Raw genomic sequence first — 72,089 nt, forward strand, 5'->3', positions numbered from 1 at the left:
TCAACAAGTATTCCGTATATGCCATACAACTTTCGTATGCTTCCAAAAAATTTATATCTTTTTCGTATAGCCCATAAGAACATCGTGCGGAGTCCACATTTTTCCGTAAGATTTCATACCGAACGTCTCAGTAGGGTATATATATATATATAAATATATATGTATATATATATATATATATATATATATATATATATATATATATATATATATATATATATACCGTTACGCCATCACCGCGCACCTATATATATATATGTATATATATATATATATATATAGGTATGGGATATGGCACAACGGGAGCAATGTCAACAAGGATAAATATATTTATTTCCCAAGTTTCGGGAGGGGTCCTCCTTTCATCAGGGGATGAGTTATACTGACATGAACTTCCAAACTTCGTTGCTGCCGTGTCCCTCTCGCCTTGAAAGATGTTTGCGAGAGTGAGAGGGAACAAAAAAAGGAAAGAAAAAAACAAAAAAGGAGGAAGAGAAAAAGATGAAAAAAAAAATAAAGAAAAGAAACAAAGTAAAAAAGAGCAAGAACCACTGTCAACACTGAGAACGAAACCAACTGTATCTGTATGTCCACATACGGTTCTTATCACGTGCTGTTCAGTTCTCAACGTGTGTCGGGCCACCCAAGATTGTGGCCGCGGTGGCGGGAGGGTCCGTGACGGCGTGCGTAAAGAAAAGGTTTCCCCTTAATGGGTCGGTCGGCGTGCGGCATGCGTAAAGAAAGGGTTTCCCCAATGGGTCGGTCGGCTCTTTACCTTTACTGAACAGCACGTGATAAGAACCGTATGTGGACGTACACGGACAGTTGGTTTCGTTCTCAGTGTTGACAGTGGTTCTTCTTCTATTTTACTTTCTTTCTTTTCTTTCTTTTTCTTTTTTTCGTCTGTTTTCTTCACCTTTTTTGTTTTTTTCTTTCTTTTTTAGTTCCTTCTCACGCTCGCAAACATCTTTCAAGGCGAGAGGGACGCGGCAGCAACGAAGTTTGGAAGTTCATGTCAGTATAACTCATCCCCTGATGAAGGGAGGGCCCCTCCCGAAACTGTTGGGAAATAAATATATTTATCCTTGTTGACAACGCTGCCCCGCCGCGGTGGTCTAGTGGCTAAGGTACTCGGCTGCTGACCCGCAGGGCGCGGGTTCGAATCCCGGCTGCGGCGGCTGCATTTCCGATGGAGGCGGAAATGTTGTAGGCCCGTGTACTGAGATTTGGGTGCACGTTAAAGAACCCCAGGTGGTCTAAATTTCCGGAGCCCTCCACTACGGCGTCTCTCATAATCATATAGTGGTTTTGGGACGTTAAACCCCACAAATCAATCAATCAATGTTGACAACGCTCCCGTTGTGCCATATCCCATACCTTCACGAAGACTAACTGACGCCCATTGAATTATTACTTCCACTATATATACATATATATATATATATATATATATATATACATATATATATATATATATATATATATATATATATGTATGTATGTGAGGCGATGGCGTAGTGGTTAGAGCATCCGCCTCGCATGCAAAAGGTCCATGGTGCGAATCCCCGTGCCACGCAGTTCCCCACCCGATAGAAAAATCCGCGTGGTGACGGAACTGCGTTAAGGGGCCTGGGGTGCGACCTCACTGGTGACCACCACCGGTAACGCACTCCCTCACGAGAGAAGGATTGGCCACCCTGGTGCAGTATATGGCCACTACCTCCCACATGCTTCCATCAATTAACTCACGGCCCTTAGTTCCTAACAGCTGCGAAGCAACTGACCACGGCGTCGATCATATCTGCAACGCAGCAGAGGGTGCTAAGAATCTCTGGATTCGGACAGGCCGTTATTGGAACCTGAAATTGGGAACGTTTAATGCTAGAACCTTATCTAGTGAGGTAAGTCTAGCTGTACTATTTTAGGAGCTAGATGGCGTTAATTGTGATATAATAGGGCTCAGTGAGGTTAGGAGGACAAATGAGGCCTATAAGGTGCCATAGAATGCGCACGTCCTTTGCTATCGGGGCTTGGCTGACAGAAGAAAACCTGGAGTGGGATTCCTAATTCTTAGAAACATATCTGGCAGCCTTGAGGAATACTATAGCATTATTGAAAGGTTGGTAGGTATCGTAATTAAACTCAATAAGAGATACAAGTGAAGGTGGTACAGGCTTACGCGCCTACATCCAGCCTTCATGACGCTTCAGTTGAAAGCTTCTATGAAGACGTGGAATTGGCAATAAGTAAGGTAAAAACAGAGTATACCATACTGACGGGAGACTTTAATGCAAAGGAAGGGAAGAAGCAGGCTGGAGACCAGGCAGTAGGAGATTATGGCATCGGTACTAGAAATGCTAGAGGAGAGATACTAGTTGAATTCGCTGAACGCAAGAGTTTCAGGATTTTAATACCTTCTACCGAAAAGGAGGAAAAGGTAAGTGGGCATAGAGGAGCCTTAATGGCGAACATAAGAATGAAATAGACTTTATAATGTTTGCACACCCAGGCATCGTGCAGGATGTGGAAGTGGTTGGCAAGGTACGATGCAGCGACCATAGAATGTTAGGGTCTCGAATTCGCCTAGACTTGAAGATGGAACGACAGAAACTGATACGCAAGGAGCCAATCAATGAGCTAGCACTGAGAGGGAATGTACAGTAATTCACAGTCTCGCTTCAAAACAGGTACTCGGCTGTTATTGAGGAAACCACCCTTAGCGTAGATACAATGAAGAATCATCTCACGAGTATCATTAGGGAGTGTGCAGTGGAAGTTGGAGGCACGGTAGTTAGACAGGACACTGTCAGGCTTTCTTATAAAACGAAAAATCTCATTAGAAAGCGTCAATGCATAAAAGTCTCAGGTACAACTGACAAAATAGAATTCGCAGAGCTTTCGAAGTTGATTAATAAGTGTGAGGTATCCGATGTAAGAAGGTGTAACACAGAGAGAATTGAACACACTCTGAAAAACGGAGGAAGCGTCAAAGCAGTGAAGAAGAAACTTCGAAAAATCGAATGTGTGCACTACGGGACAAATAAGGCAAAATAACTACCAATATGGATAGGATAATTAAAATAGCAGAGGTGTTTTACAGAGATATGTACAGTAGCCGGGACAACCACAACCGTAATACTATAAGAACAAGCAGTAACCCAGATGACACCCCACCAGTAATGGTAGAAGTCAGAAAAGCCTTGGAGAGCATGCAAAGAGGCAAAGCTGCTGGTGAGGATCACGTAACATCAGATCTGCTGATAGATGGGGGACAGATTGTGTAAGAAAAACTAGTCATTCTATTTACGAGGTGTTTCCTGACGGGAAAAGTACCAGAGTCTTGGACGAACGCTAACATCATCCTAATACATAAGAAAGGAGATGGCAAGGACTTGAAGAATTACTTGGCAATCAGCTAGTAGTATACAAGCAATTTACAAAGGTAATTGCTAACAGAGTTAAGGAAACATTAGAATTTACTCAACCCGAGGAACAAGCGGGATTTCGAACAGGCTACTCAACAATTGACCACATTCCTACTATCAATCAGGTAATAGAGAAATGCTCAGAGTATAGCCAACCACTATACATAGCCTTCATAGATTGCGAGAATGCTACCCAGGCGGCACGCCGCCGTTGGACCAATCTTGGACCAACATCGGCTAACATCGGCACCGACGTCGGGCCGACGTAGAAAGTGCAACTTCTTCCAATGTCGGGCCGACGTTCAAGCCAATGATGGGCCGACGTTTTGCCGATGTTTTAGCCAGTATGCAACCAACATTGGGCCGACGAAGGCCCATCGTATTGCCGACAAAGCTGCCAATGTTCGGCCAACATTGGGCCATATTTCAGCCAATCACATGCCATTTTTACGCCGATGTTTGCTGCACGACGAATATTGGCTACGGATGTACGACCGACATTGGACCAATCCAGGGCCACATTGCAGCCAATCAAATGCCGTTATTACACCGATGTTTCCTGCACAACGAATATTGGCTACTGATTGGCTTGCCATTATGTAACCATTATTAGTAGGGAATTTTTCTTACCGGAAGATTTAAACAATATGCCTCGATGACCCGCTCTTGTAGCTTTGCAGCCCTGTATACTTGGGGCAACAGAAAATTGAATGCTGAGAACTGAAATCAGTTACTCGATCTATTTCATCTTTTATACCTCATTCCCTTTGCTAACACTAGAATTGTAGTTTATTTTTTTACCAATTTATCTTTTGCAATAGCGAGTGCTTTATTTGGTACTGGTATTTGGTACAGCAGATCGAAAAAAGTCGTTAGGAAGTAAATGCTGAAAGCGTATGTCCCCCACTTGCAATCCCCACATATGTCCCCCACATAGTAATTGAGAATATTCATAGTTCAGAGCATTTTTTGTAACTAAAACATGGTGATGGTGCTTCCGAATCAGCATAAGCTAGCCGAACAGTGCACCACCGACAGTCTGTAGACTATTTATTCTTTGTTTTTTTCATTTATTTGGTACAACAAAAAATGTATACATTGAAAAATATATATACACAACTAAAAAAGGCCCGCTCTACTGCAGGTCAGGTTGCGTTGGGGGCACAGTGACAGTGGTGCTGTCAAGGCCCTGGCTGCTGTGGCTGGGCAGGAAGCCAGCTGCCGCGAGCAGCCGATAATCTGCACTCTGAGAGTGGGGATCATCGGGCTGCTCCACAACAAATGCTTCTCTGAAGCGCCGCTTCCTGCCCCCACAGCGATCACCAGACCCTGGCAGCCAGCTCTTAATAAAGTCGAGGGCCTCCGCCTGGTCGCACCCTGCTTTTTGGCAGATGGCATCTGCATACAAGAACAAAAATACCATAGTACACATGAAGCACTGCAGTACAGAGAATACACAAGGGTACACACACATAAAACAATGAACAAGTCTAACCTGTCACTAATCTACAGAGCGTCAGGTTCACAAAGGCCCTTTTCCCTTTTCTGCCATGAAGGCTGTACAGCACTTGCACGTCATGTGCCAATACAGCCTTCATGGCATTCACACCAATTTCTCAGAGGCCACGTCCCCCAATCTGCAGGAGGTGCTTGCGCTGTAAAAAAATGCAAGAAGCATAGATGGGGTAAACGCAACAGCACATCGAAATGTTTTCATGATAAAAATCTGCAAGAAGAGGACACTGAAAACAACTTGAATTTCTGGGCATCACAAGATGTCATTGTTTTTTTACACGACCTTCAACTCACTTGACCTAAAATGGTTTCCACATCAGCCCTCTCACACTCACTGTGAGAACCTTTCAGAGTCCTTCTCTGAATGCAGTTTCGCTGTTATGAAATCAAATACAACACTGTTATAACCCTTAATAAATATTGATTCTAGCTATGAAATAGTATAATTACTTTGTACAGTGCTCAAATTCCAATACACGTTTCTTCGAGGTTACAATGTTTTTGCCTGAATGTTGACCAGGAGTAGCTTCTACAGGTGAAAAAGATAAAATATGTGGAATTAAAAAAGAAGCTTGGACATGTTTTTAATCAATGCATTGTAAGCAGAGCACAGCAAGATAAATGAACATGATCAAGGCGTACTAAGAGGCAACCTTAGAGCGACCAAATCTTGGTCATAGATGAAACTGATAGAAAAATACAGGTCGCACTAGATGGTCGCACCATTTGCTGTTTATATTTTTCTGTGATAGCCAACAAAGAGGCATGTCGCTATAGAAATCGCATCACAATAAACAAAGGTGCATTTTTCTTCACACTGCGAAATTGGGTGCATGTTAGATTTTTAAAAAAGTAAGAAATCGGCTAACACAAGGCAGGGTGAACTGTAGCTTAAAGTAGAGAGAGCCGCAGCGGACACGAAATAGGGTGATAAATGAACAAAATTACTGAATGTCTGTTTTAAGCAAGCTATTGCTAGTCACTGCCCATCAAACACACGATGCCGCCTACATCGTCTGCTAGCTTAGGACAGTTCACTCGGACTTCACAGACTATAGTAAATACTGTCGAATCTCATTAATTCCAACACACTTAATTCGAACTGACGCTGTGGTCCTATCAAAGCTATACCGCGCTCCGAAAATGCTCTCAGCACCCCGCCCAATCCTGCGGTGGCACTTCAGACACCTCATCGCTGTGCTTGAAGAATAAAATGAAGAAAAGGAAAGAAAAGACTGCGGTTGAATGTTTGCCAAATGCCAATCTGTGACATTCCTGTGCCACGCTTCGGCTTTTTCCGTCCCTGCCACGTAGAGACCCTTCTCCTCTTAACACTGCGCATGAAGAGAAAGAGGGGAAAAAAAGCTGTCGCAGAGAGTTGGCTCTCTCATCCGATCTGCAACGCGCCGGTGTCACGCTTCCCTGTTTTTCGTTCCTGCTACGTAGAGACTCTTCTCCTTTCAACACCGCGCATGAAGAGAGAGAAAAAAAAAAGCTGCCGCGGAGTGTTTCTCTCTCGAATGCCGATCTGCTTTTCTCCAGGTGGAGACGCTCCTCCATTCTCATCATGTGCTGGCCACGCTCCGGCTGCAGCGCAGATGGTAACAGTGGAAACACAGTTGTCTTCGAAGAGTGTTAGCACTGGACATTGCCGCGCGCAACTTCTTTTGCCAGGAGAATACTGAAGCCGAAGTACAAATGCTTTGCAAACTGCACGCAAAACTTGTTGACTCGTTGCAAGGCCAACGTGTACAGACATGTATTGACTACTTTAATTATAGACGGATGTCCTGTAATTTGTGAATAAAACTTCTCCATGCACATGCATCACTGCATGGTGAGCCCTCCGCTCATTTACCGTATTTACTCTATTCTACGGCGCCCTCGATTGTAACGCGCGCCCGATTTCCACGACAAAAAAAAAAAACTAAGACATCGGTTGCAACGCGCACCCTTTGTTCTCGTTGGCCCGCTTGATCACACCACTCGCGAAAACGACTCTTTTTGAGAGCGTATTCCGTTTAAATGTGAAGTACGGGGGAAGCTTATGCCTATCTGGCGTGCAACAGAGCATTGCTGTCACTCTAGTTTTACCGTGGCCCGATGTCAGTACACAAACTTGCTCCGCCCCCTTCTCCTAGACGGTTGTGGTGCCAGGCATGTCGAAGTAAAGAGGCGTGTGATCGGCATTCCCGATTTGCCCAAGCAGGTAGCCGTTGTTGTACCGCAAGTTTAGGAGGAACCTCTGAAGACTCTGAAGCTTTTCTTTGTACTTTTCCGGCAACTTCCGGCATATGCCCGTTCGCCTTCGGAGGGAAAAGCCTTTTCTCTTCATAAAGTTCGTTAGCCAGCACCTGCTCGCTTTAAAATGGCTCTGCATTAGCCCTTTTTCTAAGGCTAACTGCATAGCCTGCACTTGGAGCAGTTCTGTCGTCACGGGCCGCTGTGCCGCTCACTGCTTAATCACATACTCGCCGAGCAGCTCTTCAATTTGAAGAAACCGACCCTGCTGTGGTCCACTGAAGCCTTTGCGTGAATCTTTGCTGTCGACAATATTCTGCTTTTGTTTCCGCCAGTCCCGCACGCACGTTTCGGGAACTCCGAATGACCGCGATGCGGCCCGATTTCTGTCCGTTCCGGCACATGCGACGACTTTTCTTTTAGAAGCAGCATTGTGGTGCACTCGTCGAGTTTTTGGAGTCGGCCCTACCATGCCGTCGATGCTAATGTACTACAAGATGACGAACTCCTCAGCACACGTATGAAGTGCCGCGCATGGGAAACACATAGGCAGAAATGACCGACGCGCCATGCCGACGCTCGTAGGGGGCGGCCATTTTGTAAGTGGCGATGGCAATAGAATGACCATATTCATTTTTTTTTTCGTACTCGATTCTAACGCACATGCGATTTATGAACTCTCTTAACCGGAAAAGGGTGCGTGTTAGATTCAAGTAATTACGGTAACTTTCATTATTTTGAACTTCTTTTAATTTGAACAAATTTTCTGGCCTCTTTGAGTACGAATTATTCATATTCGACTGTAGTACAGTGGCTCATGAGATAACCTGACTAGTTTGTTTCCCGAAACACAGTATCTTAAAGCAGTACTAAATTTCTGCATGTTACCTAGGCATATTAAAAATCAAGAAATATACACCAAAGCCGCTGCCACAGCTTTACTCTGCACAGCTGCCTCTGCTGCCTCCACTTCTCCAATTGTACCAGCAGGCAGCCGGGGAAGGTCAGAGGGGCGCTGTGCTGGCTGGGCGTGCTGAGGCACGGACAAGAGCCGTACCTCGTGCTTCAGCTGTCGCACCTCCTGCAGAACCTCTCTTTGTTGCTGCCGGATGCCAAGTTGGATCCGCAGGATCCGTAGCAATAGAGCTGAAACATACAAGAGTACATACCCAATTTACTCGCACAATTTGCATCCTCACATAATTTGCTCACCAGTATAATTAGCCAGCCTGCTTTACTACAAGAAACTTTTTGCTCGCATACTTTGCCCTCCCCAACCAGCCCGAGCCACCTTGCCAGCACACACAGACACATTTGACTTCATGATGCTCTGGTCAGGCACATCTCTTGTGGAGCAGGCGAGTGCAGTCTTACACAAAATGGACTGAGTGCAAGGTCCCTTCTTCCATGAACTTTTATGCTTTCCCTAGAATATCAAACTTGAAAACCGAAACCTGTTTATGTGTAGTCCGAAATGCCTAAAGGTTTGCCTCCTATTTTCCCACCTCTTCCACGGCAAGAATGTATTCCCGAGACACAGCACAGATGTTGAACGCGTGCAAGGACCTGTCACATCAACTAGATGAGGCAGGTTTTCGCACTCATTTTTTTTTTCGGTTTCGCCATCTGGCCATTGCGTTTTTACCGTTCCTTGTGATAGGCTACAATAATTATATACGAGGCAGATTGCTGTTATAAAGCTTACCGAAGAAAACTGAAACCGTGCTACCGCTAAGCACATCAGCGTGGAGTTCTTCGACATGCAATATTCAGTATGGGAGCCAGCAGAAGAGTGCGTTGAATAAGACTTAGCATAGAAGCTTGGGTGTGTTGGTTAGATATCGGAGGGAACACAACGCAATAGAAGACTGGGACAAGGAATGGACACACACACACATGAAGGGCGACACACACAGCACTGTGTTGGCATCGCGCTTCCTTGTCTGCATCTTACTTTACGTTGGGTTCCCGACAATTATTGGAGAGTACTTATGTTCTCTGGTATAACCCTGTCGTGGGAACTGGTTTTTGTGAGCACTGTTCGGAAGAACTTCAACAAAATGGGGGCATTTGAACAGGCTTAGCAAACAAATGACAATACGCTTTGAGACAGCTGTGACAGCGCCTGCAACATATATTCCCAGTTGAGCTTTTAGGCCAGCGATTCCTACTAGCTTCGCACATGACCGGATTGACAAAAAAAGTACACATAATACGCGAGTATATACCGCATTTGACTCCGTAGCTTTGATGAACCAGGCAGATACACAAATGTATCCAAAACTCCATTGATTCTGTTGCAAAATTATTCAGCAAACAAATTGCGATGTTATCCATGTTACTATACGATTGTGGCACTTTACCATTGCAGCTTTCCAGGAGGTACACATAGTGCAGCGTTAGTTCACCACTCGCAGTTAATTGTATGCAGTAGGTTGCTCACAGCAACTGACTGCATGCAATGGTGAACATCCTGCATGCTTGCACCGCTGTTTCAGCATGCTGGCTGCTTCCCATACAGCTATCAATTGATGTTCACAAAATTGGGAAGATGAAGAAAGACTACACAGTGCCCTCTGGCCACCCTATACTCCAAACCTCCAGCCAACAAACAAACAAAAGAAACAGAAGTATGCAAATGAATATTATTCCTAATGCAGCTGGAATGGAGTGTAGTTTTGACCGATTCTGTGTGTTAAGTCAATATGGAGTGAGTTAACTCCATAAAGTAGCTTTTCTCATAACAGTGTTCACTCTATTGTAACATAAGGAGTGACTTCATAGCATCTGGAAGGAAAAATAGAATCTTCAGTATTTGATAGAAATGTGAGGCTCTACCTTAAAACAACAATAATCTGGAAAAAGAACTCATTACATTCGAAAAAAAAAAGGTAGCACAGTTAATCCTCTTTACAAGAGACACTGATGTAACAGACAAACGGCGATAAGAGGCACCAGTGTGCAGGCTGACATTTGGCCCATCATGCATCAGGCACTCCGTAGATGCGCCTGTGCAGCCGGGAGCCCTGCAGTCAAGCATGCTGAGCAAGACTGTTGACCACTGTACAATGACACATTGCCACAAATTTTCAAAACTTCATTTCACAGACTTCTGCAAAAGCTTCTTACACTCTTGCATAATTTTTGCACAAGCTTCTCTCATTCTTGCGTGATTTTCGTCAGAACATATAAGTGTTGGAAGTTGTATGTCCCCAAAAACTTGCACAATACAAATAACATACATTAAAGTCTATCACTTAATACGTGCATAGTGTAACAATGAAAGGAAACTCACGCATGGTTTGCTCCGAGCCTTCCCCGTGCGGTGCCTCCTTGAGCCTTGGAGAGCACTGTACAGCTAGAGCAAAGTAGCATCATTCCAGTGTTAATGGCAGGTTAACAAGACAACAAAACTAACCCCCATATTCATAAACGCTCCCCGACTCGACTTGACAGAGTTGAGCACTGTGCCGCTGCTCGTTTGAAAGCGACGTTACGCTACTCGAGAATCACAGCAGATTATTGCTGACATGCAGCAATTTTCTCTGCTTAGAGACGGCGCTCCCATCAGCCATCTCAAGTGAAGGTGAAGCGTTGAGTGGAGGGACGTTCTAGAATACGGGGGTAAGATCGGTTGCAAGAACACTACAATAGACACACTTAATTTTTACACTTTATCTATATTGTACAGCTACACACATTCTGCATCCTTATAATGCAACATATACATACAGGCTTATAAAGTAAACACTGTAGGCTGCTCAAATAACAACTACACAAAAAAATTACCCAAAAGTGGCCATGCGCAAAGTACTTTTATTTGAAACTCACAAAACTTTTGCGGTGATGGAGAATAAATAAGACAGGTTACGCTTGGAGGCACATGAGACCTTCGCAGCTTTCATAAAGTACAAAAAACAATATGGTATGTGTGTGTGTATGTACGCATGAAGCTTCAGCCTTTACATACGGTTTCTCGAAAGAATCGACCATGAATTTTATGGCACCTGTGTCCTTCAGCGCAATTGAAAGCCTGCTGATCAGTGTGTGCAATTGTGGAATAGTTACATGGAAAATGGCGTGAAACACCTAAAATCAAATTTTTCTAGCTAGGAAATATGCAGCTGTGTATACACAACACATGCTGCAAACAGTGGGAGGTGACCACAAGAGTGATTTGAGTGTAAGCAGCAGTATTCCGCATTCATGCACCCCGCCATTTTGAACTGTTGCCCAAAAGCAGCACCACTTCAGCGTGCTACTTTTTTTTTACATCATAAACAGCACAGAATACAGCGAGGATGAAAACAACATATGCAATTAAATTTTGAGCACTATTTATGGTGCGCATGATTGATTGATTGATATGTGGGGTTTAACGTCCCAAAACCACTATATGATTATGATAGACGCCGTAGTGGAGGGCTCCGGAAATTTAGACCACTTGGGGTTCTTTAACGTGCACCTAAATCTGAGCACACGGGCCTACAACATTCCCGCCTCCATCGGAAATGCAGCCGCCGCAGGCGGGATTCGAACCCGCGCCCTGCGGGTCAGCAGCCGAGTACCTTAGCCACTAGACCACCGCGGCGGGGATGGTGCGCATGAAAAAAAAAGGCCTTTGTACAACGACGAATTCATAATTTGCCTTCACGGACCTTCTGTTAGGCTGCACCACATACAAATTTTTGTGGCTTTCAAAAGAGATTTGAAAAAAAAATAATAACCGTGTTTACTCTCGTCATGAGCGCACTCACTAAGTCACCCTCATTTCAGACGCCAAATATTTGAATTTTTTTTCTTCCACATATTAAACACACACCTTACGTTCATCCGCTGAAGTCCCACGGGCTCCCCCCCCCCTTTGCCGCCTTCGCTCGCTGCCACGTGCTATTTTATTTTTGTTTCTATTTGTTCACAGAACGTCCCCTGTCTTTTTTAATTATCTCTTGTAACATATGTGGCATTATCTTGTTCCCGAGGTGCCACAGGTGCTCTGCTATGTAGATGCACCATTAAACTAGTATTTTTGATCAACTGTGCATTTCTGATGTTTACCTTGCAAGTACGTAAAACTGGCATGCTTCTTGATCTACGATACACATGTGGCTTGTCTCACTTTGAAGGAAAAGTTAGCGTACAATGGTGTAAATGCTTAGAATTTGAAATATTGATGCAGCAGCACACCGGAGATGATCATAGGGTAAAGAAACAAGTGCTGCCTTATTACTGGCAAGTTGTCACTTATATGTACAAATAAATTTTGCGAGCTAAAAAAAGTACAAAAGCACAGCGAGGCTATGATGTGGTTCAACCTGTGGATTCGCTTCATTTATCAGGCCATATGATGAAGCTTCCTTTGGTAAAACTGCTCAGATAAGAAAAAAAGTTTGCTGTCCAATACAGCAACTATACATAGTGTGCACGTGCATCTCGCAGCGCCTTTTCGTCCCTTCCGAAATGCGCCACCAACATGCCCGGGCACCAACCGAATCTATCGCCTACAACTGCCATGTTGTCTCCTCGTGCTTGCAACCGTTTAGTTTTGCCTCACGATGCAAGTTTGAGAAATTATGAGCTGCTAGTGAGGCAAGTTGATTTAGTAGTCCACGCAGAGGGAGCAGAGCTTAGGGTGTTTCTTCGCTGAAAGTTATAACCTGAAATTGAGAACGCACATTCCGATTTTCCTAAAAGTACCAGCGTATTTGGCTGGTGCAGATTAACAAAAGTTACTTGAAGAAACTTTGCAATATTTGCATCTTCAGGTGCAACTTCATTACGGGTAAGTGGCATAGCCAAGTATTTACCTCCAAACAGATATAGCTTACCAAGATACTGTACATACAAACTTGTCCGCAGTTAAAATCATGATGGCGAGGAAGGCGGTTAAAATTGTGATGGCGATCGCGGAGATTTGGTATTGCATTGAAAAAACTATAAAGAATGGGAAACAATATTAGTACACTTTGAAGTATAGCCAATTGGGCGTCAGGATTTTTTTTAATTAGTCAATTAATTCTATACACGGTCTCTATCATGTTCAGTGACTCCACTGTACATTAGCGTACAACAAAAGCAAAATACAATGTGAAAAGTGTGTTAAAGCATGCGCGAAAAATATAGTGATGACTGGCATTACCGCGGCACACACCACGCAAAGTCGCTATCTGCCTTGTATAATATTTTCCTCGACTATTTCCACAAATTGCAATCAAAGAGGCAGCTCAACATCAGCACTGTTTAAAACACCTGGGGGGGGGGCGCATTGCTACTTTGGTGGCGTAGGCCGTGACAATATATTCATAATATTATATCTCTTGTAAACTTGCCTAGCTCTGCACGACTAGTTTTTGATGGGAGCAGCAGCGCTTCGCACATCCACTCTTAAAATTGCGGCTCGAGAGATTTTGAGCTTTCACTTGTTTTTGGGCCAGGCAATTTGTAGTGAAAGCAAGATAATAGGCCCTCATAGGTTGTGGCGGGCAGCCGGTGTACGCCGTGGCTGGTGTATGTGTTGCACATCTTGATTATCTGGTCTTGTATCGAGTGAACGAGCGAGGCCTTCCTAATCCAATGAGCTCGTTAAAGTAAGACAACAAAAAACCACAATGCTTCCACATCGTTCACAGCAACAGATGACGAGCCCCCAACAAACCGCACTGCAGCACGTGAACTGCCGTAGGTACCCAGAGAGTTACCCGGGCATGGCGGGAGAGGGCGACAACGGCAGAAGTGACATCACAAGAACACTATGTATAAAGGGGACATTTAAAGACTTTTTTCCCATTTTTAAACTTCGTGCACTGTTCTGTCACAATTTATAGCTCAGAATAGTTGTATTTTGAAAAGGGCACTAATTCATAAGCCCAATGGTTCAAGGATGAGTGCATTTAGGGGGCCCATTCTACGTTTTACTTATGCCCTTCAAGAACTTGCTTACAGGGCCAAAGTCCTGTTTCAGAAAGAACACGCTAGTGCGTGGCCAGCAGTCCGTCAAGCATTAGTGCTGGTGAGATTTGGAAATGCAGCGCATGAGCATCCTCATCTGCTACTTCTCTGCTCATGATCTCGGGGCTTACTTGCGAGGCACGGTCCTTCGCACTTTTCATTTTCACACTGTAAATCAACTGATACCAACTCTGCCTTCCATTATTTAATCAACCAATATTTCAAGGTCACGAGGACGAGCTTAGAATGTTTGCTACATCAGACCTGAACAGCAATTTGAGTCATCGAAACTTGCTAGTTGCAGCGAGCATTATGCAAAAAATATGATGTGCTTTACGGTGACAACTTGCAAAACACTGCAGCAACGATTAAAATCATGCATTTTTTGTGCTCACAGGAAATCCCTGAAGCAGGAGGCACTGGGCTACATAAATTGCGCAGCTAAAATACGGATGCGCTTTCCAATGCTGTCATGCGTACAGGCGGAGAAATCGCAGACAAAACTGGGCGCACCCCGATTCTATGCGCATGCGTACCATTCACAAGCCTCGCTGCCAGTTAGCACCACATGGCTCACTGTCCATGAGCTCGCTTGTTTCCTGTAACAGTGGACCATACGGTACACCTATTTAAAAACGAGGATAGAATGTATATAATGCAGCATCTGATGAGGCCATGACGATGTGTTGCTGATGAAATCTGGAACTCTAGTTAGTACCCTTATTGTTAACCAGCCGACCGACTAGCAAAAAGATTTGCGACTGAAATGATGGCATCTACACCTGCCCTTAAAGGGACACTGAACAAAGTTTTTGCCGCCGAGATTTTCAGCCAAAGCAAAAGATTGGGCCATGAAATTCATAGACAATAATAATTTCAAGCAGAAACTACGAAAAAATACTGAATTTAATGAGCCTTTTACAAAATGCCGCGTCTAGCTCTTAGACACGGCGTTTTCTAAAAGGTCACGACATTTATTTTTCAAGTTTTTTTTGTTATTCAAGACAAATCTACGGTGCATTGTTCACAGAAAACAAAATTGCCTCGGTAAGATTTCTTCGCGAGCAGCTTACTAATTTTAAGGCAGGCGCGTTGATTCGTGAACTGAAGGAAGCGAGTGATCGATCTTGCCTGCTAGTGGCTAGGCGACAAAGGCTTTACGTCATGTCCTGGTGTAGCTAAGTCACGCAAATGGAGCAGAAAATGTGCATTATCATTTATTTCACCTAAATATCACACGTATGTGACTTATTGCCGGTGACAGGTGATCAGGATGAAGTCGACAAGTTGCAAATCTGAACAAGAATTCACTTGAATGAAAAACCAACCTATACTCACGTGCACGGTGAAGTCGAACACGTCGTCCGTCAATGTTGTCGCTGATGCCCGAAGGAAAAGAGAAGAGGACAAGCGACGGGGTCGTCTCTTCCTATAAAGTCGGCGGAACTGCCAGAACGGCCAACACAAAAGGCATCGGGTTGACATTCTTCCATCTGGGTATCAGTCGCTCCACCCGGGCATGCAGCTGCTACTGGTTCTACTACTATCCTCTTCCCGACATTTCAGTGTTGCTGCCTCCTCCGTGGTTGCTGCCATACTCGCGAACCTTTTTAAATTAAAGCACGCAATCATGTATTATCGTGCGCCATACTAAACTTAAAAACAGTGCGCCGGTACATGAGATCACGAAGCGCGGTCCACGCCATCACAAGAGCAATTAGAGAAATGAAACAAAGAAAACAAAAATGTATAAAATATTTTGTCTCAATACGATTCGCAATTCAGTTTCCTGCAGCGGCTTTTGGCTCTGTATGAACGGCCAAGCCAGTGCCAAGCCAAGCTTGCGTCCCTGATCAGCTGTTTGTTTCCATCAAGAATTCAACAGTGAACTGGCAACTTGTTTAGATGATATTGCTAAAGGGCTTGAAATTGAATATTTCTCTACGTACTACTGCTGTACTTTTCCTCTCTGTTTCCTGATCACAGTGATGAGATTGAGGGCGTTACAATTTAGAAAACAGCAAGTGCAGCTCAAACGTTGCTAGTATCGCTGTTTCGGTAATAAAATGTTACAAGAAGTTTGCCCCGCGACCTGCTTGCCGTGTTCGTGCACCCAGTAGAAATTTACGGTGCCGCGTTTGAAAGAGTTGAATAAAATTACAATATTACGAAAGGAAGGCTCTGAAGCAACATCGCATTTTATCAGGCCTACACCTCCCACACCTAGACGAGTTAAACTCGTCGATATTATCTTGCAAAGCTGTGTATAATATTTAAAACACATTATTTAGCCCACGATGAATTGTTCTCTCGTGTGGATTCTCTATTTGACACTGTCATGTTAACTTACAAAGGCAACTTTCCATATTTAGTCTCTTTAGATGTTGCAAAAGCTTGACACGTGGTGTGTATGCCATACTGATAATTCTCCTCGTAACCTGGGTCCGCCTCTTTAAACAGCGTCGCATTTTATTGTTCGCAATTGTGTTTGTTTTATACTGTAAGCCAGCTGTGTGATTTCATCAATATTCACGAGTGTTCCCTGGCTATGCAAACACGTGCGTCTTATTTGGTGCGGTGCACGTTTGTATGTAGCAAAAAATGTCATTTCGTCAGCGTGTGTCTGCATACACTTGCATGCCCTGCAGTACGTGTACATAATTAATGCAGTAAGGACTGCAATGCATATATCCCTGCATGGGACATATATTCCATGCACCCTCAGAGAAATGTTGTTTGTTATGAGCCTACTGTTTATCATTACATTTTTTTTTCGTTAAAGTTTCATCTCCATATAAAGCAGCTGTATACAGGCACGAGCTTCAGCAGCTTCCTCTTTGTTCCATTTTAAATAAAAACACCAAGCCTACCCGAATCAATGATCTGTTTGCTATCATTACTGTTATGTGTTCTACGATGTACACAAGGACAGTAGTATACAAAAAATAGGGAGGGAATTGAATGCCCTGCCTGCACGGCTGCGCCGTTTCACAAGATCAGGCGCTGCGCTGTGAAGCTTCCTACCGGCCTGCAGAAATTCAAAGGAGCGTACGATAGCGTGGTTCAAGAGGACTTGTGGGGAATACTAGACACACTGGGTGTAAAAGATGGAGTCACTAATCGTTTAAAGGAAATCTATAAAACTAACAAGGTAGTTAAAAAGTGGGAAAAACAGGTATCCAAGCCCACAGTGGTGAAACGTGAACTTAGGCAGGCGTGCCCACTGTCACCCTTCTTATTCATGATGTACCTACAAGGATTAGAGGCCAAATTAGAGGCAAGGGGACTTGGCTTCAACCTCTCTTTAGTCAAACAAGGAAAACTCATTGATCAGGCACTACCAGCATTAATCTACACAGATGATATAGTGCTGATGGCCGACAACAAGGAAGATTTGCAGAGGTTCATGGACATCTGCGGTAATGAGGGAAATAGGTTAGATTTTAGATTCAGTTAGGAAAAATCAGTAGTCATGATTTTTAATGATAACAAAGGTAGTGAGCTTAGAATACAGGAAGTCACGCTAGAGATAACAGATAAATACAAATAACTGGGCGTATGGATAAGCAATGGGACCGAGTACCGGAGGGAACACGAAATATGCGTGACGACTAAAGATAACAGGAATGCAGCCGTGATGAATAATAGGGCACTGTGGAATTACAATAGGTATAATGTTGTGAGAGGAATATGGAAAGGGGTCATGGTTCCTGGGCTGACGTTCGGCAACGCGGTCTTGTGCATGAGATCAGAAGTTCAAGCAAGATTAGAAATTAAGCAACGTGGAATAGGTAGGCTTGCTTTAGGAGCTCACGGGAACACACCAAATCAGGGGGTACAAGGTTATATGGAATGGACATCATTTGAGGGCAGGGAAGCTAGCAGAAAGATAAAATTTGAGAAGCGATTGAGAGAAATGGGGGAAGAGCATTGGGCTAGGAAGGTTTTCAGCTACTTGTACATGAAAAATGTCGATACAAAATGGAGGAAGCGAACCAGGAAGTTGACTGGTAAATACTTAGAAAACAGCAAGTGGCCAAACCAGAAAGAACTATCGGTTAAAAAGGAACTGCAGGAAACGGAGACTGACATGTGGAGAATTGGCATGATTAAGAAGTCCGCACTAGAGATCTATCGAACTTTTAAGCAGGAAATTGCCAAAGAAAGAATCTATGATAATACTCAGGGTAGTTCTCTACTGTTTGAGGCCAGAACGGGAGTATTGCGAACCAAGACATATCGGGCCAAATATGAAGAGGTAGACACAATATGCAGTGCGTGCGAAGAGAAAGAAAAAACTGCCGAACACTTGACAATGCTCTGTAAAGGGCTTCACCTTATAGTTCAAGATGGTGGCGCAGAGGTTTTCAAAGCACTGGTGTTTAGGGACTGGGAGGGCAAAATAGACTTTAAGCGGGTAGACTTAACTAGAAGGAGGTTATCTGATTGGTGGTTAAAGTCAAGGCACGATTGAAAATTAAACCCTTCACTTCAAAGTACCCGTCCAACTTTACTATTTAAAGGGGAAAAAAATCTAGTGGTTAGTTCACTAAGCATTACGGCTAGGTGACGTTAGCCGCCGCCCGATCTAAAGGGTACAGCCACATCCATCCATCCATCCAGCCAAGAATATGCTCTCTGGCCTCTGGCTTGTTGCTCCAGGCCTAGTCAGGTAGAATTTCTGGCCTCACCGTTGAATTGTTTGCTCGGGTTGTGGCTTGCAAACAATGCGGTTTTGGGCTTCGTATCATCTAGTTCCGTCATCATGTCCTCCAAGTGGAGGACATGTCGCAGTGTGAGGAGGGAGTACGACAAGGTGCTAATAGAATGAGCTATCAGTCTTACCAGGCAGGCGGTTGAGAGCGCACCGAGGCAGCTGACACCCACCAGCACTATCCGCTTCCTGTATAATACAGGCTAGGGAATTATAGAAACACAGAGCAGAAATCAACTCTTGTGCCTCTCTCATGCACTCACAAGGTGGAACCTGCTTCGAACACTGAGGACCGAGCTAAGCAACACCATGCGTGACGATAAATCATGGTCTCCTATTGCAGTAATGGTTAAGGCACGCATGAAACTTAAACCAATGTCACGCAAGATGAATTCACAACACCATCGAAGTGAACCCAAGGCACGTGCTGATTATTATGTACGGTACTAGCGCTAAATTCATGCAGACGTTTAGTTGGCGCTGCAGTAGGCCTAGTTGAAGGAATGGCCACAGCTACTGCTGTGATGGAGAACGGGCTCATTAACATCTTCATGTAGATTAAAACGGCTTACCCCGAAATGGCTGGGAGTGTCACGCTATCCCTAGCAGTGGCACATGCAGTTGCATATTTAACGATTACAGAAATGGCGTACCGATTTCCAAAGCACCTATATACTTCCGTCAAGGCGTAGCACCAAACACTTTATCGCACATTTCGGGAAACATTCCTTTTTCTCCCAATCTGGTGGCTAGGCATGACTACGCCCAAGAATAAGCATGTTATTATGTATGTCGGAGGTATTTTCATCTGATCCCTGAAAAATTATTTCCCTAAACCCATGGAAAAAAAAGAAAATGGAATTCACACCTGTCATCACATTGCACCCCATCACAGGAATGGGATCAGATTGGCCTGGCGCTCAATACTCCCTTACGCTTAATCAGAGCTCGGTCTGGCACCAGCTCCAGACAAAACCATTTATAATCTCCTGTCTGGCACATCTGTTTTACTCTGCTCTCTCTCAACCAGAGTGCACCACCTGTGGTTTACCCCTGGTGGATCTTTTTCACTGTTTGTGAATTGTACACAAAGCCCTTACTGGTAGATCCTATTCCCAATTCTTCACTATTCTCACGGGAGGCCACTCTTTGGGCAGCTTACATCACGACATGTGCGTTTCATGATGTCAGTGCCGTCTTTTTCAGAGTCGGCGCAGTCTTTTCTTTCTCTTTTGCTCCTTCTCTGTCCTGTGTTTCTGGTGTTGCGCTGCAAACAAGTGAAGATGTTAAAGAACACCAGATGTTCACAATTTGCTTCTCATTAATATATCATGGTTTTGGGAATTAAAACCCAAGATATATTGAAAGAAGATGCATGAAAAGGGAAGGGTGATATTGGAAACTGGCAAAAAAGGGATGACAGACTTCTTAAGCTATGCTGCCATTGAGATTTTCAGCTGTTCACGCAATTCTCACACGTGGCTTTGATGCAGCTGTGCACATATCACACAAGCATGCTGACTGTACAGTTAGTATAACTGCAACCTTCATGTACCCAGCCTTCATGTACCCTCTATGACATTTCAGAACATCTGAGTCACTGTTAGCATCAAGTTATGTTCTTCATGCTGGGGAACCAGTGTGATGAGTTACCATTTCTACAGAATGAAGCCCTGTCTACCTGGAACAAGCTGCAATATATATAACTAAACGGCCCTTTTCAGGGCCAGTCAATCTCTGTCCGGCTTGGATGCACCAACTGATTCCCTTTATCATCAACCCTCAATAAACCTAGCAAATGTTTGTACATGTGCAAGCAGTGTCATTCAATATCTTAGGAAATGCTTGTGAAGCAATTTCAAGGAGAATCGTTTTTCTGATCTCATAGTGAGGCATTAGGAACACCTTAGTCACACCAAATGCCATTATTCAATGAGAGGAACAAGAGAAATATTTCACTGGGAACTATGAAGTAAACAAAAAAACAAATGTTTTCAGATACTGCGAGATCATTTCATAAAAAAGCTCAGAAGTTGCTATGTGTGGCCACATTTAATCTGTGCAAGCATCGTGTGGTTACAAAATTCTGTACCAAACATAGGTTCAGCTTTCTGGAATAGACCGCGCTGCACAAGCTAGCTCAGTGCATGCACTTCTGTACCCTGCCAGTGAATATTTTTACCACCAGTATGTTGTAACGTGAAGTGAAATGGTGATTGCATACTAGGGCGCGTCCTGCAGGACCCCAATAAAGTTGTTTCACTTGATCGGTTGGTGTGCTGTAAGCAGAACATTTCCAAGAAAAATCGTATAGTTTGGAGAAGGACTTAAGCAAGGAAAGGTGTAGATAAAATACTGGATTCACTGGCATTATCCTCACTAAGTATAACATTGTTTTTCTGGTGAAGCTTTGTGTCTGAACAGCGAGCAGGATAAGCTGGTAAAAACATGAAAAATGGGAAGTCTAGCACAGCAATCTGTGCAGTACTGCTCATTTCATGGAGCATTAATTTCACAGGCTTTGCTCATTGTTAGCGTTAAGCCTATATTATGTCCACTGCAGGGTGGAAGCCCAATCAATGTTCCCTGTCCTGTATGAGCCAATTTCATATTATGGCTGATAATTTCTCGATCTCATTGGAAATAATCACCTGCCACCCTCTGCTACATTTCATGTGTCCTAATATAAGTTAATTGACATTACTGACCTGTCATCCATCTTTTTTTCTCATTCCCAACTAATGCATTCATTTTTGATAAACTCTGCTTTCTTCCCATGTCTTAATATTATGCTAGCCTTTTTTCATTTTTCTGAAACATTATCTTTGCTCAGAAGCTAGAAGTTATCAGAAAGAACATAACGACATTCTACCTCCTGAGCATATGGCATCATCTATACAAAAATGTAATAAAAGTGAGAAAACATCCTATCTATATAAGAGGCCCTAAAATTATGCAGGAGGCAACAAATAAACTGGTATTTGTATAAAGACAGTGACAAAAACTTTCACTACTGTCACTTATTCTGATTCTTGGGACATCTTTTTTAGTACATCATAACACATAATTACACATTTACACAATTTACACAGAGGAATTGCCACCACGTGCATTGAGGCCACCCTTCTGAAGTAATGTGAGCACAAGGATGAGGTAAGCCTTAAAAACCAGATTATAAGACTGAAGGATGCTGGATATCCCAACAGCACCATCACACCCGTGTGCTAAACCCTCCTGCAGAAAGTCAAGTTAAACAAAACAGGACCAAAATAAAAACAGAATGACCAAAGATCTTTGCATGGTATACCGTACGTACATAAGGTGTTTCCCAATATAAAGAAAATAGTGAGCCGATATGATTTTATCTTGGTATTTGCCATCCCTTGCAAGTTTTCAAAAGTGTGTGTACTAAAAAGCAACAGGAATAGCCATTATTTCACCATTCGTCACGAGAATAGGTATACTGAATGCCAATATAATGTTGCGTATGAGATACTATTGACACGTGGAAACATAAACATAAGACAAACTGGGCAAATCCCCAATGTTTGAGCAAGACAGCATGCTTAAAATGTTAAGAATGGCTATGGTAGTCGCATGGCCATACACTGTAAAGAATGTAAGTGCAGTTCTATCTTTCATAAAACACTGTTTTTGAAAAAAGCAAGAACAAGAAATGAAAGAGAGACTGTGAAAGCATTTTCTTCTCAGGAAGGCCATGGATCAGTGCATCAGTATACCTTCACTCATCCATTCGGAGAGAGAGTATTCTTTTCTCAGTTAAGATTATATTATCATGGTCTCACATGTGTCGTTGTGCATGAGCACTGTTCTTGTACTCTGTAAAAAAGTGGGCGTAGTACCTTCAATAAAATTTAGTTGGCAGTCAGCGCTCTTTCCTGTTCTTTTTGTCTCTTCCTGAACTTCTCTCACTGTTACTAGAACACAACCACGATGAACCAACTTGCCCAGATTAAGCTATTGTTGACGAAAAGTCAGAGCATGAAAATACTTCAGGGGCTCAGAACCTCCTCACTACCCGTCTAGTTACGGCCTTGGTCTATGTGTTCCGAGAGTGAAGCACTAGTGGAGCTATCTAACTACCTAATGGTGAGGAGGGTTTGTGTATACTCGAGCTTGTTTCATGACATGGTGAGAGGTGGCAGGTTGTTGAAATAATATGCTGTGTGGGAGGTCAAGATTTCGATTGAGAACGCTGAGTATGAGCCAGTGACATTAGGCGTTCAAGACTTTTTGCGATATTCACTCTAGCATAGGACCTTGGTTGGTGGTTGATGTGTGCATTTGATCACATTGTAGTCTTCCATCATAATTTTTTTGCCACTTGGCGTAGACGCTCTTGTGTTGTAACAAAGTAATTAAGCATCCAGGTACAAGTATCTTCTGTCAGTGTTTCAATGAAGAGCTGAATATGAGTAATAGCTTCCATGGATACTTCTGGCATTGGTGTATGCACATTTATTTTGAAGTTCTCTTGCAAAAAAAGCATTAAAGGTATGTTTTTGTGACTTTTTAGTGTTGGCCAGAACTGCTGGTGTGTCCGAATGGCTCTTCGATTGGTTGTAGTGTTGTCTTGTTCAGGGCTACAGAGCTTTCAGTCTTTTTTTATATTTGCTTTCACAGGAATTCTCTTTGCATGCTTCTTCAGTACTTTGTATTATTCCTAAAGCATTGACTTCCAGATGTTGATTGTGGTGCTTTAATCTAGTGTTCAACTTCACGCTGGCTTCATTTGCACGCAAAGCAAGAACTCAGGAGTATGGTAACTTTTGCTATGGCTTTTCCCTTCTTCAGTCTACTGTATTTTTGCCTGTGTTGCCTAAGCGCTGACAGCCTCGTGCGACAGCTTTTTTTTGTGCACTCATTGTGTGCCAATGACTTATTTGCCTTCTCAGCTAAAGACTTTTTGTATTATAGGAGAAAGCTCTGTCTGTATTGCTTTTGTCATTTGCTGATGGTGTATCTTCAGTATCTTTTCTCAGTGTACACTATGCTTGAATGGAAGAGCAGCATGACTACCTTCAGCTGTTAGCAGGCTTTTAGCTGCTGTAATACTGATTGATGCTCCTTTCTCGGGCGTTCTATTTGGGATGGTTGGCATGTCATTGCTTCTTTTAAACTTTAAAACTGCAGGTGCGCCTTTTTCTGGTAACACCTGGTATATTTTTCCAGTGGTTATATATATATATATATATATATATATATATATATATATATATATATATATATATATATATATATATATATATATATATATATATATATAGGCAGGCATGGTGGTTGAGTGGCCGTAGCGTTGCATATAGTCTAGTAGATCCTCCGTGAGCGGTCACAACGTGGTTTATTTCGACGTTTCGGCCTAGAGTCTGGCCTTCATCAGGAATAAAGATACAGTTTGTCGGTGCTCAGCTTTATACAATCTCAAATCAGAGGGCAAGGTAAGAGAAGAAAGAAAAAAAAGAAAAGAAAAGAAAAGGAAAGAAAAAAAAGAAAAAAGATAAAAATAATATACGGTGAACGCCCCTCGGGTGCCCCCCTTCCACTTTTCCCTCCACTCCCCCCTATCTCTCTCCCCCCTCTCCCCTTCACCTTTCTGATGTCAGCGGTCTGTGTATGTTTCCGTTCACTAGCGCATTCCTCCCGATCAGACGGTCCCTCCTGGCACTGGCGGTTCGGTGTGGGGCAAAAAAGAGCTTTTCAGGAAGTCCTAAGCCTTTAACTGCTCGGGGTCCCGTAAACAATTCGTCGTAGAAGGACGGGGGCCGCGTATTGTGGCAGAGGCTGCTCAGCGGGCATTTTAGGAAGTTCTAAGCCTCTAACTACTCCGCGCCCTGTCAACATTTCGTCGTAAAAATAGGGGTGCCCCGTATTGCGGTAGGCTGTGCAAGCGCGTGCAATGCGAATTCCTGGCCCGCTTCTAAATTACGCGTGTCGTGGGGGCCTCCCGGCTGTGCACATGGTTGCTGTTGGGCATGTCGTGCATGGCACAATTGATTGGGTAGTAAAATAAAACAGAAAACAGACGACAGCTGCACTTAGGAAGAGTAGTTACACTTGGAATTGTTTTAGGTTGTCCAGTGCCCTTCGCAGCTGCAGTGCCGTGAACTCAGTTACTATTTTCATCGTTGCCGTTATTGTTTTCTAATGCTTTAATTGCTGCAAGTGTACCAGGATTCTCATTTATTCCTCTATCGAGGGTGTTAAATCGGTGGATAAGGTCTCCGAGACCTCGACAACTTCGCTCGAAGCTTAAGGTGGCGCGAATATTTCTTAGATAGGCCTTCTAACCACAAAACAATTCACCGTCGTAAATCAAATGATTGGACACCGAACAGTAATCGATACAAGTGCTTGGACCTTTATATCACCGCAGTACAGAAAGATATAGTACACGAATACCACAGACAGAAAGGAAACCGAGAAAACTTGACCAAATCTGAAAAAATAAGCATGAAAAATTTGGCATCTAGGACAGACATAACAATAAAACCCGCTGACAAAGGAGGAGCAATTGTAGTCCTTAATACAACCAACTACCTACAAGAAGCATACCGCCAACTAGACGACTCAAGATTTTACGAACGCCTCCCAGGTGATCCGACAGACGAATACAAACGTATCGTATCAACAGAACTAAAGAAACTGTTGGACGCAGAAAAGATAACCAACACTGACCACAAACTGATGCAAGCAGCATACCCTCGTCCAGGTCGCTTCTACATCCTCCCAAAAATCCATAAACCCGGTAACCCAGGTCGACCAATCATATCAGGCATCGGTACAATAACTGAACCTATATCAGGGTACGTGGACAAACTAATAAGCCACATTCCATGCACCCTCGCGTCGTACATAAAAGACACCACACATTTTCTTCGAGACATTGCGGGTATCTGTGTGCCGAAAAACTCGTACTTGGTTACCCTTGATGTCTCTTCATTATATACAAATATTCCTCACGATGACGGCATAGCTGCACTAAGAAACATGTACACAAACCATAGACAATCTAACACCCCAGATTTCTCTGCCATTGCAACATTGACGAGGATGGTCCTCGAATTAAATTCATTCGAGTTTAACCAAGAGTATTTTCGACAAATCAGCGGGACCGCTATGGGCACCAAAATGGCACCTAATTATGCCAACATATTTATGGGAAAGCTAGAATCTGAATTTCTTGCACAAAGTTCCCTGAAACCAATGTTATACAGAAGATACATAGACGACATCTTTCTTATTTGGACCCACAGCGAGGACGAACTTCTCAGCTTTATAGACACTTACAATGCTGTACACCCGAACATACACTTCACACACACATACTCGCAAGTTACCGTAAATTTTCTTGATGTTACCATAACGATAGAAGAAGAGAAGCTCTCTACAACCCTATATCGCAAACCAACGGATCGACAACAATACCTTCATTACCAAAGCGATCACCCACGCCACTGTAAAAACAGTATTCCATACAGCCAGGCTCACCGGTTTAAGCGAATCTGCTCTAGAGACGCTGACTTTGACACGAGCTCACAAAGGCTAAAACTTATGCTCGAGCAACAAAAATACCCCCCCATGTAATTAATGACGCTGTTCAAAAAGCGAGAAAACTAAAGCGTGAAGACTTACTTATGAAGCGACCACCACGAGAAGACCCACAACGAACAAACCTCTGCTTGACTTACAGCACAAACTTCCCCAATGTAAACAAAATCCTTAAACGACATTACAACATTCTGGAACAAAGTGAACGTCTGAAACGCGCATTCCCATCCGCTCCAGGCGTCGTTTACCGACGACCACGTAACCTCAAAGACACCCTTGTCCACTCCCAAATTAACACATCACCCCCCAATAATTCATGCCGCCCTTGCTTAAAGCCACGATGTCTTGTATGTAAGGCGATGCGAGAAACAGACAAAGCAACCAGCACGCAATCCAAGTTTTCGATTAACATACGAGGAAACCTAACATGCGATTCTTCTAATGTGGTGTACCTTCTCGAATGCAACGTGTGTGGTATGCAGTACATCGGACAAACAGAAACACCATTTAAGATTCGCTTCAATAATCACAGAGCCCATGCGAAATCAGCCCCAAGTCTACCTCTATCAAAACATCTCAATCTTCCCGACCATGCATTCGACAAACTATCAGTAACGCTCTTAGAGACGGGATTTAAATCAAATCGAGAACGTGAACAACGAGAGTCATACCTTATCCACCGATTTAACACCCTCGATAGAGGAATAAATGAGAATCCTGGTACACTTGCAGCAATTAAAGCATTAGAAAACAATAACGGCAACGGTGAAAATAGTAACTGAGTTCACGGCACTGCAGCTGCGAAGGGCACTGGACAACCTAAAACAATTCCAAGTGTAACTACTCTTCCTAAGTGCAGCTGTCGTCTGTTTTCTGTTTTATTTTACTACCCAATCAATTGTGCCATGCACGACATGCCCAACAGCAACCATGTGCACAGCCGGGAGGCCCCCACGACACGCGTAATTTAGAAGCGGGCCAGGAATTCGCATTGCACGCGCTTGCACAGCCTACCGCAATACGGGGCACCCCTATTTTTACGACGAAATGTTGACAGGGCGCGGAGTAGTTAGAGGCTTAGAACTTCCTAAAATGCCCGCTGAGCAGCCTCTGCCACAATACGCGGCCCCCGTCCTTCTACGACGAATTGTTTACGGGACCCCGAGCAGTTAAAGGCTTAGGACTTCCTGAAAAGCTCTTTTTTGCCCCACACCGAACCGCCAGTGCCAGGAGGGACCGTCTGATCGGGAGGAATGCGCTAGTGAACGGAAACATACACAGACCGCTGACATCAGAAAGGTGAAGGGGAGAGGGGGGAGAGAGATAGGGGGGAGTGGAGGGAAAAGTGGAAGGGGGGCACCCGAGGGGCGTTCACCGTATATTATTTTTATCTTTTTTCTTTTTTTTCTTTCCTTTTCTTTTCTTTTTTTTTCTTTCTTCTCTTACCTTGCCCTCTGATTTGAGATTGTATTAAGCTGAGCACCGACAAACTGTATCTTTATTCCTGATGAAGGCCAGACTCTAGGCCGAAACGTCGAAATAAACCACGTTGTGACCGCTCACGGAGGATCTACTAGACTATATATATATATATATATATATATATATATATATATATATATATATATATATATATATATATATCACATCAGGTGCACATCAGGTGGGAAGAGTACTTCTATTACTTGCCAAGATTGTGGCCCCTTATGGTGGGAATCATAATGCACTGTTGATGTGTCAAATTCACATAGCATAATTCCAAGGCACTCGATCAATATCCAAGGAAGAAAATTATGTTCTTTTGCGTGAGTTTCAGCAACTCATAGTAATTTGTATGTAAATGAATACTTCATCATTCTCGGCTGTCATGTTTTATGGAAGCACATGTGCTTCGTTAATAACAAAAAAACACGCACGCTCACGCCACTGCAGTGGCGTGAGCGTGCGTGTTTTTTTTTTGTTATTAACGATTTGCCCTATGCATTCACGTTTCTTCTTTTTTTGTGTGTCGTACTTCTCGTATCGCGCAGCCTACCGTTTTGGGCACACGTAAAAAAAGTACATAAAAAAGAAGCGTTCCACGCCGAAATTCGCGTTCGCAGCGAGCTGGGCACCGACAGGGTGCCCTACGACGCCCACACACTCCGCAACACCTTACCAACTGTTCGCTGCGATGTTGTTGGGAATTCGTGTGGTCGTTGCATGAATATAGCGCGTGCGTGCGTGCGCACGCGCGTCTGTGTTTTAGATCACGGCAACTGCATATGTTGTATGATTCAGTCACCATAACGCAACTGACGACCCCCGCTCTTCCCACATTTCAAGCAGCAGCAAGTGCCGTTAACCGTACTGTGCTGTGAACGCAAAACAGATTGGAATAGGTCGCGTAGATAGCTAGCCCGACACATGATACGATAAGATTTGCTTCAGATATTCGACGTCTACATGCACGCGTAAGGCAGCGGTATCCGCAGCAGCTTCGTCATACGTACGGATAGCACCGCATCGGACGTCACGTCTGACAGAGAAACTTGATCGGTAATTTTTTCTCACTTAAAAAGTCTACCTTGCACAACTTCTACCAACGATTATGCATTTCAACGAGCTGTGCATGGTTTAATGATTGATTCATTGATATGTGGGGTTTAACGTCCCAAAACCACCATAAGATTATGAGAGACGCCGTAGTGGAGGGCTCCGGAAATTTCGACCACCTGGGGTTCTTTAACGTGCACCCAAATCTGAGCACATGGGCCTACAACATTTCCAGCCGCCGCAGCCGGGATTCAAACCCGCGACCTGCGGGTCAGCAGCCGAGTACCTTAGCCACTAGACCGCCGCGGCGGGGCATGGTTTAATGACGAAAAGATAGTTCTAATATTGTGCCCGGCACATATATTACTCTCTCTCTAACTTGAAAAATCGGCGCGTGAATTGGGGCCAGAACAGCGCCAAAAAGCAGCACACGCAGAAATTGGCTCATATTCTAATATTATGACATCGTGATGTTGACTTTTCAGCTGACGCCGGCAATAACGTTCAAACGGCGGGCCAATAATGCCGGTCTTATTGGATGGCTCCGCCCATATTGGCTGCTACTTGTACAACCTGGCCCGATGTGTCCGTTCTAATAGGCCGGCACAGCCTATATTGGCGGAAAGCTCTGAAAGCTGGCCCAATATAACCAGTCTAATAGACTGGCACAGCCATCATTGGCGGAATGTTGTTAATGCTGGTCCAACATAGCCGTTCTATTCGGCTGGCAGAACCAATATTGGGGGTACGTTGTCAACGCTGGTCCAACGTCGCCGTTCTACTTGGCTGGCATAGCCAATCTTGGCGGTACGTTGTGAAAACTGGGCCGTTCATGGGCCAGGCAATGCCGATCTATCCCCAATATTGGGCCAACCTTCTGTGCTGCCTGGGTATTGATTCAGTAGAACCATCAGCAGTCATTCAGACACTACGGAATCAAGCTGTCAATGAAGTATATATAAATATCCTGGAAGGAATCTATAGGGGGTCAACTGCTACCATATTGCTTCATAAAGAAAGCAACAGAATACCAATCAGGAAGTGTGTAAAACAGGGGGATACAATCTCCCCAATGCTATTTATCGCGTGCTTACAGGAGGTTATCAGAGGCCTAGAATGGGAACAGTTAGGGATAAGAGTTCATGGAGGGTATCTTTGTACCCTGCGTTTCATTAATGACATTGCATTGCTGAGTAACTCAGGGGACGAATTACAACTCATGATTACGAAGTTAGACAAGGAGAGCGGAAAGGTGGGTCTTAAAATCAATCTGCAGAAAATGAAAGTAATGTACAACAGCCTCGGAAGAAAGCAGCGCTTTGAGATAGGTAATAATTCACTTCAAGTTCTAAATGGGTATGCCGACTTAAGGCAGCTAATAAACGTGGAGCCGAACCACGAGACTGAAGTAACTAGAAGAAAAAGAATGTAGCGGAGCACATTTGGTAAGAACTCTCAACTTATGACAGGTGGATTGCCACTATCGCTCAAGAGGAAGGTATATAACTGCTGTATCTTGCCGGTACTTAGCTACGGAGCAGAAACCTGGAGACTTACTAAGAGGGTTCAGCTTAAATTGAGGGCGACGCAGCGAGCAATAGAAAGAAAAATGGTAAGTGTAACCTTAAGAGACAAGAAGATGACAGAGTGGATTAGGGAACAAAGGGGGGGTAAGGATATCATGGTTGAAATCAAGAAGAGGAAATGGACATGGGCCGAGCACGTAGCGCGTAGACAGGATAACCACTGGTCATTAAGAGTAACTAACTGGATTCTCAGAGAAAGCAAGTGGATTAGGGGGAGACAGAAGGTTAGATGGGCAGATGAGATTAAGAAGTTTGCGGGTATAAATAGCAGCAGCAAGAACAGCACTAAGTTAACTGGCGGAACATGGGAGAGGCCTTTGTGCTGCAGTGGACGTAGTCAGGCTGACGATGATCATGGTAATATATATATATATAGTGAGCATTATTTATGCGTCCCATCTTTTCATCTGTAAATACTCATCATCACCAGTCAAGTTTATGTTGTGGGGCACATACTCGAGTCAATAAAAGGAGAGTCTCGAGTGTTCTCGACGCCATCTTACAAGTGGTGGAGAGTGCTGCCCGGTTCCTGCGTCCTCTCGCGTTCTCGGACACCCCAGCGTCTTCTAGAACACATCCCTGGAGCTCCGTTCAGGCCGCCGCTTAAACGACCTGGGTCCGGTAATGTCGCAAGCCGCCCAGTCCAGGGTGCCAGCTTCGCCACCGCTGCCACCGGCAAGAAACCCTTCTCACCTGGTCACCAGCCCTCAAAAGGATCCTCCGCTGTTCGCAGGGCTTCCGGGTGAAGACGTTGAAGACTGGCTGGAGGAGTATGACCGCGTGAGTGTTATCAACAACTGGGATGAGCCTGTGAAACTCACCCACGTTGCATTCTACCTGAGCGGCGTCGCAAAAACGTGGTTTTTCAACCACGCCACAGATTTTCCGACATGGCCCGCCTTTACACGTCAGCTCCGCCAGATTTTCGCCAACCCGTCAGTGCGCTCGGATATCGCCAAAAAGAGGCTTGGCGCACGTGTTCAACGCCCTGGCGAGTCTTACACTTCTTACATCGAAGATGTTCTCGCCCTTTGCCGCCGCATCGACAACAATATGGCGGAAAACGACCGTGTGCGCCACCTACTAAAAGGAATTGCGACTGTCGCTTTTAATGCCCTTGTGGTGCAAAATCCGCAAACCGTAGCCGATGTTGTCGCTACCTGTCAGCGCCTTGAGGAGCTTCAGACCACTCGGGTACAACCTGATATGTCTGATCTGAGCTCCAGTCAAGATACAACAGAGCTGCGTGCACTGATCCGCTCTATCATCCGCGAGGAACTTCACGCACAGGCTTCACCTCGCCACCTCGATATCCGAACGACGCCACCCGCTACTAGTTTGCGCGATGTCATGAGGGAGGAACTGGCCTTGATGACTAGTACACCAGCTCCGAGTTCACACTCCATGCCCAGTTATGCTCACGTTGCTGCAACGACACCTTCGCCCCACCAGAGCCTGGCCTCGATGACTGTCACACCTGTCCCGAGCTCATATCCTGTGGCCATGCCAACGTATGCTCAGGTTGCTGCTAGGACGCCTGCACCCCAGCAAAGCCCAATGCAGCTACCAGCGCCCGAAGTGCATGGTTCGCTCAACTCACTCGCACCGCGACCATCTTCCCAGCCTTACAACGCCTGGCGCAGTTCGCGGCCGACTTGCTTCTATTGCGGCATCCGTGGTCATATTTCAAGGTTTTGCCGACGCCGTCAGCAAGACGAACGACGAGGCTACGATAACCTTGAACGGGACGACTTCTACGCGACTGGACCCCCCTATCGTCGGCTGTATCCGAACAGCACACGTCGGTCGCCGTCTCCGCAGAACTTTCACCCAGTTGGCAGTTCCCGGTTCTCACGTCGTCGCTCACCTTCACCGATGCGGCGTTCTTCTTCTCCTCTCCGACCTTCTACTTCAATCCCCGACCGCCAACTGGAAAACTGAACAGTGCAGCTTCGGGAGGGAAAGCTGCATCTTTCGAACTGCGTCAAACTCCTCCGGACCGCCCATCGAATGTTTTATTGGTGTATGTTGAAGGTATACAGACAGAGGCACTGGTGGACACAGGCGCATCACATTCCGTAATTCGTGCAGACTTTTGTGCCCGATTGAAAAAAGTTAGGACGCCCTACGATGGGCCTCCCCTTCGTTGCGCAGATGGAGTCCCTATTCAGCCTTCAAGTGTTTGCACAGTCCGTGTTTTCATAGATGGCATCATTCACCACATTCAGTTTCTTGTACTTCCTTTGTGCACTCACACAGTAATTTTAGGATGGGACTTCCTTTCTTCGGCATCAGCTTTCATATCGTGTCGTCAGCGAGTCATTCGAATGTCAGCTACTGAGAGTTCATCGGATGTCGATCCATACAGCTTCCGTTTCATTGCTGCTACTGATTGTTTCATTTCGCCAGGAGATGAACAACTTCTAACGATCGCTTCGGATACTATAGTTAATGGTGACGTGTTCATAGCTCCATCAGTTCGCTCGAAACCTGCGGGGCTTACCATAGCACCCGGCCTTGTGCGGTTTAACGACGGTAAAGCATTCGTCACCGCCTTGAATCCAACTTCTTCGCCAGTGATGCTGCCCCAGGGCACTGCTGTGAGCTGCTTCGCTGACAGTGAGTCCTTTTCACTGATTCCCCTTCACGCAGAATCACCACCTTTGTCTGCTACTACTGATATCAAGGCTACCACTGTTACCTTAAATGACACCATAAGTCCTCACCTCACTGCCGAGCAAAAGAGAGACCTCTTAGACCTTCTCCAAAAGCACAGCCTTTCGTTTGATGTACATTGCAAAGTTCTGGGCCGCACCTCCGTTGCAGAGCACAGCATCGAAACCGAACGCAGCTCCATTGTACGCCGCCGCCCATACCGTCTCTCTTCGGCTGAACGGCAAATCATCGAGACAAACGTCGCCGACATGCTCAAACGGGATATTATTCGACCTTCATCCAGCTCCTGGTCGTCTCCTGTGGTGTTGGTCCGGAAAAAGGATGGCTCTGTCCGCTTTTGTGTTGATTACAGAGCGCTCAATAAGATCACGAAAAAAGACGTATATCCGTTGCCACGCATAGATGATGCCCTGGACTCCCTACAAGGCGCAGAATATTTCTCCAGCCTCGACCTCCGATGCGGGTATTGGCAAATACCTATGCGCGAAGCAGACAAGGAGAAAACAGCGTTTGCGACGCCTGACGGGCTTTACGAATTTAACGTCATGCCCTTTGGCTTATGCAACGCTCCAGCAACATTTGAGCGCATCATAGATACTGTCTTACGTGGTCTCAAATGGAAAACCTGTTTATGTTATTTAGACGACATCGTCATTTATTCTTCTACTTTTTCTCAGCACCTTAAGCGTTTGGACGAAGTTCTAACGTGCATTTCGAACGCTGGCCTACAGCTCAATACAAAAAAGTGCCACTTCGCCAGCACAAGCATCAAAGTATTGGGTCACCTTGTCAGCAAAGACGGCGTTCGACCCGACCCCGACAAGGTTGCTGCCGTAATTAGTTTTCCACGTCCGCGCAATCAAAAACAATTGCGAAGTTTCGTAGGCCTGGCGTCTTACTTCCGCCGCTTCATCCGTCACTTTGCTGCCATTGCGGGGCCGTTACACAAGCTTCTGACGTCAGGGACGGATTTCACGTGGACTGACGAGTGCGAGTGTGCTTTCCAAGCCCTTAAGCGTGCTCTGACATCAGACCCCGTCCTCCGTCACTTCGATGAGAGTGCACCCACTTTCCTGCACACAGATGCCAGCGGCCACGGAATCGGTGCTGTCCTCCTCCAGCGCGACGACACTTCACGTGAGAGAGTAGTTGCGTATGCCAGCCGCGCACTAACATCTGCAGAGCAAAACTACTCGATAACAGAGCAGGAATGTCTCGCTGTCGTTTGGGCCATCCAGAAATTTTGACCTTATCTGTATGGACGCCACTTTACTGTGGTTACCGACCACCATGCCCTATGCTGGTTGTCCTCGCTGAAGAATTTGTCTGGGCGGCTCGGTCGCTGGATACTGCGTTTGCAAGAGTACACTTTTGACGTTGTGTACAGGTCCGGCAAACAGCATCAGGATGCTGACGCTCTCTCTCGCTGCCCTCTGCCACTTTCATCTCCAACCACGCATCCCGAATGCCCCTCAGGTCATCAAGTGGCTTCCTGTTCACTCACGTTATCACCCCTGGCAGTTGCTGGGTCGCTACCTTTAAACAACAGCGCCCAGTTTGCCGCGTACCAACGTGACGACCCCTACTGTAACTGCATCATCGGATACTTGAATGGCTCGCCTTCTCCCCCTAATGCCAGACTACGTCGTCAGCTACGGCTGTTCAAGCTAGAGAACAATGTCCTGCAACACTATACTTACAATGCGGATGGGCATCGGTGGGTGCCAGTACTTCCCCGTTCGCTGCGAAAACAAGTTCTCGAAGCATTGCACGACGACCCATCAGCTGGACACTTGGGATTTCAAAAGACCTACAACCGCGTTAGGAGCCGTTTCTTCTGGCCTGGTCTTTCTACTTTTGTGGCTAATTATGTCGCTTCTTGCGCACTTTGTCAACGCCGGAAACGACCAACTTCAGCTCCTGCTGGCTTATTACAACCTATTCCATGTCCCGACACACCTTTTGCCGTTGTCGGAATAGACCTCGTCGGGCCACTTCCCGTAACGCCAGCGGGCCACCGCTGGATCGTCACAGCCGTCGACCACCTCACACGATACGCGGATACCGCTCCTCTACGCACTAGCTCCGCCTCAGACGTTGCCGCCTTCTTTTTAGAAGCCATTGTGTTGCGTCATGGCGCACCTCGCACGTTGTTGAGTGACCGGGGCAAGGCCTTCATGTCAACAATTCTTGACGAAATTCTAAAAACTTGTGGCACACTTCATAAGACCACATCCGCTTACCACCCGCAGACAAATGGGCTGACAGAGCGATTCCACCGGACTCTAATCGACATGATATCCATGTACATCGGACCGAACCACGATAATTGGGACAAAATCTTGCCGTTCGTAACATTCGCACACAACACCGCTGTTCAACGAACCACCGGGTATTCACCTTTCTTCCTCGTCTATGGTCGTGCGCCGACATTCACCATTGACGCCTCTTTCTTCAATGCAATGACAAAAACGTCGACGACTACGCCAGAACATTTCGTCTCAAGGCTTGCTGAGGCACGGCAACGTGCTCAACTCAACACGGAGGCCAGTCAAGAAGACCGCAAGCAACGCTATGACAGCTTTCGTCGAGACGTCACCTTCCGTCCTGGAGATGAAGTACTACTTTGGACGCCTGTTCGCACACCCGGATTGTGTGAAAAGTTTCAGTCTCGCTTTCTAGGACCTTACGTTGTTTGTGAAAGAACATCTCCGGTCAATTACCTTGTCACTCCCATCGAGGGTTCCTCGGACCGTCGTTACCGTGCCTCCGAGATTGTCCACGTTTCACGTCTTAAACCCTTTCTGCGCCGTACCTTTCCCGCCTAAGTCTCGGCCGGGCCGGCCGCTCAAGTGCGCGGGGAAAATAAGTGTGAGCATTATTTATGCGTCCCATCTTTTCATCTGTAAATACTCATCATCACCAGTCAAGTTTATGTTTTGGGGCACATACTCGAGTCAATAAAAGGAGAGTCTCGAGTGTTCTCGACGCCATCTTACAATATATATATATATATATATATATATATATATATATATATATATATATATATATATAACCAGTAAAACTTCGTGGGGTACGGCATAGATGTCGTCTTACTTTCTAACACTATTATAAAGTAACAGATTACCAACGGCGACCGTGCAGACAGGCGAGCACCAAAGTGCACCCGGAGCACTACCGCCACGCATGCTTTCACACGCTGCAGGACAGAGTTTTCGGATGTAGGATGCGCAGGTACTACATAATCCGCTCTCTATATGCACACCATAGGATCGTGCGGCGTATTGAGGATATTATGAAATGCGAAACATTTCCTAACGAACTTCAGCGAATTAGAGCGTATCTATCTATCTATCTATCTTTTTATCTATCTATCTATCTATCTATCTATCTATCTATCTGTCTATCTATCTAGCCGCCTACAACTTTTAGCTCTCCTGCTCCTTTCAATATTAGCATCAATACCAATATGGTGTGGCCTGCAATGACTATAAGAAGAGCATAAGTGACTAGTCATAACATGAAAATCGTCATGTGTATGTCATGAAAGTCATGATTTAGGTTTTATGGTCTCGCTGCTTTTGCGGTGGCTTCGTTCACATGACATTATGGAAAAGTGGTATGGTATGACATGACTACATGGCAAACGCAAGTGACAGACTCTAACGTGTAAATCATAAAATGCATGTCATGTGAGTCATGACTACACGCCAAACACGCCGTGGTGGCTGAGTAGCTTAGGTACTCGGCTGCAGACCCGTAGGTCGCGGGATCAAACACCGGCTATGGCGGCTGCATTTTCGATGGAGGCGAAAATGTTGTAAGCCTGTGTGCTCAGATTTGGATGCACGTTAACGAACCCCAAGTGGTCAAAATTTGCGGATCCCTCCACTACGGCGTCTCTCATAATCATATGGTGGTTTTGGAACGTTCAATCCCACATATCAATCAATAAATGACTACACGCCACGCTCATGGTGTGCTCGTGGTCCTTTCGCTAGCTTCACATATACCTCATTTGGTATTACGAGAAATGAATGAGTAACAAAGGTATATGACTGCTGCAAACATGACAATCATTAGATGCGTGCCGTGTAAGAACATGAATACATGCCACGCTCATGATGCGCTCGTGGCCCTTGCGTGAGCTTCACATATGCTGAATTTAGTATTACGTGGCGCGAACGGACGACAAAGGTAAATGACATGTTTTGACATTATAATCATGACATGCGTGTCATGTAAGCATATGAATACATTCCGAGCTCAAGATGTGCTTACGGTCGTTTCTCTAGCTTCACATATACCAAATTTGGTATCATGTGACCTGAATAAACAACAAATGTAAATGACACGTCTAAACATGATATTCATGAAATGGACGTGATGTACGGTATAATGTGCGTCCGCCTCTTAACGTTGTCTTGATTTTGAAGTGAACTATTAAGCCTTCTTATTCGTGTTCAATATATAATCGATTCTTCTTATAAGTGTGACCTGCAAATTTATTTAAGAGAAGTAGCATAGCATACGTTGCTCGGGTGGGTGAAGCGCACGGCGCTGTGAAAGGGAGTGGGCAGTTTGACTGGTCGCACAATGACAACAGCCGATTACCATTGAGCTGATACATAAATATGCCTACGGGATCAAGTGCTTCCGGAGTTTTAGAAAAATGCAGCCAGCTGATCTTTGCGTACCCTATTGAAAGAAAGAAGGTCATGCCCCTCCTTCATGAGGTTCCCTTCGTTGGCGCTTAGCCCCCTCCACTCTTGCACGAACAACCTAGTCGGCTCGTCCACATGCCCGTTCGCGCGTCAGCTCTAGCTGAAGTGCACGTATATGAAGGTGTATTCTTCGGGAGCTGCCTTGGTCATTATGCATGGCAGTACAAACTCCAAAAGCACGAACGGCCCCACTTATACTCCACCAAGACATTGACTGGCGTAGTCCTCGCCGAGCGGCTGTATTTATCCTGTGGGTCTCACGATCGCGTCACTTGACACGCCTCTCTTTGGTGGCTCACTCTTTTTGCAAATGCTCATTCTCCTCTTTCATGGCACGCCTCTCGTCGATCAATCCGCCAAGCTTTACCCACGCCACTCTCGGCATGGCGCAGCACTCTCCTTCCTGTGGATCCTCACTCTCGCTGCACTGTGATGCCGCACGTTAGCGCTGGCCCCAAAAGGGTTCCACACTCCATATTATCAGGAAAGCGCTCGAAGAACAACAGGACGAAGACTTATTCTTGACGCGGACGTGTGATCAATATGCCACATGTGGCTACGCTACGCGTGCATTTGCCTGCGGTACGCCAAGCTACCACAGAATACGATTGCCCGAAACCCTGAAGTTCTCCACTGTTAAAGTAGTTAGCTGCGTATTACCAGCCAGTTGCGTGTTATGGTCTACGTGAGATAAACCTGGTGACTCTCTTGACTTTACTCTTGGGTTTTTGTTTTCATGTGGTGTCGTTTTAACACGAATACCTGACAACGACCCCAGCTATCAGTCTTTCTAAGTTTGTCGCTGCTTTTACTTCTCTATTTATCGACTTGATCAATATAAAAATGACAGGAAAGAAGTGAATTAACCCACCGATATCTATTACTAACAATTTCGTTTACCCAGGCGCCATGTAAAGGAAGAAGGCTCCAGAAATATGCTATGCAGTCAGTTTGGTCGTTGCCCTAGAAGGCTGGATGACGTTGCAACATCGAGGTCAGGCAATATTGTTAAAACTTCAGAAGGAGGGAAAGGTACACTTTTCCCGGTGCTACTCTCAGTGTGTCCATCCAAAGGAGATGTCCACAGCCCATTTCGGCCGAGCGTTTTCATTTACACAAAAAAGCATGTAACGTGTTATTTACTCTTGACCACATCGATGCACCGAAACCACCAGCACATTCCCACCGTAAGAAGAAAGGGGACGAAATTTACAGAAAAACTGCTTAAGTCTGAGCTTCCATACGATTATGTCCCAAATCTTTGAGAACAATTCAGGAAATTCATACCTACCAGATGAGCGGCCCCATTAAATTTAACTTGATGGCTTACTTGACCACAATTTACAGAACCGTCCACCAAGGTTTTCCTTAAAAAATTGGTGTCCAGGCGCAGTTTTTGTTGCGTTGAACCACATTTTCTCTTTGTCAGAAGTGTCGAGGTTTCTAAATGATTCGTGACATCAAAATGACTCTGCAGAAGAAGAATCAGGAAAAATAAATGGGCGGCGGGAGCTGGTTTTTTATACTCCAGCTAATCATCCTCATCAGCCTGACTACAACCACTCTAAGGCCCAGGTTCCCCCAGGCAACTTCACCCTGTGTTTGCTGCTGCCACTTTTTACCCCCAAACTTTTCTAATTTCATCTGCCCACCTACCAGTCGGTCTCCCCTTCACCCGCTTGCTTCCATTTGAAGTGCCCTAATGACCAACGGTAATCTCAGCTTCGTGCAACTAACCCTGCCTAATATCATTGCATCTACTTTACTTCGACTATGATGTCCTTAACACCCGTTTGTTCCCTGATACACTCTGCTCTTTTCTTGTCTCTTAGGATTACACCTATAATTTCTCTTCCGTTCAACGCTGCGTCATAATCCTCTTCGTAACCCTCCAGATTTCTGTTCCGTATGTAAGTACTGGTAAGATGCAGCTTCTATATACTTTCCTGTTGAGGGAAAAGGACAATCTACCATTTATATTTTAAAATGCATAATTATCCGTCAGTATAAAAAAGTTATGTGCGTGATGATGGAATCGCATCAATAGGCCTAAATTGCAGCCACACGGTTTAACACAGTGGGTAACGCCCTTCCTCACCAGAAAAAGAATGGTGACCGTGCTGTAGTATGTGGCCACTACCTCCGGCGTGGTTAGGCCAGGTAATGAGCTGCGGCCGAAATGGACAATTACCTTGGGGGACATATCGAGATTAATTATATCTTCCCAGCCATAAAAAATTTAAAAGAGGAATGCTCAGAACTGACCAGAATATGAAGCATGATGGTGGAGCGGCTTCTTAGGAGGTTGCTTTTGTGGACGCGAGGCGTGCTCACTCATAAATTTTCCTTATTTTTTTCTTTTTATAAGCTCCAAAAGAAAGGGAAAAGAAACAAGAGCATGATGTTAGTTGTTACGCGTGCCTCGGGAGCGGCTTGAAAGGGAGTTGGCTTATAGATGCTGGGCACGCCCTCTCCTAAATTTTTCCTGTGCGACTGAAGCGGGTTTGTTGCTGTAATTCTACATTTCAAGTATTTTTTGCGTACTATTCTTTTGAGTCACAAAGCAAGACGCACGGTCAAAAAGGCGTAAAATTCGCGTCGCATAATTCCAAGACACTCAGCAGTACATTCCAAGAAATAAAACGAAGTATTGTGTTGTTCTGTCTGAATTTCAGTAATTCAAGTTTATTAGTGCGTAACTAATTATCTTCCTATTGTGTCACCAGTCAGGTTCAGCAATTTCAGAAAAAGAATCAACTAGGTGACTTGAAATGCATGCAGAGTTTCTTTTTTGGTTGTATTCATTGTGATCACGGAAAAAATAGTTTTCACGTTTGTCCTGGAACGTGGCACGTCGAATGATCGTTCAACATGGTAGTGTGGCCTAGCAAAGTCATCATATGCAGTAATATGCAGCCAAATTACAATATTGAAACTTTTTCACCTAAAAAGCCCACTGCAATGTGCACACAGAGTTTCAGGCCATTTGAAGAAACACGCAGCGTCTGACGCCCCTTCGTAATTCGCGTACATAATTGTGTATGCCGTGACTGAAGGATCTATCTATCTATCTATCTATCTATCTATCTATCTATCTATCTATCTATCTATCTATCTATCTATCTATCTATCTATCTATATATCTATCTATCTATCTATCTATCTATCTATCTATCTATCTATCTAATCTCCAACTACGTCTGGGTGCTCTCACGATCAGCCCTTTAACTTAGGGTAAACCAAAATTAGTATGGGAGTGTAAGATGGTCTAAAAAATAACTCGCTGGTCATGAGATGAATAATGCCACAATCCCTTCCAATACGTTTTCGAACACCTTCCGCCAGAAGTGTGGCACACACCCGCGGGTGGGCATATGTGGCACAGGCAAATGACAGTTTACATCCACCCGAGAACGGCAAAAAACACATCGTAATTTAAACGCGTGAACGTTAGGAAAAAACTGTCATTCACAGTGTTCACCCGGCGAATGCAAATAAAACATGTCAGGGTTCCAACAGGACTCAAACCTTAGAATTTTGCGTGCCAGTCAAGTATTGTGGCACAGAGCCACGCCAGGTCTCGGAACTACTTTTTAAATGAACACTAATGCTTGTGAAAGGTCATTTGTGGTTGCAATGCTGGCTACACAATTTTATAAATAATACATATATGTTTCTACGCTACAGCTGTCACGTTGGGTTAACGTCAAATGTAGTTAGGTGCCATTAGCTGAAGAAGATTTATTTAGCAGCCTCCAGGGCTACCATTCTCTTGAGCACCAGCGCCTCATGTCAGCTTACCACGCCAGGTGTTGCTAATATCTATGTTGCAATTGCATGGCTAATGCAACTTTAAACAAGTTGCTAGACAAAATCTATGCAGCTGTTCAATGTATGTCTGTGCCAGCATTTGTGCATATCTTTAGCGCCACTTTGTGACGTTTCGATTAATAAAAAACACTACAGTCATCTTCTATCCACTTCCTTCACAAAACATGAATTCTCAGGGTACGTGAGATCTGCCGAGCTCGCTTGTCGAGATCACTGAACATTTTGTGGCATCAAAATGAGATTGTAGAAGAACCAGAAACAGAATACGTGATGCTCGCTGAGCCTGTACCAATCAGTGGCTGCAAAAGTGGAGAGTACATAACATGGGCACATCGAAGAGAGCTACCTTAGGTAAGTGGTGTAGTTTATGTCCAGATTACCTATACGGCTTTAAAAAAAGAATAATGGCGGCGTAGTGCACTTATCGCGTGGTGGCTGTGGCGACATGATGACTCTTGTGAGTCCGGCGGCAGCGCGAGCAGCGTGACCAAAAACAGGCCACGGTGCCGACGCACATCTCTTGCTGAGAGTCGAGTACACACTTGTTACAACCAGCTATGGCTGCAATGTGAAGGCAGTGTGGCGCTGACGGCACAGACAAGGTGTTTTTTAGGGGTGAAGCTCGTCATGGCGTGGATCTGTCACTCTTCCGTATGTATGTATGCATGTATGTTTGTAGCACCCGGTGGCTACGTACATACATGCATAGACACGTACACGCTGTAGAGCAGATATGCGCCACAGGTGTTGCGAGATAGGTACCTGGAGTGCTCAATAGATGGACGCACGGACGGACGGACGGACAGACTAAGAGACGGACGGACGAATGGATAGACGCGCGGACGTACGCACAGATAGCCGCACGAACGGGCGGACAGACGGATGGACGGAGTCACTGACGAATGCATGAACGCATGGATTGACGCCCGGATGGTCGCGCGGACAGACAAAAGCAAGAACAAACGGATATACGGAAGCACGGACAGGCTGACAAACGCTTCGCCCCATTCATTATCGCTCACTCCGTGAATATGCTGTGATTTTTTTGCAAATAATACCGATTTAAAAAAATGCTCGGTCAGGTCTTTGTCAGCTTTGCAAACGAAGTGTACGCTATGGCGGAAAAAAATTTCCGCACCTAAAGTTAAATTATAATGAGAAACTAACGACAAAAACTCGTAAACTTTTGAGCGTTTACGGGACTATTTCTTATAATAAAATTATAGAAAGTGCCAATTTTCGACACAACCATGACATTTAAAATCTCAAATGCATCCGTAATTCTGAAATTTATTTATCCAGACTCAAGGCGCGATTTCGGTGATATCGAAAGTAAGCCTGTTAGGCGTGTAGGAAATGCGGCACTTAGGTGACGTTAGAGCAGAAGCCCACGTGAAGAACTTTGACAACAGGCGCACCGCAACAGAATCTAGTCATGAAAAAACCGCCAGGCCTTAGCAGAACGCGCAGCACAGTCACACATGAGAGCTAGAAGAACGACATTTCAGAGCCTTTGCTAAACACTGTTTGGGTAATTGCTACAAGCACGCTTGCAGGGTACCCATTACTTGTGTGGTAGGAAGGCAGCCACTGTGGCATCCTTGATTATTCTTCGGAGAAGCATGGTATCCGCTACTTGCAAGACATCTTCAGCAATTTCTGTATGCCATGGCTGACGTAGGTGAAGAATTATGCCAGAAGTTTTGTGATGGCTTGGAGCATTTGATGATCCACTCGTTATGCAATTCGGACTGTTGATTGATTGATTGATTGATTGATATGTCAGGTTTAACCTCCCAAAACCACTATATGAATATGAGACACGCCGTAGTGGAGGGCTCCGGAAATTTCGACCACCTGGGGTTCTTTAACGTGCACCCAAATCTGAGCACACGGGCCTACAACATTTCCGCCTCCATCAGAAATGCAGCCGCCGCAGCCGGGATTCGATCCCGCGACCTGCGGGATTGAATACCGACAACTACGGTGGACGCGACCAACTACGGCGGACGCGACCCTCGTTGTGGTCTCATAACGGCTTTCGCTGTAAAACGGTAAGTGGTCTCAAATACGTTGATCACTTAATTTTTGCGTTTGGAGTCGGCTGCAGTGCAAGATTGATGTTTTATACGTCTTGCAAATGTTTTCGCAAGTCTACGACATAGTCATTATACGTGGCCATCTTCTCGTGTTCAGTATATGATAAGAGAGTCGTTCTTGTACGCCATTCTGTGTACCGAGATCTTTCCAACGTTTTGTGAAAATGTCTCACACGAATGTCATCTGTTGATGTCCGCTCCCCGTTTTTGCGGCGAAAGTGGCCATGGCGGTCAGCGAAGAAATACGTTGGCACTTGGTCAGCTCTGCTGAATCACCGCACTGAGATCTGTTTACTATACGTGTGACGATAATCTCCATAATTTAGGTAAGCGTTATATAAGAGTTGGCCTGTGACGGGCAGTGTTGTGAAACACTGCTCACCAAATAAAGCTCTTTTTGCTCACAACAGCAAGGTCCACTCATACCTTGTAGACATAGCGCAGCTGTCCTCGAAGGGAGAAAGGAGCCAGAGAAAGCCGGAAAAATGCGTCGAGTCCTAGGCTGCGACTCACGGCAAGGGTGACATTTGTGACGGTTTTCTCGTCGACCGGCGCCTGCTCCGGCAATGGCCACTCCTGCAGGCCCAGCCTAGCCAGGGACTTTTGAAGCAATGTCACCGCAACCGTGGCCTCTGGTTGACCTGAATGGCAAGTTCAGATGCGTCCAAAAGTGGCTATATTTGTGCTTACCTTGAGAAATGTGGCACTCGATATTTGGTTGTTTGTTCTCCGAACAAGGAAAAAGCAGCTAATTCTGATGTGTCATTATTGCGTGCACAATCAGGCATTGAAGGTTTCACCACGCTTGAGTGTGCATTCATTCTCATTCGTGCGGTTCGTTTTCTGTATATGTAACCGTCCTGTATACCCGTGTAGTGAGTCCTTTGCGCGAACCGCCCCTGAATTCTCGTGAACATTCCCGATTAGCTTTTTTCAATAATTTTCAGAGAATAATGTGCGCCCTACGCGAGCGACAGAGAATATTGTGGAACTAAGCGGGCCACCGACGATAACGCTAGAATATTCCGATGCCATAGGCATAAAATGCCGACGCACTTTACTGCTAATCAGTAAGTACGAAGTTTTAGGCAAATGCATGTTTTATTTCTAGCGCGTCTATCACTTCACTTTTGATGCATTAGTTGATGTTGATACGTTGGTTTCAACGTCTTAAAACCACCATATCATTATGAGAGACGACGTCATGGAGGGCTCAGGAAATTTAGACCTCCGGCGGTTAATAAAGTGCACCAAAGTCTGAGCACACGGCCTACAGCATTTTGGCCTCCATCAAAAGTACAGCTGTCACAGATGATGCATGAGTTCGAATTAGCGGTCAAGTGCCTATGAATGGCTATAAGTGTCTCTAAAGACCTTTTTTTAAAATAGCGAATGTACGAATACTGTCTAGCCTGAAATTCTGTGCTATAGAGTACAGTTTTAGGCTGTTATTTTGGTTAACAGGCAACACCGACTGTTCGTAACACAATGGCGTGCAGCCAAATTCTCTTTTTCAACCAAATCCCGGAAAACAACTGCTAGCAGCAGTGAATCAGGACACGCTGAGTAGCATACGCTGGAGCGCTGAGGGGGCAAAGCAGTGGGAAGAGCAAAACAAGACAAAAAACTGCGATGCACATGCGTGATTATATTCTACACTACAATGCAGGTTGCATATCAAGTTGTTCATTGTCAAGACAGAAATCGTCTGTGCGTAATTCCACAACACTAATGCAAGACATTCCTCTCTACTTTTACCATTGTGCTCTGTCCTCCAATTTTCTCCTTCAAGGTCATGCGGAAAACAAGGACACTCGGGGGTGCGTTCGCAGGGTAGCCATTTTGAATGATTCTCGTATCGCAAACATTTAGGAATTTTTCGTGGCTTTTTATTCTCCCACGTTTGTTCATGCCCAAGCTGGTGCGGAAGTCAGCAAGAGAAGCGCGGCGCTCGTTAATCGACATAAAGATTAGTAAAGAATGTTACACTTGTGACAAATACACATCTGATTAATTAAAAACTTTTCTTTACTATCAATCATATTATGTTTGACGGAGCAACAATGTCAGATTACCTAACAAAACTTTCAAGAACATTTAGGGGTTAGAAATGAAAGTAGCGACACAATGTATTACCACTGGGCACAGAAGAGAATCGGTAGTGAAAAATGAGTGCACGCTATTTTTTGCTTATTGCTCTATGGTATTCGGCGATAGCTTACAGCTCTCCCTTAGTAGAGTACATAACGTACTGTAAATTGTCAAACATTCTTCAAGCAAACTTCTTGCTGCGTGTGTTGAGGTAAGAATAGACCAAAGGGAGTCCCAAAAATGGTTTTGTTTTGCACAAAATTTTTATGTGAGCTGGTAAATTTTCTCGCCAGAAAAATATCAACCTTGATAATTCAAAAATCACCACATATTTCTCTCAAAAAGTAATGCTTCACTATGGGTGGAAAAACGCCATTCAGAAACTTTCAAACTTGGCGAATTTAGAGCCCTATCACTGAAAAACTAGCGCATTGTGAACATCCACCTTATTTTTTTTCGTAACACTACTTCGTAGTACTATCGTCCTATGCAAACATTTTTGTCACCCAAAGTATACTTTTTCACTAGTTATACTAAGGCGTTGAAGCGAAACATATTTCTCAACAATCTACAAAAAGTTTTTTCGAACATGAAAGAAACAAGCATGCAAATACAATGCGTATTTATTTCGTTAAATATTCTTAAAAAAAGACAATCACAAAATTAGTGAAGGTTGCCACATTCAGGGGCTATTTAAAGAAATACCTACGTCAATTTTCATGAAATTGGTGAATACCCAATGGAGACTGCATTGTGCTGCAAAATTTCTTGCAATATTTATTTTAGGTAGAAAAATTAAACCTATTTTAACACCCATTCACGGTCTTAACAACGATCCGTGGTTTTCTAGTGGTAAAATATACTGTATAAAACATTTACTTCTTATCACACCTTTTTTTTGTTGTAATAAAGACGAGTGACAACTACTGTGTTCCATTTGCTTGTTTTTAGTCGTAGAAAAACTACGCATGAATTTTCTGGCCCCGCTGTCTGTATCCCTACACACATTACGTTGAGTCGACCGGCACGCGAGACCGCTCACAAATGAAAGTGGGTGGTGTAGAGTGTAAAGCTTTCTACATGTCAACCATTTTAGCTCACACCGAAGCCCGTATGTAGTATGAAAGAGACTTAATCAGTGATAATGAGAGAGGTCTTGTGAAGTGGGCAGCGAAATCTGGTATTTAGCACACATGCTCTCAGTCGAATTACCCAACTCTCCCCCTCCCCTTTCTCCATCTCCCCGAAGCTATCTGCACTGAAACTCTAGGTGTGACAGAAACCCGTCTAGCGAGGAAACTCCGTTGTGCGAAATAACCAGCGTCAACAAATCAAGAAAAGTAAAAGCTGTTCGGCCTCAATAGTATGAAAATATTTAGAAAAAGGCTCGTGCACTGCTTTCGCCATCGGCTACTTTTGAAGAAACGACGTTATTAATCTTTTGAAGTCGTCATACGTCTTCGTAACGCCACAAATTTCGCCGATCTCTCAAGTCGTGGTGATGTCACTACAAAAACCAAACAGCGTACACCATTTTCACCGACCAATGAGAGCTAGTCTTTCTGCTCACCCGCCACTTTTTTTTTTTGGGGGGGGGGGGAGGGTCACCGTCCCATCAGGCATTAAATGCGTTAACCTTAGCACTTCGCTGTCCGCTCGATGAAGTAATACCACTGGGAAGGTCTTAGACATAAGCATCAAGGCTACGTTGTGTGAGTTTGAAACAAGAAAAAAAAAAGCCGCCCGCATCTTCTCACGTGGGGAACTCGAGCAAATGCGTCGCAGAGGGGGGGGGGGGTTATGGCGTGAATGTTGTGTACTTGGGTATGGTTTGGGAATGCTTGATTGTTATTTCATTTTTATTATTCCTAATTATTGAATAAATGAGAAGCGAAGGCAATGAGTGTAAAGTGAAAGTGCGCCTTTATTGCTCGTTGCCGTCGTTGTATTGAAAAGCCAAGTAAAGGCGCCCTTGACGGCATTCCGAACGCGCTCTCCACCACTTATATACACACCGACCGCGTTCGAGGGAGAGGAGTTCGGGGAGAAGTCCGCACCCCAACTGCGTATGCTGAGCTTGCTGAATGCCTGCCCGGAGCGACAGTTTTGGGAAATGTCTTCCTGGGCCGTGTCGACACGAGCCGAGCATGCGCTATGGGGGTGTGGACGGCACCGCCGACGCCGAAGCGCAACGTCTTCCGACTAAGAAATGCTCCGAATTTAAAACTACAAATGAGAATATTTACTTGCTTATACTTACTGTCGGTGCATTTTTTCCAAACATAATGATGGACCCAGGTAGAATCAGCCCTTTCTGTAAAAAATAATGAGCACGCGTGACTATGTTAAAAAGCACAGCTTTTTGTGGAAGTGTTTTGCACAGAGTTAATTTATAGCTAAAGCAATGCACAATCTTTAGGATGTTCTTTTTCAGTAAATCACCTCATCAAAAAAACTTGATGCACAGGTTGAAGCAGTGGGTAATGTCAATTTTGCTTCCGATAATAATTTTTCTCAAAAAAGATGTCTCAAAATGACAGACAATAACGTCACCGTAATGCCTCGTAAAAAAAACAGATTATACAAACAACGCAAAATTTCTCCGTTGAGTACACTGGCTATATTAATAATTTATTGGTGGAATTCAAGGTTACCGAAAAGCAGAATGGTTGAGCCACAACTATCAGGTAATGTCTTTAAGATTTGCACTTCATAAGGAGATGGTCTGTATACGGATATCTTATGAATAGTTGAAGCAGCGTGTTTATTCTCTGTGATTATTACATTTTAATTCTATTTCCCACTAACATAGTGAGGCTACAAGAAGCCCCGCACAGTCGCTTCATGGTATCATTCCCAAACCTGATGCACCTGACAAACGAACCAACTCGTTTTCACCAAGTTGTTATTGATGCATTCATTGTTTACCAACAAGCTCTAGCATGCTTGTACTGCTGTTGCCTACTGGCTTCAATATTTTGCCAGCGCTTTAGAAAGGCGAACGTCCTCCGTAATTATTGCTGCGTGTAAACTGTGAGCAATGAATTACGTCATGCACGGTGGCACCTCTGGAGTGTTGCTGCAGCAAACGCACCTTTGATATCGTCAAAAATATTCAGCATGGTATGTCGTCGGTATATGGGTGAGAGACATCGCGTGCTGAACTAACCGTTAATTTCTAGGCAATTAACCTCTTAACCCCTCCACTCGCGGTTACACTCACCCACGCTTGTCCACTGTAATTCACATGTTATGGTAATAACTATTACGCACGAAGTCATCCTCATTAAGATTTGGGTGCAGTAAGCAAACAACAATTCACCAGAGCGTACGTTAGTGTCCACTCACACTCGTCACTCACTGTAGCTCACTTACCCGCACTAGCAATGAGCTTGCAGCAAATTATTGTATTTGCTAGTGACTGCTTGAGACAGCAAACATGCGCCTCGATAAGGAGGGTAATTTGCTTTATTGAGAGGCTTTGTATGGCGATATTATTTCTGCCTCAACCCACCTGCCTTTCTTCTTTTCTATCGTGGACAAAAATGTACATTTTCTTTCTAACTTTTCATGCCAATTTACGCTTTCTACATTTGTACCTTTATTTAGACTTCTTTCACAATGCCTCGACATTCAGTAACACACTCCTTGTCTCCGAAGATTGACATTACACACGCTAGCATTGAATTCCCGTGGTCTCTTAGGGCTTGAAGAGCTTACAAGCGTGCCGATTTGGGCCAGTAGGTAGATCATGACGATCTCAGAACGAAAACGAAAGGACTTGTCTTCTCAGCACTCGTCTTTTTGTCCTTTTGTCGTCGTTCTGAGCTCGCGCTATAACGATCGTGATAGATTTAAGAACTCGTGTTTAATTTAGAGTGCTCCGAGGTCAATTTCAATAAAATCTCCCGACAGGCTACTTGGTTAACCGTGAAATGGAAGCGTGTTGCACATACACAAATTTTGAAGGAAGAGAAGCAGACAGGAATGAGCGCTTTTTTTCTGCCTTTCTTCCTTCGGCCTTTGTGCTTCTGCAGAATGCTGTCAAATTTTCAGTTCATACCCTTTGTAACCATCACCTTATAATTCTTCTGAAGAATCTTAAAGTTTCCGGATCACTCAGTCTATGTCACCCAGCAATAGTCCTACATTTTTTGTTTAGTTTTCCTGAGCGCCATGCACGTAAAGATTAGGACTCAAAGTTTTAACATGGACCTACGCAGTATTGTCAAAACTGGTTCCCTCGTTGCCTCTTGTAATGTCACTACTGCTTTTTTATCACGCGGCACAGTTACTATAGTGGAAACATTATATGTAAAATTATGTGACGCACCGATATTATGTGATAATGTAAAAGAGTGAAAAAGTTTTGACTCCGCGCTTTCGTTGCCTTTTGAGCTATCGATCCGAGCTATTCTGGATCAATAGGTCGCCGTTATTGATCCAAAACTTTCGACCGCGTAAACACCAAATCATTAGTCCCATGCACGCAATGGCTGAGGTAACCTTGTATTCGAAATCACTTTCACGCTAAAGTCTTTCGTTTTAGAACAGGACAATTTATTCTATAGCTGGGCTTAACATCCGCGGGAGTGACACAGAGCACTTGTCAACGTAAGGGTCTTAATGGTTTATATTTTTTTCCTTTTTTTGCGGAATATGCCTAGAGAACCTTCATTAAAAATGCATGGGGCTTACTGGCCACATATCAGTGTATAGACAATAGATTTATTTAGTGAAACTCATGTGTTGCGTATCAATCTTAAATCATTGAACAAAGGATGCTGCTCAACCCAACTTGTTGACAATTGTACAGGCGGTATCAAACTTGTATAGAGTGTCCAGCCTGCAGCAGCAGCTGCTGTTTTCTGCACAATTATGCAAACTCTGAAACCGAAATTACAACAAACGTGGTCATGCCACAAGCTCGGCCCCTCTGCTATAATTCAAACGTGAATGGAAGCATCTAGCTAAAGTGAGGTCGAAGCTGCGACCGACTACATTGCCGACAGTAATGTGGTCTGCTGCTCCCGACTAGTGTGACTCTATCTGTACGTGCCTCTGTGAAGGCTGCAACTGCCTTTCTTATTAGAGTGTACTGAATGTTTTGCTTGCTGTTCATACTAATGATGATGATACGTGGAGTTTAACGTCCCAAAACCACCATATGCTTATAAAAGGCGCCATAGTGGAGGGCTCCGGAAATTTCGATCATGCGGGGTTCTTTAACTTGCACCCCAATCTGAGCACACAGGCCTGCTGCTCGCTGTTCCTTAACAACGAAAGTATGGGACAAACGTTTTTACTAAAGAAAGAACTTATGTTCGTCTAGTCGACGTTCGGTACATACTTCTTAGATAGGTTCAAGACCTTACTAAACGGTTACACCTATTCGCTGTAGTGTACTATATCTTTCAATCAGATACAATGAGGCGCATATAATTTTCTCCTGTTCGGGGACCAGAATTTTCACTGAGATGTATGAATCTTGAGTTCCTTGATGTTTTGAACTCTCACATAAAAAAGGCCCAGTATCTGCATTTAATCTGCAAATGTCGTCGAAAGACGATAGTATTGCTTGTGGAGAGAGTGAACAGGACATTTATTTGATGTTCTGTGCAAGGAAATCGGTGAATGGTATTCTGGAGGCGCTGCGTTAGAGTGCCTCGAGCGCGCAGCGGAGGCAAACGACCGCATCTAGTCACGTCACACGAGAGACATGAGCGCCATCTGGCAGTTTTTATCGAAACTAAAGCGGGTGGCTCTGAGATGGGTGTGCGCGCCCGTCTCAGAGGTGATAAGGTGTAGAACGAAAGGCGACGGGTAGGTGACACCACCGTCTCGTTTTAGCAAAGCGTTGGAAACACTCTCCTTAACATGCAAGCGTTGCATAGTCAGCGCATCGTGAGAATCGCTACAGTCCTTAAAATTACTTATGTTTGTTTTTTCTAGTGAAAGGCGCACATGCAGAATTTATACGTGTTGTTAGAGTGCCCTACACATGCGCAATACTTGCTTTTTAATCGACAATCGCACAAGTATGAACGCTGAATCTTGAGAAACATTGGTGGGTGCTGCGGAGGAGGTCGGTCATTTCAAGTACATGATGCTGTTATAGTGGACAAATAGACAAATGAACAGACAGACAGACAGACAGACAGACAAAAATTTTTGCGCCGAAGGTCCCCAAGAAAGAGTATCGTCTTTAAAAAATGATCTGCTACTACCTTGCTCGACAAGTCCGCTTGATGCCACTTTGAAATTGAAGTTGTGTGGTTTACTTTATCCACCAATGTATCATTGCAACTGAATTTAAAAGTACACTTCCAGCGGGTTTCTGTCATAACCTGCACCACCTCCGTCATCGTAGTGCTGCTTTTAATATCAACGTTGATAGCATCACTAAGCGCATCGTAGGTTATGGGCGCTAAAAATTTCAAAATGGCTGATTGGGTGAGATGGTGAGACTTAAAATACGAGTTCGTTAACAAAAACTTGAGCACACAAGTTCAAGTGCGTCCTATTTTGAAGTCCCAGTTTTTTTCTTAATGCTGTCCTAATTCAAGATAGTAAAAGTAGGCGAGTGCTGCGAACAAGCGCGCCTCATGCAGAGATGCCAGGGACCATTCACCACCATAGCACAAAGGGCGTTCGCGACAACATCTGCCCGCATGAGAGTCGTGGTGTCTATGGTTCGCCAAGCAGAGAGGAAGTGCCTCAGTCGTTTTTGTGGGGCTAGTGTGCACTAAGTAGCTCCTGGCAAAGGGGAGGGGGGCGTCACTTGAGGAGCAACCACAAACTTTATTCATAAGAGCACGGTCGTGAGAGTTGGCTCGCACGCTATCTCTACAGACAATAGCAGACGGCTCTGCCACGTGCTGTGCCCTCACCAATCACGTATCGTTGACTTTACAGATAGCACATCAATATTCACAGAATGCTGACTAGCACTCGAATTTGTTGATCGTGATTGATTGACTTGTTGGGTTTAACGTCCCAAAACCACCATATGATTATGAGAGACGCCGTAGTCAAGGGCACCAGAAATTTCGACCACCTGGGGTTCTTTAACGTGCACCCAAATCTGAGCACACGGGCCTACAACATTTTCGCCTCTATCAGAAATGCAGCCGCCGCAGCCGGGTTCGATCCCGCGACCTGCGGGTCCACAGCCGAGTATCTTAGCCAATAAACTATCGCGGCGGGGTATTTGTTGATTTTGCAGACATTGGCTGCACCTTGCCGCGAAACTGCAACTTCTATCAGTCTAATGTGAACATTTCAGCACGAAGATAACATTCAAACAACACTGTAAACCATTTTTCATCATTAAGAATATTTCAAGCAATAAAAGCGTATTTTCGCCTAAGCAAAATGAGTGACATCACTCTGAAAAGTCGTGTATTTAGGGAGTGTTTCTGCTACACGAGAGTAAAGGTCATCTGTTAATAATAAGTGATTTATTTTAAACACAGAGTATGTATGGGATGGCAAGATCAACGGTAGAACATTGTCTGCCTGACTACGGCCTTGCCACCCTTACCTTGCTCCAACATTACGGCACCATGCGGTGGCATGGAACACAACATGATACGTGAAGTTTGTGCAATAAAGTAACAAACATAAATATGTTGCACGTACATGACGAAAAAAACCAACAACACAACTTCAAGAAACAGACATTTCGTATAAGCTGATACTTATTGAAATAAAAAGAAAAAAAGGAAATGTGTAGAAGCACAAAGTGGCATTGACAAAGCAGCAAACTAAACAGACAATAAAGCATACAGCATTGAACCAAAACAATGCGTGTAAAAGAAGAGACTTAGCGGTGAATTCAGCCACTAACAAAAACTAAGTACCTACTCATGGTAGTTTACAGTAACATCAAGACTTGCAGATTTGTACAACATTGATAGTACTAGGATGTGCATTTATAAACGATGGAATTGAGTATCTAAGCTGTTTAGTACCGTATAGTGTTCTATGAAAGATAACTCTAAACTTATCGTGCCTAAAAAATTGAGCGTTATTTGAAGGGTACCTTTGAAGCAAATGGGGTGCCTTTTTCTCGAGTTCTCCTCATATGTATATTGAGCCTAAGAGAATAAAAGTCAATAATTTTTAAAATGCCATGTTTCACGCATACATTGACCGCACGATCACGATATTCGAAGTTTTCTATCGAGAAACTGCTTGCTTCTGAAGATTTATGAGATCATTCACATTTCATTGGCATGTGGTTGCCCATATTAGTATCCATTAACTAAGGTGACATTGAAATAATGCATGATACAAACAACCTTTTCAGCAAACGTGAACGAAGTGCCTAATCCTAAACATTGTACCAGTGCACTTACAGATATTGGAATGAACCTTCATAAAAAGTTGCGAGAAAGTCAGGTTTTCATCAAAGCGAACTCCGAGAAATTTAAAAACTGAAGTCCATTCGATTACAACGTTAATAAACTTAATGCAAATACAAAAATTGTCCGGTTTTTTTGCTGGCTAAAAACTACACTGTTCGACTTATTGATGTTCAGCTGTAAATGTTTCACTGAAAGCCAAACGTAAAGTTCATTTAGCCAATTATTAGCTGCTGATTCGAGCCCACATAGGCTGTTATCGAAAAACATTTTGTGCCTTCAGCGTACAAAACTATTTGGAGTAAGGGGAATCTTAACAATGTCGTTTGTATATTTATAAAGAAAAGAGGACCTAACACCGATCCTTAAGGCACCCCAAGAACACTTTTTTTTCACCTGTGAACAGAACCCGTTTTAACATGTGTATTATAATATCGAGAATGAGTCATTTTTAACCATGCTGAGAACAACCCCACGAATTCATAGTACGCTAGTTTATTAAATGAAATAGCATGATTAATCAAATCAAAAGGACAGTGAATAATTTGTTCTCAAAATTACTAAGAATTTTTTTTCGCGTTCACAAAAGCAGTTTCCATAGACGTATGTTCACGGAAGGCAAACTGCTGATCTACAAGGGCATGTGTGTCATCGATGAACTTAGTCCGCACTTAAGGAGACGTTCAAGCACTTTTGAAAAATGCGGCAGTCTCGACATTGGTAGGTAATTATTTAAATCATTTACGGGTCTCCCTTTATGCAGTACGATCACTTTACGAATTTTTATTGTGTCAGAAAAGATCCCTTAGTAAAAGCACTTAGATATGGCATACAAGAGTGGTGATAATATCAGCAACATTTATAGTTGGGACTGCTCGTATATTATCTTTTCCTGATGCAGAATCTTTTTTGAGTGATAAACTTCAGTTTCCATGAAAAGTGATACTAAAGTGGAATTGGAGCAGTCATTGTTTACGAGCTTGCGAAACACAGCGCCCCCAGCAAAAGGGATATATATATATATATATATATATATATATATATATATATATATATATTGTAACAGACTAGAAAAGGGTAGAGAGGAGAAGCAGAGGAAGACGAAGAGTCTTGGCACGATCGCAGTGTGCTGCCGCAAACGACCATCGTTCACCTCCTGTAAATAAAACCATCTTATCACAGCTCGCTGTTACAGTTGTGGTGGAGGTGCTGGGTAATCGACACCCGAAGACGGAAGGTGAACCGCAAGTTCTTCGACGGAGCCGTCGCATTGCTGGACTTCCACCGAATACATCTGGGCTGGACATGTCCCACAACGCAAATGAACACCAACCCCTCTCGGCTCCTGCGCCGACCAGTTCGGCTCCACAACTGAGAGATGCTCGTCCCTTTGCCGGCAGACCAGATGAAGACGTCGAGGCTTGGCTCATCCATTACAAACGGGTGAGCGCCGCTAACAAATGGGATGCCGCTTCTCAGCTTTTGTACGTCGTGTTCTTTCTGACCGATACTGCATTAATGTGGTACGAGAATCGGGAGGAAACGCTAACGACGTGGGAGAGATTTGTTTCTGAAATCAAAGAGCGTTTCGGCGACCCAACAACGATAAAAAAAAGAGCAGAACAGACGCTAATGCAACGCGCTCAAGTGCCAGGTGAAACTTGCACGACCTACATTGAGGAAGTCATAAAGCTATGTAGGACCAATGACTCCGGAATGTCTGAGGAAGACAAAGTCGGGCACATTCTAAAAGGAATCGCCAAGGATGTTTACAGTTTCCTCATCGCGAAAGACACCTTGACATCTGTCACCGATGTAATTCGTCATTGCCGCAATTTTGAGCAACTAAAGACGAGGCGCATCACGCCAAAGTTCGGCAGGCTGCCCAATGTGACGACCATCGCGAGCATAGACAGCAACCAGGCACTTGATCTTGCAACAACCATCCGGCAGATCGTACGTGAAGAACTCGGCCTGTACGCGCAAGTGGCAAATCGCCCAAGCACTCATCCTCCCTATCAGCCACCAGAGTTCGAGCGAAACGTTGCTTCATTCTCCTCGCACCGAGTGGCGGAGGGCTTTGAGGATTCTGATGCCACACCTCAGTATCAGCCACGTCCATACGATAGAAGCCCTGCCTATGACGCACGATCACGACGAGCACAGCCACATTCTTATACTCAGGGTTCTCAGCCGGACTACGTCCCGCTGCGGCAAGGACAGTACCAACCCTACTACCAAGATGTGACTTACGACGAATACAATGAATTTCAGAGAGTGGCAGAAACCCGTTCTTTGCGTGATAACGAACTTCCTCACCGAGAGCAGCGGCCCAGGATTCGTTCCATTCAAGATAGTATAAACCGTGACCCTTCCGTGTTCTACAACTGTGGTTTCACTGGGCTTATTGCTCGGTATTGCCGCCAACAACGGCGCCAATCACGAAGGACACCAGCCATGTCTTCGCCACCAAGACCCGGTGCTTCATATGACCAGCGGACAACGGACTTGTTTCCAAGGGACCGTTTTTTGCGCGAGACCAGACGCAATGATTCGCCAGCATCCGAGCGGAGTTTGACACCACCATCCAACCGTTCTCGTCGCTCGCCGTCTCATCTGCGTCGTTCTTCTCCGCCGCCGGGAAACTAGCATCCGCGGCCAATGGAGGTGAGGTCGCCGGACGGTCTTTTCAAGATATACCTCTGCCTATTGTTATGATCAAAAACAAAGTGAATGTGTTGATTGATAGAATACCGACGATGGCGTTAGTTGACACTGGGGCGACTGTGTCTGTGATGAACCTCGCCTTCAGAAACCGCTTAGGTCGCAAAGTTATGTTTTCATGGGACGATACAATCACCTTTCGTGGTGTAGGTGGCGAGTGGCTTAATCCTCTTGGTGTATGTGCTGTCAGTGTTTCATTGGCTGGAAAAGTATTTGTATCGGAATTTCTGGTTTTATCTCGTTGTCTGCACGTTGTCATTCTTGGTATCGATTTCCTGGAACAATGCGGTGCTTCCGTTGACTGTGGTAGTGGGGAAATATCACTAAACAATTTGTTTCCACCGTCGCTTTCAGAAGAAGACTACCGTGGCGAAGACAGGAACACACTTAGTGTGATTGATGAAGCGATAGCACCATCTTGGTGCCTGACACCCGTCCAAGTCTTTTCCACAGCGGTTGATGATGCTTGTGTTGACCTCGTAGTGGGGCCTCTGCGCAAGAATTGTTTGAAGAAAGACATACTTGTGCCTTGTTCTGTTGTGTGCATGACGAAAGGAGTAGCAATATTGTGGGCGCTGAACTGTTCTGCCACGCCGGTTGTGCTTCCTCGCGGGATGAAGATAGCTCTCTTTGATGAAGCCTCATGCAACTCGATAGCAGCAATAGCTACGGACCTCCCCACCTCTTCCTCTGCTTGTGATATTCGCCATAATGAAGATCTAATGCTCGCTATGATCAGCAAGACTCTCAGTACGACGGAACGGCAAGCGCTGGTGCAGGTCCTTTCCCGGCATGTTGCTGCTTTCGACTTCAAACATAGAGATGCACCCCTTCAGTTTCCCTCGTTCCGCACTCGTCACAGAATAGACACTGGCTCTGCACACCCCATCCGCCGAAAGCCCTACCGAGTGTCATCCTCTGAGCGCAAAGTTATCGCCGAACAAGTAAAGGACATGATGAACAAAGGGGTCGTGCAAGAGTCGTCCAGCCCGTGGGCAGCCCCGGTAATTCTAGTCAGGAAAAAGGATGGTTCCTGGAGATTCTGCGTAGATTACAGGCGTCTAAATACTGTGATGAAGAAAGTTGTATATCCCTTACCACGGATTGATGACGTCATAGATTGCTTGCATGCCGCTTCCTATTTTTCAACGCTTGATTTGCGGTCAGGTTATTGGCAAATACCTATGGAACCCGGCGACAAAGAAAAGACTGCTTTCATAACTCCGGATGGCTTATTTGAATTTAATGTCATGCCTTTTGGCCTTTGTAATGCTCCAGCCACCTTTGAAAGATTTATGAACACAGTATTACGTGGTCTAAAATGGGAGATATGCATGTGCTACCTTGACGATGTTGTGATCTTTGGCCGTACGTTTGAGTAACTTAACAACCGTCTCAGTCTTGTTCTCGACTGCATCGAAAAAGCCGGGCTGGTTCTGAATTCTAAAAAATGTCGCTATGGCGAACGTCAAACTCTCGTGCTGGGGCACTTGGTCGACAAGGATGGCGTCAGACCCGATCCTCGCAAGATAGAAGCAGTGAGCTCTTTTAAATCACCGCAGTCCGCACGAGAACTTCGCTCATTTGTCGGCCTATGCTCATATTTTCGTCGTTTTGTTCCACGATTTGCGGAGATCGTGTATCCGCTGACAAACGTCTTGCCGCAGGATGCAACCTTCAACTGGACACCAGAGTGTGACGCCGCATTCTCACAACTTAAGTTTGTACTAACGTCAGCACCACTGTTGCGTCACTTCGATCCATCTTGCCCGACTGAGGTCCACACGGACGCTAGTGGTATCGGTGTAAACGCGGTGCTTGTACAACGTCACAATGGCGCAGAGCATGTCGTGGCATATGCCAGCCGTTGCCTGAGCAAATCAGAACGCAATTACACAGTTATGGAACAGGAATGTCTGGCAGCTGTTTTCGCTGTACAGAAGTTTCGTTGTTATCTTTACGGGAGGCCATTTAAGATAATTACCGATCACCATTCGTTATGCTGGCTGGTCCGTTTGCGTGACCCCTCTGGCCGCCTCGCACGTTGGGCGCTGCGACTTCAGAAATACGACTTTACGGTGTCGTACAAGAGTGGCCGTCGTCACGCTGACGCAGACTGCCTCTCCCGGATTCCTCTTGCAACTACTGACTGCGATGCTGAGAATTTTGACGACTGCCTTGCTGCTGTTACAAGCACGTTCCCCAACGCGGCTGATTTCCAGAGAGAACAACGCAACGATCTCAACTTGGATCCTCTTTTTGCCGCCGCACGTCCCTCCCAACACAGCGGTCGCTTTACGGTCCGAGACAAGTTGCTCTATAAAACTAACTACTCTAGACCTGGAGCACGTTTTCTTCTAGTTGTCCCCGAGAGCCTTCGCTCCGAAGTTCTACGTGACATGCATGACGATGCGACGTCCGGTCACTTCGGCTTCATTAGAACGCTGAACCGCATGCAGGAACGCTTTTACTGGCCCAAGATGTACGAAACAACGAAGCGTTACGTCGCTAGCTGCGAGACGTGCCAACGTCACAAGCGCCCGGCCACCGCTACACCAGGTCCCCTTCAGCCATTAACACCACCCAGCACACCTTTTGAACAAGTAGGAATTGACATTATGGGTCCATTTCCGTTATCTAACAATAAGAAGCGTTCGATAATCGTCTGCGTCGATCATCTTACGCGGTATGCCGAAACCGCAGCTATTCCCTCTTCTACCGCGGCATCCGTGGCGGACTTCTTGCTTCACTCCGTGGTCCTTCGCGATGGCCCACCGCGTGTTGTTATCAGCGACCGTGGCCGCCAGTTCACTGCCGATGCCGTTGAAGAATTACTACGCATGTGCACGACACAGTTCCGTCATTCCACACCGTATCACCCACAGACGAATGGCCTCGTTGAACGGACAAACAGAACGCTGACCAACATGCTTGCCATGTACGTTTCTTCCAATCATAAGAATTGGGATGAAGTGCTGCCTTTTATCACGTACGCGTACAACACGGCAAAACATGAAACAACGAACTTCAGCCCATTTTATCTGTTGTACGCAAGGTTGCCACTAAGCCCTCTAGACACTTTCTTACCCTTCATTCTACACAATGACGACTCTGTATCAAACACCCTGTGCCTCGCGGAAGAAGCCCGTCGAATCGCTCGTCTTCGTACTCTGGCCTCTCATCCTCGTTCGAAGGAACGATATGACGACCGTCACGAACCGGTTTTATTCGAAAAAGGTGACTTGGTGTTACTTTGGACACCGCAACGCAAGCGTGGATTGTGTCAAAAGCTTCTGTCACGATATTCAGGCCCATTTGTAGTTTTGGAGCGTCTAAGCCAGCTCACTTACGTAATAGCTCGTCTTTTGTCCAATAGTCGACGATCGAGCAGAACGCAGCTCACTCACGTGGCTTGCCTGAAACCTTTCCACCCTCCTTGTGCATCATAACTCGCCCTACGGGCTTCGCCTGCTTGCGGGGGAATGTAACAGACCAAAAAAGGGTAGAGAGGAGAAGCAGAGGAAGACGAAGAGTCTTGGCACGATCGCAGTGTGCTGCCGCAAACGACCATCGTTCACCTCCTGTAAATAAAACCATCTTATCACAGCTCGCTGTTACAATATATATATGTAAGCCATGTTCCTAAAAATACCGGTGAACAGGAAATGTGAAGTGACTGTGAAGCGACGAAGTGTACCACGCCGCCTCAACATAGGTGCCGAGAGTTGCTTCAGGCGGGCCTTTTCTCAAGTGCACTTTTGGACACTGGTGCCGCGTATGAGATAGACATGTTGAAGAACAGTCTGCTAGCATCGACGATAGTTGCAACGAGGTTGAAAGTGAACTTTCGGTTGCAGTGCTCAAGCAAGCGCTTCCCAGTGGGGATGAAGACACCGAGATTCAATTGTTTACCACGTGTAACGCATTTCTTGTGCGAGACAACGTACGGCTGTTTAAAATGATGCAGAGCTACCAGCGGAAACCGCGTCACATACTTAAGCTGAGTCTCATCGAACAACCACCATCTTCAACCCTGATCCCCTCCACTTACATTTGCCGTTTTACCAGCTAGGAGGTCACTATACGGCCAGGGTATACATTGCATCAACGCGCTGTTGGACGTACTACATACGTACATTGACTTAACGTCCAACCTTTCAAACGACGTGTATGTGTACGTCACCATGAAGACGTTTTACACCTCGAGTGAAATTTCGCGGCCTGACGTTGTACTCAAGCACCTCAAGATGTCCTTGCTGGAGCCCAAGGCAGCCTTTTTTGAGACCAAACAAAAGCTAGTAATTTTCTGACCAAGCGCTTTTCTTAAAGCATACCTAGTAGTTTGCACCACATTGCCAAAGATATTTTCTCATCGGCTGTAAGCGTACGCGCCGTGTGCTCAGATTTGGGTGCACGTTAAAGAACTCCAGGTGGTCAAAATTTCCGGAGCCCTCCACTACGGCGTCTGTCATAATCATATGGTGGTTTTGGGACGTTAAACTTCACATATCAATCAATCAATCAATCATGTAATCGTACGTGAGACTGATCCTTTGTGTCTCTCACATTCAGAAATGTTCCGTGATAAACAACGCGGACAAAAAAAGCGTCCTACATTGAATATATATAATACAGTTGATTTCGCATCCCAAATAAACAAGTATTGTAAAAGTCGGTGTTATTTATTGATATTGTAATTCTTTCGTCAAACGAGGAGGAATTAAGTACCGAAAATTCCATCGCAAAGGGAAAAAGTGGCACCGCATCGGAACGAGATCCACGGAGTGGTCCTGGTGACCAAATTTGGTACTCACAATCATGTCTTGTTCAATTTTGCTCGAATAGGGGGGGGGGGGGGGGTCGGTGCCTAGACCCTGACTCTTCAATTTGGAAAAAAGGAGCCAGACTACGGTCCTAACTTTGGTCTTTGATTTTCTGGGAATCTGGCCGAACGCCGTGTTTCTCTACGAGGTGCCAAAGAATTAATTCAAAAGAAGTTTCACGACCACTAAAATGGCACTTTTTTGAATTCAAGTAAAGCGCTGCTTTCTCAAGGCTCATGAGAATGACATTAGTTGATGATTGTGTTACTCAAGCGTGTGGCCAAAGAATATGACTTTGTCAAAATAGCTAAGACATATTTCTTATTTTAAGCCACACAGAATTGTGTCCATAAAGCGTTCAAACGTGGCTGGAGCTTTACATGGACCATTCGGTGTGACGTTAAATTAAAGTAAACCATATAGAGTTATACAAGCCGTTTTTTGGTTTATCGGCAGAGTTCATGGGGATTTGTCAATATCCAGATGTTAAGTCTACGGAAAAAAGTATGAAGCGGTGTGCAAACAATTGATAACGTCATCGTTGCGAGGAGGCGCGTGTACGTCTTTTTTTGACTGAGTTGAGCCGCCGGTAGTCTACACAAAATCTACAGGTACCATCCTTCTTTACAAGTATAACCGGTGCTGCCCAGGAGCTTAACGACTTCTGTATAACTTTCTTGGACAGCATTTCTTCGAGCTGCTCAGCAATAACTTTACGCTCAGACGGAGATACTCTGTACGGTCTCTGGTGAATAGGATATGCAGTACCAGTATCGATTGCAGGACGAATGCGTGAAGGCAGTGCAGAAATTCCGTGGCTATTTAATGCGAAATCAAAAACGTATGCATTGTTGGAGAGGATCCGAAATAATGCTTGTCCCTTCTCTGGTGATAGCGACTTATTCACCAAACATATGAGTATGTTATCACTAGTACAAGCCACATCGGAAGCATTTTCCTTTTTCGTGTCATTGTTAACGACTGCAATGTTGACGTTGCTCCTGTCATTGAATTAAAACACAGCTAACCTCATTCCATCAGGCAGCACAATCGACTCGAAAGAGGAGTTGACCCCCCATACCAAGCCTTTGCCACAACTTGCGATAATCACTCAATTAGGAATTAGGTACAACCGTATCCTTCTTCCCACAGCTCAGCTGAATCGGGGGAACTATAACGTCATCGTTATCTTCCGTGATATCACAAACATCAACACGTACTTGAACTATCAGCTAGAGCGGCAAAACTATGTTATCAACGAGTGCGATAGTCTGTTGGTAGCGCGTGGGCTCCTCACAAGAACCAGACTGTAAAACTTCACCAGCTGCGCAATCAGCAGTGGCTCCATATTTTTTCTGGAAGTCTAACCCCAAAATAACGTCATGAGTACAATTCAGAAGACTGCAAAATCAGCCTTAAACAATTTAGCGCCGAAAGTAACAGTTGCTGTTTGCACTCCAACTTGGGCGCAAGGGGTTTCCACTCACTGCACGAAACGTTGTCTGGCTTCCGCAAGAGAACATCACTTTCTTACTGAGACGAGTTTTAAAGCTGCTGCACATGACGGAAACAGTTTCTCCCGCCTCAGCTTTGGCTTACGTGGGGACACCATCTATGAGAACACTTACTTTATTTTGTAGCATAAAAACTGGTGAAGGCATATCTGTATGTATCTGTATGAAAATTGTCTGGCGCCCTCAGCTCCATCGGCCACGACATCAGGTTTCCCAGTGGAGAGGTGAGACGCCGACGACCTGGTGACCGTTGCTGGCGGGAGGAGGCTAGTGGCCTCACACCCTGCACAGCCAGCAAATTTCTGCGAAAGGTCTGTTGGAAGTTGGTTCGGTAGCAGCCATTCGGTGGTCAGTGATTATCACCCCGAGTACTTGCGCGTAGTGAGGATGGCAGGGGTCGTTGATACTTCGGCAGAGGTGCCTGGCGCCACTCTGAGCAGGTGCAGGCTATATGTCCACGAACGCCACAGTAAAAGCACACCGCTGGTTCATGCCCCACTCGCTGCTGAAGATGGTCAGTTGGATAAGCATGCCACGCTGCCATATTGAGGAGTGACCTTTACACGGAGTCGTTTCGTGGATCAGACATATAGGCATGACGGCGCTACTGTCCGGCGTCCTTGACTCGACGAAGCACCAAGGGTTGCTGGACTCAGGCGGGGAGCCACATGGCGTAAAATATCTGTGGAATACGCTATTGACGGCGCAGCAGCGTCCCGCCGATCAAGTTCTTGGCGCGCTATTTGTCTAATTGTTGAAGCCAGATCACTGAGTGAAGGGACCACATCAGTGCTCACGACCATAGCGACTTCGGGGAATCTACCAAACTTTGCCAAAATATGCCGAGTTTTAAGGGCCTCAAACGTACGACAATGTCAAATGATGTCGTTTGCCGACTGCAAGTCATCCTTTCTTATAAGGTAGGGGTAGATATCCTCCACATTGGCCTTGAGAAGATGCCTGACCTTATCCTCATCAGTCATTAGTGGGTCCAGACTCCTGCACAGCTTGAAAACTTCCTCCATATACATCGTACACGTCGGCCCAGAGACTTTAACACGTTGGCTCAGGGTCTGCTACACTTCCTTTTTTGTTGTGATTGGATGTCCAAAACACTTCTTGATTTCGTCGACGAAGTTCACCCACGTAGTGAAATTCTCCTCATAGTTTTTTGTACCACATCAACGCGGTCGCCTCAAGCAAAGGTGGTACGTAGTTGCTCTGGCCGGAAGTGTCCCAGTGGCTATAAATACTTACGCGCCGATATTGCTTGAGCCATTCCTAGACGTCCTCTTCAGGTTTCCCAGAGAACGGGCCTGGTTCCTTGTAATGGTGTCCAAGGGTGTTGGGCGTAGCTTGTTGGATTTTGCCGTCGGGGTTTATGATGACTGGTAGCGGCGGAAGTCTTGCGAATCTGCGGCTTCGGCTAAGCTCCGGGGACATGATTTTCATCGTACATGTTCAGTGCTCCAAGATGCTACCCAGCACTCTCCACCAATTATGATAAGATGAGGTATGTTTATTGTACAGGCTGGATGATCGATGGTCGCAGAAAAAGGCCTTGCACGGAACGCAGTCACATTTTTTCATCTTCTCCACTTTGATGAAGGTCTCGTATCATTATACAGTGCTTACAAGCCTGCAGTATACAACTACACGGTTTGAGTGGGTGGCCACCCCTTTCCCCGGTACCTTGCGTTCCCGAACCATGCCTTCAAAACCCATAGAAATCACAGTGCGCACTCACGCGGCCCACATTGGTAACAAAGAGCCAACTGCATTGCTCCTGTTTTGATAGACCAACCAAACACGCTTCCGCTTGGAGTATATACGCGTGATCTGCTCCTCGTGCAACACGATAAGACTTTGCACTTCCGCCTCTCTCGCCTCCCGTTCCCCACACCACACATATCTATTTGCCAGCACAGCCACCAGGTGTGACACCACCTTCAGGACCATATCGTTGAGCAGTCTGGAAAAGTCAGACGTTGCATTTCCTAGCTGTGAACACTATTTGCAACATTTACCTGCAGGGAGAACTGCACACGGTCTGGACGCCGCAAGAGACAGGCTGACTGACGGCCACAACGCTGAATTTAGGTTGTCTTAACTGTTGGCTTTGCCATTATTAGTTTGCCACCAATCACACGCAGGGGTTTCCCCAAGAATCCAATTTGTTGGGTGAGTAAACTTTCAGAGGCTAGGGGGAGGGGGTATAGAGGGTATTGAAAATAGAGGAACTGGAAGTGGCAGACAGTCTTATTTTTTTATTGTGCTGTTTGCCCGAACGCATGCGAACTGTCACTTCACTTACGGAGGAATCACATCGTGATTTCCGGACAGGCGAAAGGAAACAAGAACAACTATATAAAACGTGCCAGGAAACTGCGCGGCAGTTGAGCTTAATTCAATAAAACTAAGAAAACCAAGCTATACTCAACTCCACTTGCGACACTGAGGCGCATAAAGAGCTGTAGAACATGCGCTTGTGCAGTAGTGGCAATAAATGAACTCTAAATTAAGCGCACATTACAGCAAGTTGAATGTATGCTGGAAATTTTAGGCGCACTCGAAAAATGTGTGTTGCAGCTTCGATATCGAGGATGTCATTACGGCATCAGCACGTAATGTGCATTTATGGCCTTTACGCTTTTTCTCACTCTATCTCTGTCTCTCTCTCTTTCTCTCTCTGTTTTAGTTCTCTTTTGAGGTTTCAGGACAGCAAGGAAAACCAAGAGAAACACTGTCGAAGGAAGGCATTCACTGTGTAGACGAAGAGCAGACCACTGGTCCAAAAGTGGGCTTTGGTAACACGCCTTGTTCAATGATTTTGTTATAACGTCAAACATCTGTTGTTGTGAACTTATGTCTTGCCTTGATATCTTGCATAGCCCTACAGTACTGTCGAGCACTTTTGTTGCCTTGACACAATCTGGGAACTTAGTGAGCATTCATCATCTTCGACGTACAGCCACACGTTGCGGTGGTCATCGTCGAGCCAGTGAAAGTAAAAATTTCTAATTGCTCGGCAAGGTGGAATCAACTAAAGCTGTCTCTATCTCTGGTGGTCTCTCTGGCGTCAGGCACAACCATGCGTCCACGCAGGCAATCTTATTCGTCGTAAAAGAAAACAAAAGAGGCATCTCTCAAGCCATTTCGGACAGTGGTCCACGTGTTGCTGTAAAGTGACATTACTTATATATCTGAAAGTAAAATTTATTTCATTCTATTCGAGTAGTATTTTATGCCTTTAACGTAAAGTGTGAAGAAAAATGAGAAGATATAGAATTCCTTCTGCAATATTCGATGTGTGTGAGAAACTATACTGCGCTCCAATGGCTTAGGTATTTGGAAATCAACACAGCGTGTGACGAGACATGCTAGAGTGCTTTTCTTGATGAAACTGTTGCTGGCATCTCCCTTGAACTTACCTTCAAGAAAAAGTAGCATCCGCCGCTCCAGACCATCAGCAATCAAAGTTCGCTGATCAACCGGGGACCATGACGCGGATGCCTTCAACTCGCGCTCCATGCGGCCACAAACGAACTCGTAGAAGTCATTGCACGGTGACTTTGTAAGACTCAGCAGACGGCGAAGACGCTGTTCTGAATGTTGTGATTTGAAAAAAATGTTTTATGCGTTTCTTGTTTGATTTCTTAGCATCAACTAAAAAACTCTGCGCAACGTCACACATAATATTCGGACAACATCGAACAGCACGCAAGCTAGGCGATTGCTACTTGGGCGTTGTGGAAAAATAAAATTAAAAAATAATTCATGTGCATGTTGTCAATTAAGGCTTAACATAAACACTGGGAGGCATACTGCGTACTGTAAGAACTTTGTCACCTAAACGAAAGTACGAACGCAAAATAAGAGGCTGAACAAATTTTCAGCGTTCTATATGTCCCGTTGACAGTATATTACACCAGTAAAACGTCAGTGCAACACCCGTAAAATAAAACGCTCTGCCATAATGCACTTATGCCGCGTCCTTCTAGGGTAGGAGTCAACAATTAAGCTGTTCAAGCATTGGTGTATATGAACAGTCTCGAGCGGAACGTATCCACGTAATAAACGACGTGTACAACAACAATATGCGGCACCTTGTATGTCTGGCTTTTTGATAAAATATTTACTTACAAACACTCCTTGAGTGCTCGCCACAATGGATGCATTTTTCGTACGTTTCATGAAACTCGGCAGTGGCAATTCCCACTGGTTGCCGCGCCCCATTTGTCTCGTCACGTATAGATCGCGGTAGCGCTTCTATTAATAATTGCTATTTAAGCTCAGTATGCACCGGACGCGCGTAGTCCAATTGTAGGTAGATAGGCGGCCACCGAAGAAGCACCAAAGGGCAGAAAACACGAATGATTGCGAAAACTGCGCGAAGCTTCTTGTGCTTCGATTTACATACCATTGTGTAACTGAGACTCCCTCACGTAAGAAGAGTAGCTCGCCCGCCTAGAGCTTCGACACAAGCAAAACGGTCCGCGGGACCGGTGCAAAGGGCGCAAATACTATCGCACCATTAAGGTGCCGCGCAAGCGCAATACAGCACGCCGTGAATATGCCGAATTTTCTCTTGTAAGCTGTGTAAACCTTAACGTTTCTTTCCCGGTTAACTTTTGGGCTAGAAAACAATTGTATTGCTGAAATAAGGAGTAAAGTAACTGCACCAGCAGCATTACACACGGATCATGCGGAAATGTATACATATCCACGCGATTCCTTGCCAGGAGTATAGGCTGAACGGGTCAAAAAGCGTTGTATGCCGAGTTTTGTAAACAAGGGAGAACGCGCACTTGCCGAAATATTTTCGTGGCTTTAGTTTTTCAGCTTGTATTCTCGAACGCTTGCGCTATGATACTGCAATTCGCCAAGCAAGGATGACCCACAGTACTGATCATTAGAAAAATATATTGCTATAATTACATTGGGTTGTCGCATTCTGAAGCCTATGTAGGTAGATAGACGCGATATTATTGTGAACAATGCTCATTACAGTAGAAAAACAATGTTCATTACATCAGATAAATGCACTCATGGCGGTGTTATTGGTATCTTCGTAGTAAACACTCCTTTTATTAAGCTCACTTTAAATGAGACATCATTTTCCAATAATTAATTTCAGTTCAGTGTATTTCCTATTTTTTGCATTCAGCATCCCTTTTTTCAGGTTCCTATTTTTTCTACGGTATTTTAGCATTTGCTAAAATTTCTGCTTATTGGACCTTGAGCTTTCTCTTTCCTACAAGTCCGGACTATTTGTACTGTGGATAGGATTAGGCAGTCATTAGTTAGTTAGTTCGTTCCACCCACCAAAAAAAAGAGACTGCCTCACCTTCAGTCTCGCAAACTCTGCAAGCTTCTTTCTGTGGGGAAGCTGCAAAAATAGCATTTATTAGCAAGTGTTTAGACAGGAGTGTGGGAATATTGTCTTTTGAGACTTCATACGGAGCCTCGTTAAAACAGAGAAGAGGTTAAAAACTAGGTCGGGAAGCAGCAGCTTTCAACTACTCAATTATTTGATGGTTCTAGACCGCTGCATTGCACTTTCTGCTGTGAACACCACTTGGCGTGACCTATTCTATATTTGCATATACTTTACCGCGCAGTATAACGTTTTCTAACAGTTATTCTTATAACGTGGTTGTCTTGAGCACTTCAGCACCGTAACACAAAAGGAGATGACTTTTTTGGCAGCACCAATAACTTGTGTGACTGTCAAGCGCAATTTTACGATCTCCACAAATATTTCTAGAATATATTTGAACAAAGTATTCGTCGGGGAAGTGCAATTTTAAAATTCTTCACGTAACATGTTCAAGATTACTTGCGACGATAAAAACACTAAAGTATCAAGACAATAATGCTGATCTGCACAGGAATTATTACTCAGGAAAATCATTTACCGAAGAGAACGATGACTCATGCAAATTGTTTGAATGCTCATTGACCGCTAAATGAACAGAGAGATGAAAACTCATAGGTTTCCTCAATTATCCACCTTGATGCGAAAGCGAAAAGCCACTTTTTCTCTTCTAAGATGTATATAGGGTGCCTTGATTCTTACTTTCGCACGCCTCGAGCCATTCTATGTATAAAACAACCCGCGCCTCCTTCAACATCTTCAAAATCTAATGAGATATTGTGATCCACCCAGGAAGAGAGCTTCCTAAAAAGAAGCTCCCTATCTGGATTCACCACAAAACCGCATGCAGCACACGACAAGACCGCATGCGCCGCATCAGGCCTTGCCGTGCCTCCGGGAATAGCCCGCTTTTGACAGAGCAGTGATGCCACGTGACGTCCTGTGACGTCGCATTGGTGCCACAATACCGTAACACAATTTAGACCACTGTATCCTCATGATAACGTCGTATGGTGATGCCATCATGGGAAGATGACTCTCTGCATCATCAGCGCCGACACCGAAAGCCACCTCTGGCATTTTATGAGACATCTAAGACTGTTGCTTTAACTTCAGTTGCTAGTGCCACCCATGTCGTTGTTATCGTCTTCTTCTGTCAGCGTTCTTTGAGCGGTGTGTATTTATTCAAGCGCACACCATTCAGACAAAAAACAGGTTCTCCTAAGCTGGCTTATAGCGTCACTAGAGGGGAGCGTCTGCTCGGGCGCATTCCTAATTAACCCCACAACGTCCAGCGTATAATATTTGGTACGTTAAATTTATAGCAATGCCCGCGGTTGTAAACCGAAATTGAAAGTGTTAAACCTGGTCTATGGCGCCAAGGCAACGCTGAATGGTGTTGCTCTGGTAACACACTATCGCAAATGACAGCCTCGAGAACCGCACGTGATGGAATTCAACCTCGCACGTTCTAAACTGGAAAATCTAATTATGGCGTTTGTTTTCTGAAACCTTTCCTGAACTATTTAGCTCCATACGTTATGTGATCTCTAGATATAATTTTCTGGGATGTGCCATATAGAGCTTGGGACTCAACTATGTCGAGGTAATTTGCCCCGTAGCATATTTCATACAGCGGGCGTTACTTGAATGCGCACTCTAAGCCAATCAAGCTGCATGTGTTGATCGCTGTGCTGCCAAAGTGCCTGATGCAGTATGGAAAGATAAAAAAAAGACGCCCATTGAGCTTGCCATCACGTGATCTCTAAATAGATTAGATTGTTTTATTGATTGCCCCTTTATCCTGGCGCAACCCACCATGGGGTATCAGCCATGAAACTAGCGGCACCTTGCTACATAAAAAAAGGTTCATAATTTGAAAATGGCAAGTACTAAGCTTCTTCTAAGGAAGCCAAATGTGGACGTCAGGAAAGATGGCGTTGGGCATTACCTACTGGTCACAAACCAGCGGCTACGAACTGTGCGGTAAGTAAGAATAAGCTTGGTTCCATCATTTGTTCCAAACGTGGCATCACACTTTGCCTCACAAGGAAAGAAATTGTGTTTTCATTATTATAGGTGTTGAAGCGTGACATGGACGCGCCGTTATGTTTTTGTTTTTTTGCAGAAAAGCCCACTGTATTTTCTGAGATACTTATTGTAGTTTTTATATGTAACCTCTCTATCACTGCAACTTGTTTTAAATGTGTTCTGTTGCATACAAACAGCAAATAAACGAGATATTAGATTTTTCCTATGATGATTTTTTTACCCTAGCTTTCTGAGGTTAAAGAGCAGCGGCAAACTAAGCCCCGTCATTCGTTGCGCCACTAAATGTCCAGAAAGCGTGAAGACATAAATGCGTGGCTCTTCGTAAACGGTCAGCCTCTTTTCATGAGCGTAATTTGAGTTCCCAATCACTGTCCCTGAGCGCAAAACCTCTACGGCGTAATTTAGCACCATCTTCCTGTGCACGAGCCTGACCACGTCATTCTTTCGCTAATGGCATTTGGCATTTTCAATCTTTGGCATTTTCACATTGCAAGATTTTATTAACGCAGCGCCACTGTCATCTGTCATGCAACCTGGTGCTGTTCTCAGTCAATAATGACGAGCTCTGTAAAACCTTTTCGCGACTGGAAAGCTCTTTCCATTCGTGGTGTGCTCAGTTACCGCTGATATTGAAGATACCATACGACATGGACGGTTTCTTAATACTCTCTGCGGCTCGGCTGTGCATTTGACAAGGACTTTGACTGCGTCCGTTGTTTCTACCACTATACAAGGCCACGCACTCGAATTCGGTGACCACACGGAGTCCAAGCACTGCTTTTGTGCACCGGGATAGAGCACACGATGCTCTCTGTCATGCAGTTTGTGACAACTCAAGAGTGTGAGCTGGACAACTGCAACCTCAGTAGATGAAAGTGGTAAGAGTGGAAGAACGGCGCAATCTCAGCTGTAAAGAGCGTTGAGAATACCACGACATTCAAACATACGCCTTCAGAGGCGCGAGCTGATCCTGTTTCACTTGCGCGAGCTTGTCCGTAATGGAGGGCACTATAAACATGAACCGGAAGTTCCTCTTAGTCATTTACATTGAACTTGCTGGCTACATCCAGTTTCTTTGGGCTTTGTGTTGAATTAGGGCATTAGATCCTTAAAGGCTGACCCTGGTGATTATCGCACCATGTCAAAATAATGAAAATTCTATGTTACTGAGACACTCTTGTCACGATTCCAATAGCAGAATCGGTCAAGAAGTTTGAAAATAATTTTATTAAGCAAAAAGCTGCAATACTAAAATTCAAACACAACCGAGTGCACT

The 72,089-nt window shown here is 44.8% G+C and overlaps 1 protein-coding gene and 1 non-coding gene across 3 annotated transcripts; both read right to left on the reverse strand.

Annotated features, from left to right (window-relative positions):
* Positions 1–4,559: 4,559 nt before the first annotated feature.
* LOC142776621 (uncharacterized) lies at positions 4,560–17,831 on the reverse strand. Of its 2 annotated transcripts, XM_075880587.1 has the most exons (5): positions 15,468–17,831; positions 10,477–10,539; positions 8,239–8,327; positions 4,921–5,080; positions 4,560–4,823 (listed from the first exon to the last, which is right to left on the reverse strand). In XM_075880587.1, exons 4-5 carry the CDS (start codon positions 5,021–5,023, stop codon positions 4,561–4,563), a joined length of 366 nt encoding a protein of 121 aa, XP_075736702.1. In that variant the 5' UTR covers positions 5,024–5,080; positions 8,239–8,327; positions 10,477–10,539; positions 15,468–17,831; the 3' UTR covers position 4,560. The 2 variants fall into 2 exon arrangements, with proteins under 2 accessions (XP_075736702.1, XP_075736703.1); XM_075880588.1 differs by lacking the exon at positions 10,477–10,539.
* On the reverse strand, positions 11,700–11,772 carry TRNAS-GCU (transfer RNA serine (anticodon GCU)). Its single transcript has one exon. It is a non-coding gene; the product is annotated as a tRNA-Ser (tRNA).
* Positions 17,832–72,089: the final 54,258 nt, after the last annotated feature.

This window comes from Rhipicephalus microplus, chromosome X, assembly GCF_043290135.1.
Source record: "Rhipicephalus microplus isolate Deutch F79 chromosome X, USDA_Rmic, whole genome shotgun sequence".
Lineage (NCBI taxonomy): Eukaryota > Metazoa > Arthropoda > Arachnida > Ixodida > Ixodidae > Rhipicephalus > Rhipicephalus microplus.

Coding starts and splice junctions, on each gene's coding strand:
- LOC142776621 (XM_075880588.1), bottom strand. CDS start 5,023: ATGAAGGCTGTATTGGCACATGACGTGCAAGTGCTGTACAGCCTTCAT. Junction 4,824..4,920: donor GCTCTGTAGATTAGTGACAG/GTTAGACTTGTT, acceptor TCTTGTATGCAG/ATGCCATCTGCCAAAAAGCA.